Source organism: Pelophylax lessonae (assembly GCF_965119305.1).
Source record: "Pelophylax lessonae genome assembly, chromosome: 5".
In the NCBI taxonomy this organism is placed as follows: domain Eukaryota; kingdom Metazoa; phylum Chordata; class Amphibia; order Anura; family Ranidae; genus Pelophylax; species Pelophylax lessonae.
Window position 1 is genome coordinate 556,705,326 of NC_138772.1, and position 72,089 is coordinate 556,777,414.

A 72,089-nucleotide genomic window follows, 5' to 3' on the forward strand; every position below is an offset into this window, starting at 1 on the left:
TTGTTGTTTTTTGATCCTGGCCCCATGCTTAATAAGAATACCTTGTATAACTGCATTGTGTGTTTCCCATATTATCCCTGGCTCTGAGTCTGCAGTGGTATTAGTTAAAAAGAAAAAACCTATTTCTGACTCGACCTCTGCCATGGTCTCCTGATCTTGTAAAAGACTTTCATTCAGTCTCCAGGTTGTTTCTCTCCTTTCTCTTTTGTTTGGTAACTCATAAGTTATTGTAATTGGGGCATGGTCTGACCAAGTCACTGAGCCTATCATTATGTCTTTTATAGCGTGCAATTGACTGTGTGGAATTAAGAAATAATCTATGCGGGAGTATTGTTGATGTAAAGAGGAGTAGAATGAGTAGTCTCTTTCTCTGGGGTGCATCAGGCACCATGCATCTATTAATTGTCCTTCCTGTAGTATTTTAGCAAACTGCTTTCGTACTCTAGGCGGAATTGAGGATAAACCCCGGGATGTGTCTTCTGAAGGAATCAAGGGGATGTTCATATCTCCTCCTATTATTAGATGTCCCCCCCTAAACTCGTTGAGCATATCCATGCCCCTCCTCAAGAAACCATCCTGTTTTATGTTTGGAACATACATATTGGCTAGTGTGACTTCGGTCTCTCGTATGGTCCCTTTTACAAATAAATATCGGCCATTTGGGTCGCTCAAGACTTGTGTGCATTTCCAGGGTATGTTCCTTGATAGGAGGATGGATACGCCCCTCGACTTTGCCTCCAAGTTAGTCGAGTGATATACTATAGGAAAGAGATTATTGTTTAACTTAGGGCATTTATCCTCTTTGAAATGTGTCTCCTGTACCATCGCAATGTCTATCCTTGATCTTTTCAGATCATCTAACAAAATTCTCCTTTTCTCTGTAGTGTTGAGACCTTTTGCATTAATGGATAAAATCTGTATATTCTCCATTGTAAAAAAAAAAGAATAAAAAAAAAAAAAGTTAAGGGGGGGGGGGGGGGGAGAAAAAAAAAAGGGGGGGGGGAAGGGGGGGAAAACTTAAGGGGGGCGGGGGGGGAGGAAGGAAAGTACCTTCTTGACCTCTCAACTATAGAGAGGTCACTATGTAGCTTCACACTGGGTTGCTCATCCAATCTGTATTGGTTCTTTGAGCAATTTCCTAAATGGGGTTATGTTTGGATTGGGTTAGAGAATAAAACTCTCCCCTCCCTCTCCCGAACCCCAACACAGATCATCTACATGATATTTCGGCATATATATAAATAAATTCATTTTCTTTGTTAATCTACTTCTCCCGGCCTCATTTTCTCCCATCCTACATTCCTTGTATCACATTTAGAGACAGAGGAGAAAAAATTAAGGAAATAAACATTATATTCAAAAAAACCACACAATTCCCCCTACAAAAAGGGAAGAAAAATAAAAGAAACAAAAAGAACAGAGGGGGTGGGGGAGAGAGGGAACGGTTGTACAGGGGTTATCTTCTCCCCTCATCCTTCCCCCATCCCATCCCCTCCATCCCCACTACCCTACCCCAAGATCTCACATTACATTCGCCATCTACCATCTACCCCTCCCCTTCTAGTTCCTTAGTAGGACGAATATTGCCTAATGCTTCCTCCGCCCCTCCCTCCCCTTCTAGGACATGTCTACTATATTTAACCCTGAAAAGGAGAGAAGGAAAAAAAAAATAATTAAAAAAAATAAAAGGAAGGGGGGGGGGGAGGCAACCCCTCTCCCGTTCTCCGTGCTCTATCACCCTCTTAGGGACCACTTAGATTGGTCCTATTGTGAAATGTGTTTATAATCAAAAATAAGAATTAAACAAAAACCGTGCTATTCAATAAATCAGATTATAGCCATTATTAGTGTTTATAGGTTACAAAGTGTGTTTATAACCTGAAAAAAAAAAGGGAGTCAGTGCTATTCTATAAATCAAATTGTTGCAGTTGTTAGTGTTTATAAGTTATAAGTACCTCCTTCTTGTTTCTTATCTCTCTTATTCCGTGTGAAAAAAATATCTGATTATCATGTGCCCAAAAAAAAAGGGAAAAAACAACATAATTCTCCCATAACCCAAAGAAAAAAGAAAAAAAAAACACCTCCATAACCACTCTACACGCGTGTCTCATGTGTTCTAATAGTGTATAAGAAAATAGTGAAAAAAGATCCCCTAAAAAAAAAAAAAAAAATTTAAGGGGGAAGGTCCTCCTTCAACTCATATGCTTATATATATATATATATCTATATAAGACGTAAAAAAGTTCAAGGTCAATAGGGGTTTTGTACGGGAAAATCAAAAGGTCCTTATCTCTTATCCTCTTCCCGGGGGGGGGGGGGGGGGAGGGGTGTATCCATGTATACATACACCCCCCAAAAAACATAGGGGAGCGAGCTGCTCAAAAAAGAAAGGGGGAAACAGCCGAAAAGGAGTAGGGGGAAAAAAAAAATGGGGGAGAGAATTTTGTAATAGCAACGTTTCTTCCATTCATTTCTTCATTCTCTCCTCCGATTGGATCCTCAATTCTCTTAATTCTCTCAGACCTGCACTTTCCTGTTTCCATGTCCATTCAACCTCCTTTCACGGGGGCCCCAAATTGAGTACCCCATTGTTCTGGGGGAGATTGTAAGCCAGTCCTCCACCTGGACAGGTTCTGTACCCAAGAACTCAAATAGGTTGGGTAAATCCGCTGGGGTACGAAGAACAAACATGTCTCGTTCTTTGAAAAAAGTCACTGCCAGCGGATATCCCCATCTGTACTTAAAACCTTGCTGCTTTGCTCTTTCCAGCACTGGCCGTAGTAATGATCTGCGGTATAGTGTGGTTTTAGACAGATCCGGGAGTATTTTTATTTTAGCCCCTGCGATTTCAACTATACCTATGTCCCAGGCTTTTCGGAGGATCTCCTCTTTCTGTGTATAGTAATGCATTTTACATGTTATATCACGGGGTCTGTTGGGGTCTGTTGGGGTCTGTGTATCTGAACCCTGTCAGTCTATGGACCCTGTCAATTTCCATAGGGGCCGCAGGATGTGAGGTGGGGGCTAGCACTTTAAAAAAAATGTCTCTCACCTTTTCCTGTAGATTTTCCCCTTCCACCTCTGGTACGCCTCTCAGTTTTAAATTCCCTCTGCGGCTCCTATCTTCTAAGTCTTCCATATGGAGTTGCATATTAATGGTGACCTCTGATAATGTCTCTGTGGTCTTCCTTATGTCCGCTACTTGGTCCTTTACTTGTGTGATCTCGGTTTCTTTTAAAGTAACTTTATCGGATAGTTGAATCATGTCTTTGCGAAGCTCCTGGATATCACGTCGATGTGTTTCCTCAATCCGCATGATTAACGCCTCTATCCCTGCTTTAGTGGGCAATGCTTTCAATAACTCTTTAATATCCGGATTTACCTTCTCCTGCTGAATCACGGGGTCCGCTTCGACTTCTCTCACTGCTGTCGCCCCGGGGTTTGTCATGCTTCCCTCTGGCGGCTTCTCACCTTTCTCTGTGTGCTGTGTGCACTGCACTCCCTGCACACTCTGTTTGGGCTGTGTCCCCACACGTGCCGCCGCCATCTTGGTTTCAGGCACTCCGGACAGCTGCTGTTGAAAGTATTGCTGTATTCCACCACCTGATCTCCTCTGTGGTTGGCGCCGGTCTACAACCGAGCGATCACTGGCCGAGCGGGTCACCGGGCGAGTCCTGACCGGGTTGCTTGTTTGCATGCCGTTGTAGCTATGCCGTGTCGGGGTAGTCCGGGAGAGGGGTTAGGGGGAGCTCCTACTCACACGTCCTCACATCTCTTCCTCTCCAAGCCACTCCCCCCTTATTACCTTATTTTAATTTTTTTACACACTTTTTTTCTCTCTGCATTCACAGAGAGAGAAAACATGGGGACAGGCTTCACAGCGACTGATCACTGTGGTAGCCAATCAAAGACTATCACAACGATCAGGTGATCTGGAGTCAGGTGTCTTGGGTCCTAAACATTAGTAAGTGGCCCGGGGGGCTCAGTGAGTCCCCGGTCTTTGTGCTGGGAGCTCGCCGCACTGACACGGACACTAACTGACACTGATACTAATTAGAAAAAAAAAAAATAGCCCTGACCTTTGACCTTGACCCAAACACTAACCCTGGCACTGACCTAGATCAAACCTTGGGCTAGGTATTTGTTTTGTATTTTCTTTTTCTTTTTTATTTATCTTTATTTTTTTTTACACACAAAAAGGTGTTCTGGGTCCTGATCGTTAGTATGTAGCCTGGGGCTCTCGATGAGACCCCGGTCTCTGTGCTGGGAACGTGCCACATGGCGCACTCCCAGCACAAGGGGGGATACGCAAATATGCGGCCCCACGGAAAAAAGCCCAGTGTAGTGGGGCCACACATTGGTGTGAGGTCGGGATCAAAGGGTTAAGTTAAACGGTTGCCGACTGCGCACAGTATATTTACTGCGGCAGTCAGCCCCGGCCAGGCAGAGTGACGTAGACCTACGTCGCTAGCCTGTGACCGGCTTGTGAGCCAATAGCGGGCAAGCGCGTGCCCCCCCCCCCGGCTCGTTCACGGAGGAGTCCACGCGTGTGACCGGGGGACCCGATGTCCGCCGGTCACACTACGATCGTCGGTAGAGAGGGAGAAAGTCAGGCGGCTTATGTAAAGAAGCCGCCTGTCATTCTCCCCTGTGCAAAAATGGAGATCAGACGGTTCTACTATGTAGAACCGTTGATCTCTGTTTTTACAATAGTACACATGTCCCATCACAGTTAGAAACACGCCCCTAGGACACACTTAACCCCTCCCTCTCCAATACAGTTAACCCCTTCCCTGCCAGTGTCATTTTTACAGTAACAGTGCATATGTATAGCACTGATTACTGTAGTAATGTCACTGGTAACCCAAAAAGTGTCAAAAATGTCAGTCAAGGGTCCGATCTGTCCGCCGCAATGTCGCAATCCCGCAAAAAAAAAAAATCGCAGATCGCCGTCATTACTCGTTAAAAAAAAAACACCAAAAATGACAAAAATCTTTCCCTTTGTTAGTAAACGCGATAACTTTTGCGCAAACCAATCAAAATATGCTTTTTGCGATTTTCTTTTACCAAACATATGTAGCATAAAACAAATTGGCCGAAAATGTTAAAAAATTTTGATTTTTACATTTTTTTGGGGGGAATTTCATATAAAAAAATTTGAAAAATATTGTTATTTTTGCAAAATTTACGCTCTTTTTTTGTTTATAGCGCATGATAAAAAAATCGCACAGGTGATCAAATACCACCTGTTTTCTATCTGTTCTCTAATTGGAACCCTCCCAATTGACAAGTGTCTCAAAGCTGGCTTCTGCTCCTTGAGACTGAATATTGCAGATAATACCAAATCTTTTAATGGTTTCTTCCAGCATTTTAATTCTCTCCATGAATCCTCTCTTTCCTTCCCGCTTCTCTTTTTCGATGAGCAGGCGGATGTAATCCACAGCAGACATTGGGTTTGGCTTTAAGGCAATCTCCTGGAGACGTTGAAGGATCTTGGCAACCTTCTGAATAAGTTTCAGAACCTCATCCTCGGCTTTCTTAATGTCATCCTTCAATTTTATGAGAACCTTTTCTGGGGTCATCGTCACCTGCTCCTCTTTTTCATATTTTTCTTTTACTTCAGCATAACTTATTAGTTTTTTGTCAACAAGAGTTATCCAGTAGGACATTTCTGAAAAGTGTGTGCTAGACTTATGTCCACACACACGACACTTTCCTGTGAAATTAAAAACTTCACAAAAATAAACCAGGGAGTCAAAAAACACCAGGCAGTCTCGGTGACATGTAGAGCTGCACTCATGGCAATTGGTTGAGCATTCAGTCTCAGAGTCTATCTTTTTTTTAACAGTTTCTGTCACCTCAAACTTAAAATGCTTGTTCTTTTCAATATCGGTCTTGTGTTGATTCAGATTTCTCTCTGTTTCTTTCAGTTCATGCTGCTTAAACATTGCCTCCTCAATTTTTTGGACAAGCCCATCCAAAACTACATCCAAATCATGTCTTTCTGCTAGAACTTTCTTCGTTAAACCTAAATTTTTACTGGCTATTCCAGGCAAAAAGTGTAAAAGAAATTTCTCAATGCTTTTCATTCCCATCTTCCATTGCATTTTATGAGTAATGTAGACATAGTCGTCCTCTTCATCGGCTTGGTTATTTGCGTACACCATGCTGTTGTTGACCTTAAAGTACACAGGTTTTCCATCTTTAGATTTCGCACAGGGAACATCAGCCTCCATAATTGCAGAGAGAACGTTTGGTTCCTGGACATCGGCGAAGGTTGTGAAGAAGACTATATTATCCTTGATGTCATTCCCAAAAATAGACAAAATGTTGTCATAGATGTAGTTCTGCGTTGGAGTTAACCGAGCCAAAGTAGACTGGACCACAAAACAAATAGCATCAATTTCTGTGAATTTGCATTTATAAAAAAATTCTCGTATCTTCTGCATGATTTTTTCATCATAGTTTATCCCTCTGGTGTCTCCAAATCCCGGAGTGTCAATGATGGTTATGGAGTACGGGATTTGGAAGTTATCTTCGTGGTTGATCTGGTAGATGGTGACATTCGATGTTTGGCTGTGAGCTTGACTCTTCTGACTACTCTCCTCAATTAGCTGGATCCGGTGATCATCCTTCCAGTCCACACCAAAGATGTAGTTGACCATAGTGTTAATCAGGGTTGTTTTACCAGATCCAGTTTCACCGACCATCATGATCACTTTGTTTTTCTTATCGTCCTTTGCTGTTCCAAATTCCCATATCTTCTGATTCTTCACACGCTCCATTTTCATCTTGTAAATGGTCAGAAATCCAGTCTTGTTTTTGCTGCTCAGGTACTTGTTTAGTTTCAGTCCTAGAGACTTTTTGCAATTTTCTACCTTAGAAAGAGTGCCTTGCTTACCTACAAAATCAACAAACAAATAATTATTGGCAATATCTTTACATGATCAAAATAGGACATCACCCAATACTGAAAATTCTCCAAGGGTACAACCAGACAGGTTATGGTGAGGTGGGCTCAAATGAACTAAAACATTCTCCACCTAATCAGAAAGAAACACAGTAGAGCCTTCTAACAACAGAAGGTATTTGCATATCTCACTTCCATCACAGAATTATAAAAGGGTTTATAAGCCATGAAAGGTTCCCAGAAACAACAAAAACATAGTATAAGGGATAGGAATATGATACAAGAGCACAAGACCCATCCCATGCTCATCTGTACAGTAAATATAAAAGACTAAAATACAAGGTATGTTCCAGGTCTCAAAGGAAGGAATACAAGGTATGTTCCAGGTCTCAAAGGAAGGAAGAGGCACTGGAGATTGGGGATTTGGGTATGCCCAAAACGAAAAGTTGCCAATAGCTAAAAACCATAAATTTTAATTGGTAATACAATTAAAAATATCACACAAACACATGATACATTAAAATTCCTACATACATGCATATAAGAATACAGTGCACGTGTTAAGAAATTGGATGAACCCCCGAAAGAGGTATGGATTTTTCCTTTTGTCCCCCCAATATGCTGACCCAGAGTGGTCCTTTACATTCCCTCCTCCTTCCTTTCCTCACCCCCCCTCCCCTCCCTCCTTTTCCTTTCGCCTCCCTTTTTTTGCCCAGCTTCCTTTATATTCCCCTTGTTTTTGATATATGTGACATATAATTCAATGTATGTTTCCTCAGCATATGTAATACTCATTACACAAAATTGTTGGATCCTGAAGAAGCCCGTATTGTTGGTGAAACGCGTCGATCCGTACCTCTTTCGGGGCTCAGCCAATATCTTAACACGTGTACTGTAGTATTTTATGCATATATGTAGGAAATTTAATGTATCATGTTTTTGTGTGATATTTTTAATTGTATTATCAATTAAAATTTATGTTTTTTAGCCATTGTCAGCTTTTTGTCTTGGGCACACCTAAATCCCCAATCTCCAGTGTCTCTTTCTTCCTTTGAGACCTGGAACATACCTTGGATTTTCTACTTTTTAGGGGATGGTGGCAGTATTTTTATACAGGTAATCTCCCTCCAGCCAACACTTTTCCTAAATATAAAAGAATATTTACCTCAAAAATTATTGGTATAATTTAGGGCTGCAACTAACGATTATTTTCATAATCGATTAGCTGGCCGACTATTGTTTTTATTAATCGGACAATACACCTAAAAAAAGTGTGGTGTATAATTTAGTTAATATGTAAAGTTAAAAAAAGGCAATTTATTCTAAAATATCTCTATGCAGTGGTAAATATAAATACCCAACTATATGGTTAGGGAGCAAAATCTCTAATACACTCTGAGAATAATGGACAGAAGAGATATACAGTATATACTATTAGAGGTTGAATCTGGTAAATCTCATCAGACATAGAGATCAAATTTATTATTTACCCACTTCCGGAACGGCCGACGTATTTACATTGGTACTGTCACGCCGAGCGCTCCGGGTCCTGCAGCGTCCCCGGAGCACTCGAGGCATGCTGCGGGTAGCGGCGCTCCGGTCACCTTCCCCGACCGTGAGCGCCGCTCCCCCGCACTTCTCACTCAGTCGGTCCGCGCGGCGGGACGTTCCCGCCCGCGGACTCCACTCACCTCCCGTTCGGCTTCCTCCCGGCGCGCGCGGCCCCGCTCTCTAGGGCGCGCGCGCGCGCCGCTGGTCTGAAATTTAAAGGGCCAGTGCACCACTAATTGGTGCCTGGTCCAATCAGTCCAAATGGTATAAAAACCCACTTCCCCTTCCTGTCCTTGCCGGATCTTGTTGCCTTTTGTGCCTTGAGAAAGCTTTTGGTGTATCTTTCCCTGCCTGTGTATCTGACCTTCTGCTGTTGCCCCTGACTACGAACCGTTGCCGCCTGCCTTGAGCTTTTGCTTCGTCTGACCTTGCCTTTGCCTTGTCCTTCTGTACCGCACCTGAATCAGCTGTCTTTGAGGTTGAGCCGTTACCGGAGGATACGACCTGGTTGCTACCGCCGCAGCAAGTCCATCCCGCCTTGCGGCGGGCTCTGGTGAAAACCGGTAGTAACTTAGAACCGGTCCCCTGGTACGGTCCACGCCAATCCCTCACTGACACAGAGGATCCACCTCCAGTGTAGTCACCTGCCGCCAGTCCGGACCCTGACAGTAGATCCGGCCATGGATCCCGCTGATGTGCCCCTGCCTAGTCTCGCTGACATCTCTACCATGGTTGCCCAGCAGTCCCAGCAGATTGCTCAGCAAGGTCAACAGTTGGCACAGCTGACCGCCATGCTGCAACAGCTTCTTCCCGCATGGCAGCAGCTGCCTGCTTCTGCTTCTGCTCCACCTCCGCAGCCGGTGGCCGCCACCTCCGCTAGAATCCGTTTGTCTCTCCCGGACAAGTTTGATGGGGATTCTAAGATGTGCCGGGGATTCTTGTCCCAATGTTCCCTGCACCTGGAGATGTTGGCCGACCAGTTTCCTACGGAACGATCTAAGGTGGCCTTCATGGTCAGCTTATTGTCTGGGAAGGCCTTGGCCTGGGCCACGCCACTCTGGGACCGCAACGATCCTGCCACTGCCTCCGTCCAGTCTCTGAAGTCCGCAGTGTCATCGAGGAACCTGCCCGTGCCTCATCAGCAGAAATGGCCTTGCTAAACCTCGTCCAAGGAGACTCTACAGTAGGCGAATATGCTATACAATTTCGCACACTGGCCTCCGAACTGACTTGGAACAACGACGCCCTCTGCGCAACTTTTAAAAAAAGGTTTATTCAGCCATATCAAGGATTCTCTGGCCGCACGAGAGATACCTGACTCCCTGACGGAACTCATCCAGTTGGCTACTCGCATAGATATGCGTTTCATTGAAAGACGTCAGGAACTTCGCCAAGAAAAGAATCTGGTTCGCAACAGGCGATTTCCACGCCTGGCACCTCTCTTCCAGCAACCTTTCCAGCCGGTTACTGTGCCTTCCGCCGAGGAGGCCATGCAAGTGGATCAGGCTCGCCTGACCCAGCAAGAAAGGTCTCGCCGGAGGAACGAGAATTTATGCTTATACTGTGCGAGTTCCGAACACTTCTTAAAGGACTGTCCAGTTCGTCCACAGCGTCAGGGAAACGCTCGCACCTAGTGACCGTAGGAGAGGCGTCGCTGGGTGTAAAGTCTTCCTCTCCACGTTTGATTGTTCCAGTACGGATTTCTTCTGCCGCTAAAGTCTCCTTCCCTGCAGAGGCCTTCTTGGACTCTTGTTCTGCAGGAAACTTCATTAAAGCCTCCTTCATCAACCGCTTTAGCATTCCTGTGATCCGTCTCGACAAGCCCTTCTTCATTACTACAGTTAACGGAGAGAATCTGAACTGTACCGTGCGTTATCGCACAGAACCTGTGCTCATGACCATAGGTGTTCTCCACCAAGAGACCATTGAATTCTTTGTTCTACCGAATTGCACTTCTGACGTCCTTCTTGGCCTACCCTGGCTCCAGCACCACTCCCCTACTCTCGACTGGACCTCTGGGGACATTAAATCATGGGGGTCTACCTGCCACACTCGTTGCCTCAAGTCGGTACCTACTAGACAAGTCTCCGTCTCCTCACCATTGCTCGGCCTTCCTAAGGCTTATCAGGACTTTACTGATGTTTTTTGCAAAAAACAGGCGGAGGTCTTACCACCACATAGACCCTATGACTGTCCCATCGATTTGATTCCCGGTACCACACCACCTCGTGGCAGGATTTACCCTCTCTCCATTCCTGAAACCAAGGCCATGTTGGAGTACGTTCAGGAGAACCTCAAGAAAGGTTTCATCAGGAAATCTTCTTCTCCTGCCGGAGCAGGATTTTTCTTTGTTGCCAAAAAGGATGGGTCACTACGCCCATGTATTGACTACCGCAGTCTTAACAAAATCACGGTAAAGAATCGCTACCCTTTGCCTCTCATCTCGGAGCTCTTTGACCGTCTGCGCGGAGCAAAGGTCTTCACTAAGCTTGACCTCAGGGGCGCTTATAATCTCATCAGAATCCGTGATGGAGATGAGTGGAAAACCGCTTTTAATACCAGAGATGGCCACTTTGAGTATCTCGTCATGCCTTTTGGCCTGTGCAACGCTCCTGCAGTCTTTCAAGACTTTGTCAACGAGATCTTCCGGGACATGTTGTATACCTGTGTAGTGGTATATCTTGACGACATTCTAATCTTCTCCTCCACCCTGGAGGAACACCGTCGCCATGTTCGTCAAGTGCTCCAGCGCCTTCGTGCCAACCATCTTTACGCCAAAATGGAAAAATGTCTTTTTGAACGCAGCTGTCTTCCGTTTCTCGGATACCTAGTTTCGGGACAAGGTCTTCAAATAGACCCCGACAAACTCTCTGCAGTTTTGGATTGGCCACGCCCTTCAGGACTTCGCTCTATTCAGCGCTTCCTTGGATTTGCCAACTATTACCGCCAGTTTGTTCCCCACTTCTCCACTATCGTGGCGCCTATTGTGGCACTAACCAAGAAAGAAGCGAATCCGAAATCCTGGCCTCCCCAAGCTGAAGAAGCCTTTACTCGCCTTAAAGCCGCCTTCGCCTCCACTCCAGTCTTGAATAGGCCCGATCCTCTGAAACCCTTCTTCCTGGAGGTGGATGCCTCCTCAGTTGGAGCCGGAGCGGTTCTTCTTCAAAAGTCTGCTAAATGAAAAAACGTCACCTGCGGCTTCTTCTCAAAAACTTTTTCTCCTCCTGAAAAGAATTATGCCATCGGAGATCGGGAACTACTAGCCATTAAGTTGGCACTAGAAGAATGGAGACATCTTCTGGAAGGATCCCCTCATCCGATCACCATCTACACTGACCACAAAAATCTCTCGTACCTTCAGTCTGCCCAGCGCCTTAATCCGCGCCAGGCCAGGTGGTCATTGTTCTTTGCCCAATTCACTTTCCAAATCCATTTTCGTCCTGCTGATAAGAACATCAGGGCGGATGCCCTATCACGCTCCACCGATGTCTCCAAAGATGAAGCCGTTCCTCAACACATCATTCCTCCTGAGTGTCTAATTTCAACTGCCCCTGCTTCGCTGGTATCAGTCCCTCCAGGGAAAACATTTGTTCCTCCACGTCTTCGCCTACGGACTCTCAAATGGGGTCACTCCTCTCACCTGGTGGGTCACGCTGGAATTAAAAAGACGACTCAGCTAATTGCCAGACACTATTGGTGGCCTTCCTTTGAGAGAGACGTAATGGAGTTCGTTCAGGCCTGCACTGTCTGCGCACGTGATAAAACTTCCCGCCAGAAGCCTGCAGGTCTTCTTCTCCCTCTGCCAGTGCCTGAACAGCCTTGGTCCCACATAGCAATGGACTTCGTCACTGATCTTCCCGTATCCCATGGCAACACAGTCATATGGGTGGTTGTTGACAGGTTTTCAAAAATGGCACATTTTGTCCCGCTTCCTGGTCTCCCTTCTGCGCCACAGCTGGCGAAGCAATTCTTTTTGCACATTTTTCGTCTCCATGGTCCAACACATATCGTCTCCGATAGAGGCGTTCAGTTTATCTCAAAGTTTTGGAGAGCTCTCTGCACCCAATTGAAGATCAAATTGAACTTCTCCTCTGCCTACCACCCTCAGTCCAATGGACAAGTGGAGAGGGTTAACCAGATCCTTGGTGACTACCTGCGACATTTCGTCTCCTCCCGTCAGGATGATTGGGTCGACTTGTTGCCCTGGGCCGAATTTTCTTACAACTTTAGAGACTCTGAGTCATCCACCAAATCTCCGTTTTTTGTGGTGTACGGCCGTCACCCGCTCCCCCCCTCCCCATTCCCACTTCTTCTGGAGTTCCTGCCATTGATGACTTGACCCTGGACTTCTCCTCCATCTGGAAAGAGACTCAAAAGTCGCTCACCCTGGCCTCTTCTCGCATGAAGAGACATGCAGATAGGAAAAGAACTCCTCCTGTCTTTTCTCCTGGGGACAGAGTGTGGCTCTCTGCCAAATACATCCGGTTTCGGGTCCCCAGCTACAAACTGGGTCCACGTTATCTCGGGCCTTTTAAAATCAAAAGCCAAATTAACGCTGTCTCTTACAAACTCCATCTTCCTCCTTCTCTCCGTATTCCTAACTCCTTTCATGTATCCCTCCTCAAACCCCTCATTCTTAACCGATTTTCCTCCAAGGTCATCGTTCCTGCTCCTGTCTCTGGGTCCTCTGACGTCTTCTCAGTGAAAGACATCCTCGCCTCCAAAGTTGTCAGAGGTAAAAATAAAATTCTTGTTGACTGGGAGAATTGTGGTCCCGAAGAGAGGTCGTGGGAACCTGAGTCCAATATCCTCGACAAAGAGCTCATCCACAGATTCCTGGGCTCCAAAAAGAGGGGGAGACCAAAGGGGGGGGTACTGTCACGCCGAGCGCTCCGGGTCCTGCAGCGTCCCTGGAGCACTCGAGGCATGCTGCGGGTAGCGGCGCTCCGGTCACCTTCCCCGACCGTGAGCGCCGCTCCCCCGCACTCCTCACTCAGTCGGTCTGCGCGGCGGGACGTTCCCGCCCGCGGACTCCACTCACCTCCGGATTCCTCCCGGCGCGCGCGGCCCCGCTCTCTAGGGCGCACGCGCGCCGCTGGTCTGAAATTTAAAGGGCCAGTGCACCACTAATTGGTGCCTGGTCCAATCAGTCCAAATGGTATAAAAACCCACTTCCCCTTCCTGTCCTTGCCGGATCTTGTTGCCTTTTGTGCCTTGAGAAAGCTTTTGGTGTATCTTTCCCTGCCTGTGTATCTGACCTTCTGCTGTTGCCCCTGACTACGAACCGTTGCCGCCTGCCTTGACCTTTTGCTCCGTCTGACCTTGCCTTTGCCTTGTCCTTCTGTACCGCGCCTGAATCAGCTGTCTTTTAGGTTGAGCCGTTACTGGAGGATACGACCTGGTTGGTTGCTACCGCCACAGCAAGTCCATCCCGCCTTGCGGCGGGCTCTGGTGAAAACCGGTAGTAACTTAGAACCGGTCCCCTGGTACGGTCCACGCCAATCCCTCACTGACACAGAGGATCCACCTCCAGTGTAGTCACCTGCCGCCAGTCCGGACCCTGACAGGTACTTTGATGATACTTCTTTATCTACACCGCCTCCTTTGGTCACTTGATAACCGCCCACGGCTTCCAATACCATCTATACGCTGATGACACTCAAATCTATCTGTCTACTCCTCACCTCACTCCTTCAGTCTCCTCTCGCATTGCTAACTTACTTACTGACATATCAACATGAATGTCGCACCACTTCCTCAAAGGAAATCTCTCTAACACTGAGCTAGTAATATTCCCCCCCGCCCATGCCCCCCTCCATGACTTTTACATCAAAACTAGTTATGCAACCATCAATCCCTCCCCTCATGCCAGGGTACTAGGTGTAATCCTAGACTCTGACCTGTCCTTTCAGCCCCAAATCCAATCATTGTCAAAAGCTTGTAGACTTCACCTCTGCAACATCTCTAAAATTCGCCCCTTTTTAACAACTAAAACCACCAAGCTACTTATTCACTCCCTTGTTATTTCCCGCCTCGACTATTGCAACTCCCTTCTCTTAGGCCTACCACTTCATAGGCTATCTCTTCTTCAGTCTATCATGAATGATGCTGCCAGGCTTATCCACCTTATCAACTGCTCAGTGTCTGCCTCCTCTCTCTGCCAATCCCTACACTGGCTCCTGATTGCCCAGTGAATTAAATTCAAAATACTAACCACAACATACAAAGCCATTCACAACTGTCAGGGTACCAATAGCAGGAGGGCTCTAGGACCCAGTATCCATCAGAATAGAAGAAGGGCTCTAGGACCCAGCATCTCCGTCAGCCCCTCACCTGGGCCTTTATAAGGGAGCCGGTGTTCCGTGAAAAAACCATACCCGTAAAAATTCCATACCCTCGTCACTTCCGGTGCACCTACGTCAGCACCTACTTCATTGACCAGCTGAGGAGCTCACTAGTGCGCATGCTCGGAGAGTATGGAATTTTCACAGTAGTGTGTGTAACGTTACACCGCCTCAGCTCTTACATTAAAACAGCTCGGCTGCAACATGAATCATCCCCGCTCCTACCCCTGTCACTTCCCTGATCTTGGCTACTAAATGTAAAAGTGGCGGCGGGTCTATGAATATATAAATCACGGAGCCGAGATCTCAACAGCGGTATCCCTGAACCCTTTTCTGCAAGCAACTCTGCAGGCGACCTCTGCGACTTTGGGCCTAACTCCTCCTGTCTCATCTCCAGGGGAGTTTGGAACTTAGCTGCAAGGGAAGCCCTCTCTCCATTGGCCTCCAGCACTTGATACCTGATAACAACTCTGCCCTGAGCTACATCACCAATCTTGTCTCCAAATATCACCCAAAACCGTCCTCTCCACTCCTCTCAAGACCTCCTACTCTCAAGCTCCCTTGTCTCCCCAATGCTCATCTTCAGGATTTCTCTCCCATCCTCTGGAACGCTCTACCTCAACCTGTACGGCTATCTAGCTGCTTTCAGGCGATCCCTGAAAACTCATCTCTTCTGGGAAGCCTATCACACCGCCAAATAATCTTTCATCAGCTCATTCCCTACTGTTACAACCTCTTGTAACACCTTCCCCACCCCATTAGATTGTAAGCCCTCTTAATCCTCTTGTATTTTATTGTATTGTAACTGTATTGTCTCCCTTTTATATTGTAAAGCCTCTGCATCATGTCTGCAGCCCCTGCATCTCCTGCACCATGTCCAGAGCCCCTGCATCTCCTGTACCATGTCTGCAGCCTCTGCATCTTCTGTACCATGTCCGCAGCCTCTGCATCTTCTGTACCATGTCCGCAGCCTCTGCATCTCCTGTACCATGTCCGCAGCCTCTGCATCTTCTGTGCCATGTCCGCAGCCTCTGCATCTTCTGTACCATGTCCGCAGCCTCTGCATCTCCTGTACCATGTCCGCAGCCTCTGCATCTTCTGTACCATGTCCGCAGCCTCTGCATCTTCTGCACCATGTCCGGAGCCCCTGCATCTCCTGCACCATGTCCGCAGCCCCTGCATCTTCTGCACCATGTCCAGAGCCCCTGCATCTCCTGTACCATGTCCGCAGCATCTGCATCATCTGCATTATGTCTGCAGCCCCTGCATCTAATGCACCATATCTGCAGCCCCTGCATCTCCTGCACCATGTCCAGAGCCCCTGCATCTCCTGTACTATGTCCGCAGCCCCTGCATCTCCTGCACCATGTCCAGAGCCCCTGCATCTCCTGTACCATGTACGCAGCCCCTGCATCTCCTGCACCATGTCCGCAGCCCCTGCATCTCCTGTACCATATCCAGAGCCCCTGCATCTCCTGTACCATGTCCACAGTATCTGCATCATCTGCATTATGTCTGCAGCCCCTGCATCTAATGCACCATATCTGCAGCCCCTGCATCTCCTGCACCATGTCCAGAGCCCCTGCATCTCCTGCACCATGTCCGCAGCCCCTGCATCTCCTGCACCATGTCCAGAGCCCCTGCATCTCCTGCACCATGTCCAGAGCCCCTGCATCTCCTGCACCATGTCCAGAGCCCCTGCATCTCCTGCACCATGTCCAGAGCCCCTGCATCTCCTATACCATGTCCAGAGTCCCTGCATCTCCTGTACCATGTCCGCAGCCTCTGCATCTTCTGTACCATGTCCGCAGCCTCTGCATCTTCTGCACCATGTCCGCAGCCCCTGCATCTCCTGCACCATGTCAAGAGCCCCTGCATCTCCTGTACCATGTCCGCAGCCTCTGCATCTTCTGTACCATGTCCGCAGCCTCTGCATCTCCTGCACCATGTCCGCAGCCTCTGCATCTTCTGCACCATGTCCGCAGCCTCTGCATCTTCTGTACCATGTCCGCAGCCTCTGCATCTTCTGCACCATGTCCGCAGCCCCTGCATCTCCTGTACCATGTCCAGAGCCCCTGCATCTCCTGCACCATGTCCAGAGCCCCTGCATCTCCTGCACCATGTCCAGAGCCCCTGCATCTCCTGCACCATGTCCGCACAGCCTATGACCACCTCCTGTAACATGTCTGCACTTTTACCACTTTTAAACGTAATTTGCTTTTATATGTATAAAGCCCTATGTGCTTTCATATCTGTCTTATCTATATATAATACACTCTTCAAATGTGCTTTAAAATGCATGGTTTTCCCTTTTATGAACAAGAAAACAATGACGTTATGCTGTTGGGTCGGTATAATAATGCTTCCAGGGCTGAATTTTACTCCCAGTCCGGCCCTGATGGGACACGTTCACATCTATGCTTTTTTCAGCCGCTGTGTATTTAGAAAGGGTCAAGGACTTTTCAACGCAAAACGGTGCTTTTTTTTGGTTTAATAGACTTCAATTTCAATGGAGAAGCTGCAGAAAAGCATGGAGTGGGTTTTTGCTACAATTTTTTTTTTTAATCTACTCATCAACAAATTGGTCAAAAAGGCATATAATCTTGCGTATGCACTCACTTCTGCGGGCGAGCTCGGAGGGAGAGGGCACTTTAATTTTTTTTTTTTTTTTTTACCTTTTATTTTTTAGTTTTACACTGCCCCTTTAAAAAAAACATTTTGATCACTTTTATTCCTATTACAAAAAATGTACATATCCCTTGTAATAGAAATAATCAGGACAGGTCAAAAACACCTCAGATCTCACATCTGCACCTAAAAGCAAAAAAAAAAAAATAATAATAATAATAATAATTTTTTTAAGTAAAAAAAAAAAAAAAAAAAAAAAAAATAGGCCCCTTTAACCACTTAAGCCCCGGAAGATTTTACCCCCCTTCCTGACCCTATTTTGCGATTCGGCACTGCGTGAATTTAACGGACAATTGCGCGGTCGTGTGACGCTGTACCCAAATGAAATTGATGTTCTTTTTTTCCCACAAACAGAGCTTTCTTTTGGTGGTATTTGATCACCTGTGCGATTTTTACTTTTTGCGCTTTAAAAAAAAAATGAGCGTAAATTTTGAAAAAATAACAATATTTTTCACATATTTTTATATGAAATTTCCCAAAAAAAAAAGTAAAAATCTAATTTTTTTAACATTTTTGGCCAATTTGTTTGGTAAAAAAAATAGCAATAAGCGTATTTTGATTGGTTTGCGCAAAAGTTATTGCGTTTATTAACTAAGGGAAAGATTTCTGTCGGTTTTTTTTAACGAGTAATGGCGGCGATCTGCGATTTTTTTTGCGGGACTGCGACATTGCGGCGGACAGATCGGACCCTTGACTGACATTTTTGACACTTTTGGGGTTACCAGTGACATTACTACAGTAATCAGTGCTACACATATTCACTAATACTGTAAAAATGACACTGGCAGGGAAGAGGTTAACTTTATTAGTGATCAAGGGGTTAAGTGTGTCCCTAGGGGCGTGATTCTAACTGTAAAGGGGCGTGGCTAGTGGTGTAACAACAGAGACATACGATCCTACATAGCAGGACCTGAATGACAGACGACTTTGTTTACATTAGCCGCCTGCCTTTCTCCCTCTCCACAGGGAGATTGGGAGTGACCGGCAGACATCGGGTTAGGGAACGAGCGGGGGCGGGAGCGCGCCTCCGGCGGCGCGCGCTCGCCCCCTAGAGCCTCACAGGCGAGCGACGTAGATCTACGTCACTTTGCCTGTGAGGGGCTGACCGCCGACGTAAATAGTCTTGTGGTTAAGGCCGTTGGGCGGAAGCGACATATGACATCGCTCCGGTCCTCAAAGGCCATAGAGTTGAGTGGGAGCCATCTTACCCTCACACAACTGCCTGGGACACAGAAGGATTGGATCGTTTTCCCTGCTACCGATGGCTCTGGTAAGCGGGGAAAATGACCGGGAAGTGGTGGCGGGCCCATAAAAGTGATCCTGCGGTGAATCTGTCGCTGGGACCACTCTTATGTGAAAGAGGACCGCCGGCCGCGTACAGAAATACTGGGGTTATGGCAGCTATCTGCTGCCATAACACCGGTTTTTATTATTATTATTGTCACGGGCCCTACTTTTTTCCTCCCCCTAATTTTTCTCTTCCCTACACTCCCAGGACTTTGCCCTCTTCCCCAGCAAGGGATTACCCTCCCCACCCCCCACCCCCCCCCCACCCATTGTGCTGTCCTTCTCCCCTCCCCAGCCAGGCACCGAAAAGTCTGATTCCCCACTGGGAACAAAGGACACACTCCTTGTGTGGGCTGGAGCAGAGGGGGGGAGGGGGGGTGGGGCTGGTTGCCGAGGCAACCCGATGCCAGGCTGGGGGTTGCCTGGCCACCAGCATGAGTGCAGCTCCATTCTTAGATAGTGGAGCAGAGTCCTGGAAGGAGATTCCCTCCTGTGTCTGCTCTGCTGGTGCAGGAGATGCAGGGGCTGCGGACATGGTGCAGGAGATGCAGGGGTTGCGGACATGGTGCAGGAGATGCAGGGGTTGCGGACATGGTGCAGGAGATGCAGGGGTTGCGGACATGGTGCAGGAGATGCAGGGGTTGCGGACATGGTGCAGAAGATGCAGAGGCTGTGGACATGGTACAGGAGATGCAGGGGCTGCAGACATGGTGCATTAGATGCAGGGGCTGCAGACATAATGCAGATGATGCAGATGCTGCGGACATGGTACAGGAGATGCAGGGGCTCTGGACATGGTACAGGAGATGCAGGGGCTGCGGACATGGTGCAGGAGATGCAGGGGCTGCGGGCATGGTACAGGAGATGCAGGGGTTACGGACATGTTGCAGGAGATGCAGAGGCTGTGGACATGGTACAGGAGATGAAGGAGGCTCTGGACATAGTGCAGGATATGCAGGGGCTGTGGACATGGTGCAGGAGATGCAGGGGCTGCGGACATGGTGCAGGAGATGTAAAGGCTGAGGGCATGGTGCAGGAGATGCAGGGGCTGCGGACATGGTGCAGCAGATGCAGAGGCTGTGGGCATGGTGCATGAGATGCTGGGGCTGCGGACATGGTGCAGGAGCTGCGAGCATGATGCAGGGCTGCGGTCATAGTGCAGGAGATGCCATGCTGCGGGCGTGGTACAGGTGATTCTCCTGTGCCATGCCCGCAGCACTGCATCTCCTGAGGGAATGCAGGGGCTGCGGAGGAGTTTCACTTACCTTTTGGTGAGACGCCTTGCATTTAAAAATGGCGCCGCTTGGAGCAAACACTTCACCGCGCATGTGTCATCTGCCAGGGAATAGCCAAACGTGTACAGGCTTTCCCGAGCAGCTGAGGCGCATGCGTCGTCTACTGCACATGCGCCCGCCTCCACCAATGGGAACGCCCGACGTACGTTTCGTCATACGGAGTGACGTCGTGCAGTAGACGACGACGGCGGCCATCTTCTTGGTTGGAAACATCTTGATGTACACACACCCAAACGCTGCTGCCACTCTGCAATAAATGTGAGTGCAATCTTTTTCAGTTTATGCAAAATAAACCCTTTTAAAACGTACTGCACCATGAGAGGCTCCTCTTATGTTTTTTTGAGATCAAGTGCGAGAGGATATCAATGTTTGTGATCTAGTGTGCCTTGGATATCTGCTGGGATCGATCCTATGTCTTTGAGGTCTATATCAGTGTACTGCTCAATACATGGTGAGATCTGGTAAGGGTATTTAAGATACCTCTCTTGGTGGTGGTCTATGTCACGTGGCCTTTGAAGGGAAAATGGACTGTACACTATAGTTTCCATCCACACGTGGTTATCCATTACTTGGATTGATCTTAAGGACTGTTCCTTTTAATTACACGGACTTTTTAGTAATAGTTTTAAGCGCTACAATTTTACACTTTTTATGCTTTATGATTTTTTCAGGGTCATTTTGTGTAGCTGCTTTTCACAGATATATATTCATTTCATTTATGTAATTTATTCACTAAGTGTTATATGAATTTTAGCTAAGTGGTGCATAGCGCAGCTATTTTACACTATTTATTCTTTTGGTGGTATTTGATCACCTGTGCGATTTTTTGATCATGCGCTATAAACAAAAAAAGAGCATAAATTTTGCAAAAATAACAATATTTTTCACATTTTTTTATATGAAATTCCCCCAAAAAAATGTAAAAATCAAAATTTTTTTAACATTTTCAGCCAATTTGTTTTATGCTACATATGTTTGGTAAAAAAAAAAAAAAAGCAAAAAGCGTATTTTGATTGGTTTGCGCAAAAGTTATCACGTTTACTAACAAAGGGAAAGATTTTTGTCATTTTTGTTGTTTTTTTTTTTAACGCGTAATGGCGGCGATCTGCGATTTTTTTTTGCGGTACTGCGACATTGCGGCGGACAGATCGGACCCTTGACTGACATTTTTGACACTTTTGGGGCTACCAGTGACATTTCTACAGTAATCAGTGCTATACATATGCACTGTTACTGCAAAATTACACTGGCAGTAAAGGGGTTAACTTTTTTTGAGAAGGAGGGGCTATGTGTGTCCCTAGGGGCGTGATTCTAACTGTGATTGGCTGTGGCTTGAGATGTATGAACGGTGATCAACGGTTCTACATAGTAGGACCGTATGATCACCATTCATACACAGGGGAGAATGACAGGCGGCTTGTTTACACTAGCCGCCTGCCTTTCTCCCTCTTCTCCGACGATCGCGAGTGACCGGCGGACGATCGGGTCCGCCGGTCACACGCGCGGGAGGGTCCGTGACCACTCGGGAGCGTGCCTCTGGGGGCGCGCGCTCGCTCCCTAGACCCTCACAGGCTAGCGACATAGTACTACGTCACTCTGCCTGTGAGGGGCTGAGTGGTTAACTAGGATTCAGACATGATAATGTTAGGTATGTATGTCAGGTACAACGCTCTCAAGACATTGTCACTGACCTCTCTGCCTTCAATGAACCCTCTCTGGTCAGGGTGGACTATGTTTGGTCCTAGGTGTTTTAACGTATTCACTTTTATTTTGGATAGGATTTTTGCATCTATGTTCAAAAGAAATGTTGGCCAAATATTGTGATTTAGTGATATATTGTGAAATAGTGGGATCTTTTTTCACCTATGGGAGCATGGTAATGCTAGATCCAGCTGAGGTGCACAGGAGACACACAGGTGAAGGAATGCTGGATGCAGCTGGGGTTCACAAGGAACCCACGGTAGGAGGAATACTGGGTGTGGCTGTGGTGTACAGAAATACACAGGAGAAGGAATGCTAGATTTTGATACTGGGGTCCACAGGGAACACACAGAAGGAGGAATGCTGAATGTGGCTGGGATGCACAGGGAATACACAGATGGAAAGCTTTATGCCACTGGGGGGCACATGAAACACACAGAAGGTGGAATTCTGGACACAGTTGGGGTGCACAGGGAACACAGAGAAGAAGGACTACAGGATGAAGCTGGGGTGCACAGGGAACACACAGAAAGAGGAATGCTGGATGTGGCTGGGGTGAACAGGGAACACACAGAAGGTGGAATGCTGAATATGTCAGGAGTGCCCAGGAAACAGATAAAAGCAGGAATGCTGCACACAGCTGGGATGTACGGGGAATATATAGAAGGAGGAATGTTGGACGCAGTTGGGGTTTACAGGGAACATAAAGAAAGTGGAATGGTGGACACAGTTGGGGTGTACAGGGAACATACAGAAGAAGGAATGCTGGACACAGTTGGGGTGTACAGGGAACATAAAGAAAGTGGAATGGTGGACACAGTTGGGGTGTACAGGGAACATACAGAAGAAGGAATGCTGGACACAGTTGGGGTGTACAGGGAACATACATAAAGTGGAATGCTGGACACAGTTGGGGAGCACAGTGAACATACAGAAGAAGGAATGCTGGACACAGTTGGGGTGCACAGGGAACATACAGAAGAAGGAATGCTGGACACAGTTGGGGTGTACAGGGAACATACACAAAGTGGAATGCTGGACACAATTGGGGAGCACAGTGAACATACAGAAGAAGGAATGCTGGACACAGTTGGGGAGCACGGGGAACATATAGAGGGAGGAATGTTGGACACAGTTGGGGTGTACAGGGAACACACAGAAGAAGGAATGCTGGACACAGTTGGGGTGCACAGGGAACACACACAAAGTGGAATGGTGGAGACAGTTGGGGTGCACAGGGAACATATAGAGGGAGGAATGTTGGACACAGTTGGGGTGCACAGGGAACATACAGAAGGAGGAATGCTGGACACAGTTGGGGTGCACAGGGAACACACACAAAGTGGAATGGTGGAGACAGTTGGGGTGCACAGGGAACATATAGAGGGAGGAATGTTGGACACAGTTGGGGTGCACAGGGAACATACAGAAGGAGGAATGCTGGACACAGTTGGGGTGTACAGGGAACATACATAAAGTGGAATGCTGGACACAGTTGGGGAGCACAGAGAGTATACAGAAGGAGGAATGCTGGACACAGTTGGGTGTACAGGGAACATACAGAAGAAGGAATGCTGGACACAGTTGGGGTGTACAGAGAACATACAGAAGAAGGAATGCTGGACACAGTTGGGGTGTACAGGGAACATACAGAAAGTGGAATGCTGGACACAGTTGGGGAGTACAGTGAACATACAGAAGAAGGAATGCTGGACACAATTGGGGAGCACGGGGAACATATAGAGGGAGGAATGTTGGACACAGTTGGGGTGTACAGGGATTATACAGAAGAAGGAATGATGGACACAGTTGGGGTGTACAGGGAACATACAGAAAGTGGAATGGTGGAGACAGTTGGGGTGTACAGGGGACACACAGAAGAAGAAATGCTGGACACAGTTGGGGAGCACAGGGAACATACAGAAGAAGGAATGCTGGACACAGTTGGGGTGCACAGGGAACACACACAAAGTGGAATGGTGGAGACAGTTGGGGTGCACAGGGAACATATAGAGGGAGGAATGTTGGACACAGTTGGGGTGCACAGGGAACATACAGGAGAAGGAATGCTGGACACAGTTGGGGTGTACAGGGAACATACAGGAGAAGGAATGCTGGACACAGTTGGGGTGTACAGGGAACATACAGAAAGTGGAATGCTGGACATAGATGGAGTTGTAAAGGAAATTTGTACATCCTGTATATTAATGTATTATATTTTGTATGTATTGCACACTGCACTCATTGTGCACACGTCACTAATTCTTTTGAGTCCTGATTAGAATGAGCCTGCCTATGTTACGCCCCTTGTTACCATAAAAGTACAATTGTAATATTAATGTGATACTTACGTAATCATGTGTATAAAAACCTTAAATTGCGTCATATAAAGCAGAACAGTTATTTTGGAAAGATGTGGAGTGAATCTTTTTGTGTCTGTTCCCTACTGCAATAGTTATTATTTGGAACCACTAATCAATTTAAGGATGGAAGTTGCCTATCTCTAACATTTCCAGAACAGATGGCGAGCCAGCCAGGAGGGAATTTACAGGTGACCCTGAGAATCTGAAACGAGGAGCTTAAGACGGTCCAGGAATTTCTGATAATCAGCCGGCTGAGGTAAGCCTTTTGCTTACATTTGGGTTATCAGACTTCCTTGATCGGTAAGGCACTTTCGGGACAAAGGGTACATATTTTACTCCCCTTAATCGAACTGTATTGATTGGTGGTTATATGTTATGTCATCACTGTCTACTATCCATAGGAGCGTTATAGATAAACAATGGAAGAATAGTGCTGGTAACAGGTTATATGAAGCACACATCTGCTGTAATAGTAGATTAGAGGCAAGAGGGTATAGACACATGTAGAAAAGAGAAAAAGACTGGCCAGTTATTTGAAAAGAAGATGAGATGGTGGGATTATTGCGGTTCAAAGAAGTACATGAAAGGATCTTCAGTAATTAAAAAAAAATTTTTTTTATTGACATCTGATTAAAATATATCATGGGGGCACTACTTAACATCATGGGGGTGAGTTTCATATGGGGATGGATGCACTGATTGTCAACACATTAGTATTTAGACATAACATTCTGATGTTAATTTGTTAACCCTTTAAATAGCATGTGAATATTTCTAATATTTGTACATTTTTTCTTTTTTCTGATAGTCAACTGATGGTTGGTGCTTTTTTGGAGTCCCCTGAAGAAGCCTATTTAGGCGAAACATGTTGGGATAATTCGCAGCACCGTCTTACTGTGAAAATGATTTAAGTGTACAACTGTCCACATTTGAGTTTGTATATTACTTTTTCCATATCTGTGGTAAAACCGTCACGACGATTGTCGTTTTACGCCGTTGTCTTTTTTATATGATATATTTTAATCAGATGTCAATAAAATGTTTTTTTTTTAAATTAATGAAGATCCTTTCATGTACTTCTTTGCACCGCAATAATCCCACCCTCTCATCTTCTTTTCAAATTCTACTCAGGGATGAGGTGCTTACTTTAACCACTTTACCACCGGAGGATTTTCCTGCTTAACTTCCAGGCCACTTTTTACAACTTTGCACTGCACGACTTTAACTGACAATAGCGCGGTCATGCAACCCTGTACCCAAATTAAATTGACGTCCTTTTTTTCCCATAAACAGAGCTTTCTTTTGGTGGTATTTGATCACCTCTGCACTTTTCATTTTTTGCGATATTAATAAAAAAAGAGCAAAAATTTTGCAAAAAATTGACATTTTCTACTTTTACAGTTAAAAAATATCCAATATATTCAATTTTTGTCATATATTTAGGCCAAAATGTACACATGTCTTTAACAAAAAAATTCTCAATGAGCGTATTTTTAACCGCTTTAAGACCGGAAGATTTTACCCCATTGCTGACCAGGCTATATTTTGCGATTCGGCACTGCGTTACTTTAATGGACAATTGCGCGATCGTGCGATGCTGTACCCAAATTAAATTTATGTCCTTTTTTTCCCCACAAATAGAGCTTTCCTTTGATCACCTGTGCGATTTTTAATTTTTGAAAAAAGAGCGACAATTTTGAAAAAAAAAACAATATTTTTTACATTATGATATATAACATTCCCAAAAAAAAAAATGTAAAAATCAAAATTTTTTTACATTTTAGGCCAATTTGTTTTCTGCTACATATTTTTGGTAAAAAAAAAAAATCGCAATAAGCGTATTTTGATTGGTTTGCGCAAAAGTTATTGCGTTTACTAACTAAGGGAAAGATGTCTTTTTTATTGTTTTTTTTTTTAACTAGTATTAGCGGCCATCTGCGATTTTTTTTTTGCGGGACTGCGACATTGTGGCGGACAGATCGGACCCCTAACTGACATTTTTGACACTTTTGGGGATACTAATGACATTACTACAGTAATCAGTGCTATACATATGCACTGTTACTGTAAAAATGACACTGGCAGGGAAGGGGTTAACTTTATTAGTGGGTTAAATGTATCCCTAGGGACATGATTCTAACTGTAGGGGGGCGTGGCTTGTGATGTAACCACAGAGACATACGATCCTACATAGCAGGTTCGTATGATCTCTGCTGTTACACCAGGGAGAATGACAGGCGGCTTTGTTTACATCAGCCGCCTGCCTTTCTCCCTCTCCAGCGGGAGATCGTGAGTGACCGGCGGACAGCGGAGCCGCCGGTCAGGGCCGGTTTTAGACAAAGTGTGGCCCTGGGCAAACCTAAAAGTGGGGCCCCGAATTTTTTTATATTCTACCAAAAATATAGGCGCATTTAATCAATTTAGCCAAATAAAACATACAACTACATGAAAATATGCTTTCATTAAATAACATTAAATAGAATAAATAAAATATAACAAAATCAATGCAACTATGAATTTTTCATCGAGAAAAAATCCAGTGTAGACAAGGCTTTAAGGCCACAGGCAGCACAGCGCTGCGCAGCGCATTGTATCCGCCCGCCGGCTCAGCGTGACACTGACAGGGGGCGGCTGGGGGCCCTTTGGAAGATGAAGCCGGCTCCTGACAGTGACGGGCCCCTTTGTAAAATGGAGCCCGCTGCTGACAGTGACACGGGGCCAGGGCCAGACTGGGTATGAAAACCAGCCCTGGAAAAAATTACATACCAGCCCCATAGCATTGCGTCGTCATACCAGCACAACGTTGATTTCTTGTTCATAAAAGGTAAAATCATGCAGTGCGTGCCCCGTCAATGCACACTGACCACAGCGTGCCCCCTTTCAATGCAGACTGACCACAGCGTGCCCCCTTTCAATGCAGACTGACCACAGCGTGCCCCCTTTCAATGCAGACTGACCACAGCGTGCCCTCTTTCAATGCAGACTGACCACAGCGTGCCCCCTTTCAATGCAGACTGACCACAGCGTGCCCCCTTTCAATGCAGAGAGACCACAGCGTGCCCCTTTCAATGCAGAGAGACCACAGCGTGCCCCCTTTCAATGCAGACTGACCACAGCGTGCCCCCTTTCAATGCAGACTGACCACAGCGTGCCCCCTTTCAATGCAGAGAGACCACAGCGTGCCCCCTTTCAATGCAGACTGACCACAGCGTGCCCCCTTTCAATGCAGACTGACCACAGCGTGCCCCCTTTCAATGCAGACTGACCACAGCGTGCCCCCTTTCAATGCAGAGTGACCACAGCGTGCCCCCTTTCAATGCAGACTGACCACAGCGTGCCCCCTTTCAATGCAGAGAGACCACAGCGTGCCCCCTTTCAATGCAGAGAGACCACAGCGTGCCCCCTTTCAATGCAGAGAGACCACAGCGTGCCCCCTTTCAATGCAGAGAGACCACAGCGTGCCCCCTTTCAATGCAGAGAGACCACAGCGTGCCCCCTTTCAATGCAGACTGACCACAGCGTGCCCCCTTTCAATGCAGACTGACCACAGCGTGCCCCCTTTCAATGCAGACTGACCACAGCGTGCCCCCTTTCAATGCAGAGTGACCACAGCGTGCACCATACAGGCCGGTCCCCCACAGATCCCCCTTTAGAGCAGGCCTTACCAGGGTGAGGGTCCCCCATATTTATACATCCATCTTTAGAGCAGGTAAGGGAGGCAGGTCCCCCCATAGATCCCCCTTTAGAGCAGGCCAGAGTGAGGGTGCCCCATAATTATACATCCCCCTTTAGAGCAGGCAAGGGCAGGCAGGCCCCCCCATAGATCCCCTTTTAGAGAAGACAAGGGCAGGCAGGCCCCCCCATAGATCCCCTTTTAGAGAAGACAAGGGCAGGCAGGTCCACCATCCCTCATAGATCCCCCTTTAGTGCAGGCAGGTCCCCCATAAATCCCCCTTTAGAGCAGGCATAGGCCAGGGTGAGGGTCTCCCATATTTATACATCCCCCTTTAGAGCAGGCAAGGGACTCCCTTGCCTGCTCTTAAGGGGGATGTATAAATATGGGGGACCCTCCCCCTGGCCTGCTCTAAAGGGGGATCTGTGGGGGACCTGGGATGGCTGACCTGCCTGCTCTAAAGGTGGATTTATAAATATGGGGGACCCTCACCCAGGCCTAGGCCTGCTCTAAAGGGGGATCTAGGGGGGGGGCCTGGGATGGCTGACCTGCCTGCTCTAAAGGGGGATTTATAAATATGGGGGACCCTCACCCTGTTCTAAAGGGGGATCTAGGAGGACCCCCTAGATCCCCCTTTAGAGCAGGCCTAGGCCAGGGTGAGGGTCCCCCATATTTATAAATCCCTCTTTAGAGCAGGCAAGGGCAGGCAGGTCAGCCATCCCAGGTCCACCATAGATCCCCCTTAGAGCAGGCCTAGGCCAGGGTGAGGGTCCCCCATATTTATAAATCCACCTTTAGAGCAGGCAGGTCAGCCATCCCAGGTCCCCCATAGATCCCCCTTAGAGCAGGCCAAGCAGGGTTCCCTTCCCAGACCTCCAGTTCAGTGAGTCCACACAACCTACCGTTACCATCCATGCTGCTTTTCTTCTCCAGGTCAGAAGTTCTCCTGGTCAGTCAGACAGTCCCTCCCCTAGCCGAGCCAGCCCAGAGTCAGTCACAGAGAGAGAGATCACTGCGCAGCCGCGCACGCAGGTCTCTCTCCAGTCTCCCTCACCACTCGACTTTGTGGGCGGTGCCAAGAGGTAGAGCCAAGCGGGAGCGGACAATACGAGGGAGGCCTGAGGCTCCGCCCCCGAGCGTTCGCATCGCATCGGGGATTGAACAGATTCCTCTCGGCAGATGGGCAGACCCGGCAGAGTGACACTTGCGGCGCGGCGGACACTGCAAGGACCGCTCACGGACACCAGTGTCCGTGTGCGGACACCTTGCCGATTGGCAAGTCCGGCCCTGCACGGGGCCCGGGGCCCCTGGACATCCGCGGCCCTGGGCAGTTGCCCAGTTTGCCCCCCCTAACGCCGGCCCTGCCGCCGGTCACTCGCGCGGGGATGTTAGTGAACGAGCGAGGGTGGGAGCGAGCCTCCGGCGGCGCGCGCTTGCTAGAGGCTCGTGGGCGAGTGACATACCCCTGCGTCACTCTGCCCAGTAGGAGCTGACTGCCGCAGTAAATAGTTGTGCGCCGGTCGGCTAGTGGTTAATGGAGTTACTACCTACCCGCATAATACTTTTTTGCAATCACTGGCCAGTCATTATGGTCATTAAATTAAGTAAGGGAATGAAGGGTAAGAGACCCTCAAAAATGCCCAGCGCAAGAGGAGCGCTAGAAAATATATGAACCGAAGGTGCGGTTCTGCCTATGCTGAGCCCCTAGATCAGTGGTGGCGAACCTTGGCACCCCAGATGTTTTGGAACTACATTTCCCATGATGCTCATGCACTCTGCAGTGTAGCTGAGCATCATGGGAAATGTAGTTCCAAAACATCTGGGGGTGCCAAGGTTCACCATCACTGCCCTAGATGAAAGGTTAAAGTGGACAGGGATCCACAATGGGTAACAGGGTTACCAAAGGTCCATGGGGACTGAGTATCATGCAGCTAGAGGAACAGCAATCTATGTGAGCAGGATGGATGAAGGGTGAGAAACAAAATAACACTAGTCATAAAGGGAAATTTTGATGTTAAGTTGTGTGATGAATTTAGGGGGTCAGGCACTACAACCAGTCAATTCTAAAACATGGGAAAGAGCCGAAGCAGATAAATGAGAGTCACGCTGTATAGGAATAACAATTTTTGGCCCTGGCTCAAAACAAAATACTTTATATGTTGTCAGAGAGGGTAGATGAGCATTATGGCTGCCCATCTGATCTTAGGAGGTAAAGTAAGTTAAGTACAGGATTACAGTACATGGGATGACAGGGATAACAGAACAAAATAAGGAAAGAAGATTTTAGGGAGGTAAAACTAACTTAACCACTAGACGACCGCTCAACGTAGATTTACTGCGGCAGGCAGCCGCTCCTGGGCGAACCAACGTAGCTCTAGTAGCATGCAGGCAACTAGGGGGCACGCCCTAGCCGGCGCATGTGTCAGACGGCTCCGATTGCCGCCTGACACCGGCGATCGCTCCCTGCTGAGAGAGAAGGACGGTCAGCTGTTGTAAACACAGCCGTCTGTCCTTCTCCCTGGGGTGATCACAGAGACCATGTGATCCTTCTATATAGGATCACATGTCTCTATGGTCATCTCACAAGCCACGCCCCCTCACAGTTAGAATCACTCCCCTAGGCTCACATTTAACCCCTTGATCACCAACAGTGTTAACCCCTTCCCTGCCAGTGTCAATATTACAGTAACAGTGCATATTTTTTAGCACTGATTACTGTAGTAATGTCACTGGTCCCCCCAAAAGTGTCAAAAATGTCAGTTAGGTGTCCGATCTGTCCACCGCAATGTCGCAGTCCTGCAAAAAATCGCAGATCTACTAGTAAAAAAAATAAATAAAAAAATGACATAAATCTTTCCCCTAGTTTGTAGACGCGATAACTTTTGCGCAAACCAATCAAAATACGCTTATTGCTATTTTTGTTTTTTTTTTACCAAAAATATGTAGCAGAAAACAAATTGGCCAAAGGGCTCTTTCAGACGGCCGCTCCGCTGTTCTTATCCGCTGCGGGACTTTTTATATTTTCTTTCACACAAGTGTCATCCGCTCCGTGTGCCCGCATATCATCCCATCTGTTTGCGGATGATATGCGGACCTAATGTAAGTCTATGGGCATTGCGGATGTCAGCGGATGACACCGCTGACATCCGATTTTCCTTCCTTTACGTTATTTTTACACGGAGGAAAAATAGGGTTCTGTTCCGTTCCAAAAAATGGAACAGAACTGACAGGAAGAAAATCGGATGTCAGCGGATGGTATTCCACTGACATCCGCAATGCCATAGACTTACATTATGTCCGCAAATCATCCGCAAAAAAATAGGATGATTTGCGGACAAGCGGAGCGGCCGTGTGAAAGAGCCCTAAAATGTTAAAAAATTTTGATTTTTAAATTTATTTTTTGGGGAATGTTATACAGTAAACCCCCGCTCCATCGCGGTTCAGTTTTTGCGGTCTCGGTATATTGCGTTTTTTTCTGTAATGTTATTTTACTAATTAAATCATTGAAAATTAAATATTTATGTGTTTTCCATTGCTCTTGCTCTGTCTTTCAGTATCTTTTATGTGTTTAAATGAGTTTCTATTGTTTTAAATGTGTGTTTAAACGCTTGTCAACCGCCGCACGACTATTTACTGCAGCGGTCAGCCCCTCACAGGCAAAGCAACGTAGTACTACGTCGCTAGCCTGGGAGGGTCTAGGGAGCGTGCGGTCATGGACCCCCCCGCGCGTGTGACCGGCGGACCCGATGTCCGCCGGTCACTCGCGATCGTCCGTTAGAGCAGGGGAAAGGCAGGCGGCTAATGTAAACAAGCCGCCTGTCATTCTCCCCTGTGTAAGAATGGAGATCACACGGTTCTACTATGTAGGACCGTTGATCACTGTTCTTACGCCTCAAGCCACAACCAATCACAGTTAGAATCACGTCCCTAGGGACACACATAACCCATCCCTCTCAAAAAAAGTTATCCCCTTCACTGCCAGTGTCATTTTACAGTAACAATGCATATGTATAGCACTGATTACTGTAGTAATGTCACTGGTAACCCCAAAAGTGTAAAAAATGTCAGTTAGGGGTCCGATCTGTCCGCCGCAATGTTGCAGTCCCGCAAAAAAAAAAATCGCAGATCGCCGCCATTGCGCGTTAAAAAAAAAAAACAACAAAAATGACAAAAATCTTCCCCTTTGTTAGTAAACGCGATAACTTTTGCGCAAACCAATCAAAATACGCTTTTCGTGATTTTTTTTTTTTTTACCAAACATATGTAGCATAAAACAAATTGGCCGAAAATGTTAAAAAATTTTGGTTTTTACATTTTTTTTTTTGGGGAATTTCATATAAAAAAATGTGAAAAATATTGTTATTTTTGCAAAATTGACGCTCTTTTTGTTTATAGCGCATGATCAAAAAATCGCACAGGTGATCAAATACCACCAAAAGAAAGCTCTGTTTGTGGGAAAAAAAGGACTTTAAATTCCTTTAGGTACAGCGTCGCATGACCGCGCAATTGTCCGTTAAAGTCACGCAGTGCCGAATCGCAAAATAGGCCCTGGTCAGGAAGGGGGATAAAATCTTCCGGTGCTTAAGTAATTAAAGACCCTAAAATGCTTTTAAAAGTAGAGTGAAAGTAAAAAAAAAAAAAAAAAATGCCTACAGTGTATTTTAATTGGCTTTTTCTATTTTGCGGATTTTCACTTTTCGCGGGTGGGTCTGCAAGGGGGGGGGGGGGGGGGGTTTACTGTATAGCAGAGTGTAAAAAATATTGTTTTGTTTTTTTTGGGTTTTTTTTAATTGTCGCTCTTTTTTTTGTTTATGGCGCAAAAAAATAAAAAATCGCACATGTGATCAAATACCACCAAATGAAAGCTCTATTTCTGGGGGGGGGGGGGGGTGGGGGGAGGACATCAATTTTGTTTTGGTATCGTCCGTTAAAATAATGCAGTGCCGAATCGCAAAAATAATAATAATAAGTGGTTAAAGCGGAGTTCCACCCAAAAGTGGAACTTACGCTTTAGGTATTCTAACCCCCTGACATGCCACATTTGGCATGTCATTTTTTTTGGGGGGGAGCGGGTACCTAGTTTTGACAGGTACCCACTCCCACTTCCGCTCGGAACGCCGCGGCGCCCTGAGCGGAAGTTCTACTCTCTCCCTCCCTCCCTGCAATCTTCTGGGACACGTCAGAGGTCCCAGAAGATTGCCGGCCAATCAAGACGCGCTGCGCGACTCGCGCATGCGCAGTGCGTACCCGGCTGTGAAGCCGCAAACTGTCACAGCCGGGTGCCCACAGCAGTGATGCCGGCACCGAGGGAGAGGATCGAGGCTTCGGGCGGCTGCATTGCTGGACCGTTGGACAGGTCAGTGAAATGGCTGGAACTCCGCTTTAAGCAGGGAAATAAGTTAACAGAAAGTGAGAGAACGATACGCATGTGTTGTGTAAGAATGGGAAAAATGTAAGCGATTTTAGAGAGATAATTGTGTATGTGTGTGAATGCTGGAGCTCTTACTTCTAAAGCCCCGTACACACGTACCGATCGTCGGCCGACCGATCGGCCGTCTTTTGTCTCCGGGCTGTCGTGTCTGCTGAAAAGTGCAAAAGACTGCACACAAATTTTGTCCGCCGACTGCAGAAGTGATGTCATGTGATGGTTAACTTTCCCTGTGTTTTTTCTTTTCTGAGCATGCCCAGTCTTGCAAATCTGCTGTCTGTCGGCCGAATTCTGTACTGACTGGCGAACAATCGGCCGTTCTGGTGTCGGCATACAAAAATTTTAATGCTTGCACAACAGATTCTGTTCGGCCGAAAGTGCGCTGTCGGCTGTCGGAAGCATCATACTAACAAGCCGAAAATCGGCCAATCGTTCGGCGGCCGAACATTTTCGGCCGACAATCGGTACGTGTGTACGGGCCTTAAGTCTTTGTGTGTGTGTCATGCTAGCTGTGTGCAGATGTGATTCTCCCCCTTGTAAGTCACCCTGTGTCTATTAGGGGCACAGGGTGACCAAGAACCCCAGTCTGGTCTGCACTAATCAGACTCACTGTACAACCACACAGGACTCAGCATTTCCTGTCACCCCGGTTTCTATATGTGTGGTTTGTGTTGAAAGAATGAAGGTCCTCTTTCACTTGGGACAATACCATTTCTGAACAATATCCCTGTCAGGACCCGGACTTGGACCTGGGACCTCCAGTGTGTCTGGCAATGACTCTACTTGCTGAGCCACCTGGAATGCTGGACAGCTCCTTGGACAGCTCCTTGGACAGCTCCTTGGACAAATCCTTGAATGATCCGGCCGTGAATCTTGATTGCCTTGAACCTTGAACTCTTTGCTCCTCCTCCCATGAACTTCCTGATTTAAGCCATGTCTCTGCACTTCCGGGTCGCCAGAATATTGTGCCTTTACCAGCCAATATCTTGCTTGTCTCTCCTGCTGCCGTCCCTATCTTCGCTACCGTTCGTTATCGACACTTGGCTTGTTCCTCAACTACGCTTCTGCCTAATCCCGACCTGCAATTACTTGTTACCAAGTAGTCTAGGCTATTCCTAGACTACGCTTCTGCTTGATCCTGACCTGCTATATCTGCAACTGGACCCTGGCCTGCTCACCTCCTGGTGGGGTGATCCTGAGGACTATGACCTGGTACTAACACGCAGCAAAATCCATCTCCATCATCAGGAGCGCTGGTGAACACCGGTTAGTACTTAGACTCCGCACCTCAGATGAGCCTGCGTCATCTGCCAGTGTGACTTGCCTGTTTTCCTATCCAGCTGGTTCCTGTGTAGGCTGCTATAGCTATTGGTCTTCGAGCCTGACTCCAGATCGTGACAGAATATTCTGGCCCAAAACATGGAGGCCGTTGTAACAGCTGCTGTGGCTCCTTTCAGGGTACAAATCTCTGAGTTGCAGGCGTTTGGTACTACCTACCAGGAAAAGTTTGCTGAGTTACAAACTGAAGTGAAAGGGCTACAAGAGGACATCCTTGATCTGCACAGGCAGTTGCGGGACATGCGTTCTCGAGATGCTGTTGCGGTTGATACTAGCACACGAATGCCCCTCCCACTCAAGTTTAATGGAGACCATCACAATTACAGAGGTTTCCTTAATCAATGTCGTATATACTTTGAGATGCAACCTGCTGCATTTACTTCTGACAGGAAAAAGCTGTTATTTATCATCAACCTCCTGACTGAAGAAGCCTTAGCCTGGGCCTCCCCTTATGTGGAGAAAGATGATGTCATCCTGGATAATTTCAATAATTTTGTTGCTGCCATGAATCAAGTTTTTGATGATCCAAAATTGCGGCATTTTTGATGAGGCAAAAATGCACAATTTACGGCAGGGGAGGCGCTCTGTTGCAGAGTACACAACTGAATTCCGACGTTGGATTTCAGATACCAATTGGCGCAAAAAAGTCAGTTTTGTCAAGGACTCTCTGAACAAGTAAAAGATGAGCTTGCCCGAGTAGAAAGTCCTGATGACCTTGAGGCCTTTATTAAATTATGTATTAGAATTGATCAAAGACTTACTGAAAGGAGAAAAGAGAGGCAGGGAATTCTAGGCAGTAATGGTGGCATGCGTTTTTCTACTACTCAGTATACTCCTAAGGGTCCAAGAGTTCTTCCAGGTTCTGACACTCCTGAACCTATGCAGGTGGATGCTATTAAAAGATCTATTACCACTCAGGAGAAAGAAAGACGACGTTCAGAAAACTTATGTCTTTATTGTGGAGAAGCTGGGCATTACGCAATCAATTGTCACAATAAATTTAAAAGAACAATTGCGGCAACGGAAGCTCTGAAGACGTCACAGGAAGTGACGAAACATGTTAGCTTGGAACGCATAGCGAGGGCACGTTACGTTTGGGTGGTTCGCAAGTCGGAACCGGAAGTCGGAAGCCGTTCAGAGAGGACGTGCAGCCCGCACCGTACCGCTGACCACCAACGCAATTGATTGGAAAATCTTTTTAAAGCTGCTAACCCTATTTAGGGTAAATAAACTTAATATTATACTACACTATCTGGAGCACCCTTCTCTTTTCTATGCACAAAATCAGATCCTGAGGGACTGTTGCCATCCCAGGGGGATATCTTGAGGAGATCCGTTTGAGCCCAGGGGGCTCATTAAGCCTGATTGGTTCTGGTGCCATAAGGCATTCAGTACCCACAACATTTGGTGAGTGACCCAACCTTATTATTTATTTGGAACAAGGAACATCTGAGCCCTATATATCAAGTCTAAACAGAAGCACTGTATATGAATTGTGGACATTTTTTGAAAGGATACTATCATTGTTTTTATTACTAATTATTGTTTATCTGATGAATTGCTATTTATAAGATTTATGCACGTTTTTATTCACAATTATTGAATTATTGTATCTACATTTATTATCACTTGTGTTAATTTAACTTACACTATTGCACTTTACCAATCATTGGAGTATTTTATTCTATTTAATTCGAGCAAGCGCTGTATTTTGGTCGCCAGACCAAGTACTCACCAACGGATCTTATGGTATCTGAACAAATAAACTAAATTTCTCAGTCTGTCTCTCCTTTGATTCAAGAAGCTAATAAAGTTAATTCGTTATCTTCTCATTTTGTCATCCCTGTAAAGCTTATCACTGAAAGCAGTGAAATACCTTGCTCCGCTATGCTGGACTCAGGGGCCGGGGGGAACTTCATGGACATTGAATTTGCCCAAAATAATAACATACAAAGAAGAAATAAATTTGCCCCAATTTATATGGAAACTGTGGATGGTTCACCTTTGTTTTCAGGACCTGTTACACGCGAGACTGTCCCACTTGAACTCTTAATCGAGACTGACCATCAGGAGGCTATCAGCTTTCAGCTGATCACATCGCCTAAATTCCCTATCATCCTGGGCATTCCTTGGTTCTCTATCCATAATCCTTCCATCAACTGGGAGACACGTTCTTTAAAACTTACCTCTGGCTATTGCAAAGAACATTGCAAAAGATATTACCAAAAAAGCCCACCACCAACCCAGGACTCACAAGCAGCTATGGTAACTACCCAGTCATACGAAGAGCTGCCTCCACAATATCTTGAAATTAAGGATGTTTGTGATAAAAAAAATGCCAATCAGCTGCCTCCACATCGCTCTTATGATTTCCCATTGAATTGCTTCCAGGGGCAGAGATTCCCTTTGGCCGTCTTTATTCCTTACCTGAACCTGAACTGAAGGTGCTCAGGGAGTGGCTTGATGAGAATCTAAAAAAAGGTTTTATTAGACACTCAACTTCTCCTGCTGGAGCAGCCTTATTCTTCGTAGAGAAAAAGGACTCCACCCTTCGTCCATGTATTGACTACATTGAGTTAAATAGGATCACAATTAAAAATCGCTATCCACTTCCACTAATTCCAGAAATGCTTGAGAGACTACGCTCTGCCAAGCTCTTTACCAAATTAGATTTACGAGGGGCATACAACCTGGTCCGCATTCGTCCCAGACATGAATGGAAAACTGCTTTCAGAACCAGATATGGACATTTTGAGTCTTTGGTTATGCCTTTTGGACTTTGCAATGCTCCCGCAACCTTCCAACATTTCATTAATGATGTTTTTCGAGATTTGTTGGATCAGTTTGTAATAGCATATTTGGATATTTGGATGATATTCATATTTTTTTCTGATAATTTGGAAGAACACCGCAAGCACGTTTGTACTGTCTTCAAGAGGCGGAATCAACTTTACATTAAACTAGAGAAATGCGAGTTTGAACAAACTAAGATCCAGTTCTTGGGATACATGATTTCTTCTGAAGGAGTGAGCATGGATCCCGATAAGATCAAAGCAGTGGTTGATTGACCTGTCCCTAAGAATGTTAAGGAAATACAACAATTTGTTGGATTTGCCAACTTTTACAGAAGATTTATAAGGAACTTCTCCAAGGTAATGTCTCCAATTACGCAGCTGACAAAGAAGGGGATGCCCTTTTTGTGGTCACCAGAGGCACAGGCCGCCTTTACTAAATTAAAGACTCTCTTCACTTCTGCACCAATACTGGTACATCCAGATCCAGAGCTACCTTTCATCGTAGAAGTGGATGCTTCAGATTCTGCTGTGGGAGCTATCCTTTCTCAGCGAATTGGCAAAAAAATGCAGCTCCATCCTTGTGCTTATTTCTCCCGACTTATGTCTTCTGCCGAGAAGAATTATGACATTGGAAACAAGGAGCTGCTGGCAATTAAGGAAGCATTTTCTGAATGGAGGCATCTGTTGGAAGGGGCTAAGCACTCTGTAACCGTTCTCACGGATCATAAAAATTTAGAATTTATTCGTTCTGCCAAAAGACAAGTCATCTAGACAAGCACGTTGGACCCTATTCTTCTCCATGTTCAATTTTGTTATTTCGTACCGCCCTGGGTCACGGAACGGTAAGGCTGATGCTCTATCGCGGATGTTGTCTGGGCCTCTTCAGGAAAGCAACTCCGAACGTACGATTCTGTCTCAAAATAACTTTCTAGGGGCCACAAGTTCTAAAACATTTTTTAATCTTCTTGAGGGGTATGAGAATGACCCACTTCTTAATCATCCTCCTTGGAACATTAATCTCAAATACAGCTTTTGGACTCGAGCGCATCGCCTCTATGTACCTGAATCTGTTCGGGTAGAAGCCCTCAAATTGGTTCATGACTCTAAACTTGCTGGTCATTTTGGGGTTTCTAAAACAGAAGAACTCTTATCACGTACCTTTTGGTGGCCTGGGTACAAGGAGGATGTCAAGAGATACAGTGGGGATCGAAAGTTTGGGCACCCCAGGTAAAAATTTGTATTCATGTGTAAAGAAGCCAAGGTAAGATGGAAAAATCTCCAAAAGGCATCAAATTACAGATTAGACATTCTTATAATATGTCAACAAATTTAGATTTTATTTCCATCATTAACATCGTAGATCCAGTCCCACCTTTCTCGTAGGTGACAAAGTTTGGTTATCTACCAAAAATTTGAAGGTCCATGTTCCGTCTGCCAAATTGGGTCAAAAGTTTGTAGGACCTTTTGAGATTCCTGCTCAAATCAACCCAGTCACCTTTCGCTTAAAACTTCCTGACAATATGAAGATTCACCCGGTTTTTCACATATCACTATTCAAACCGTTTCATGAAAATCCTTTTTCGGGAAGAAGTCATCCCCCTCCTCCACCTGTGGATGTTCAGGGTGAAGAAGAATTTGTGGTGGAGAGAATTCTTGACTCCAGGATCTTTAGGAACAAGTTACAATATCTGGTTCAATGGGAAGGATATGGGCCAGAGGAAAATTCTTGGGAGCCTGAAGAAAATGTTCATGCCCCTAGATTAACAAGGGAATAACACCAAAGAGTCCCTCATAAACCTGGTCCTAAGACGTCCTGGGAGGAGGGGAGTACTGTCAGGACCCGGACTTGAACCTGGGACCTCCACTGTGTCTGGCAATGACTCTACTTGCTGAGCCCTTGGACAAATCCTTGAATGATCCGGCCGTGAATCTTGATTGCCTTGAACCTTGAACTCTTTGCTCCTCCCATGAACTTCCTGATTTAAGCCATGTCTCTGCACTTCCGGGTCGCCAGAATATTATGCCTTTACCAGCCAATATCTTGCTTGTCTCTCCTGCTGCCGCCCCTATCTTCGCTACCGTTCGTTATCGACACTTGGCTTGTTCTTCGACTACGCTTCTGCCTAATCCCGACCTGCAACTACTTGTTACCGACCTTTGGCTATTCCTAGACTACGCTTCTGCTTGATCCTGACCTGCTATATCTGCAACTGGACCCTGGCTTGCTCACATCCTGGTGGGGCGATCCTGAGGACTGCGACCTGGTACTAACATGTAGCAAAATCCATCTCCACCATCAGGAGCGCTGATGAACACCGGTTAGTAATTAGATTCCGCACCTCAGGTGAGCCTGCGTCATCTGCCAGTGGGACCTGCCTAGGTTTCTATCCAGCTGGTTCCTGTGTAGGCTGCTTTAGCTATTGGTCTTCGAGCCTGACTCCAAATCGTGACAATCCCTCAAGAAATATATAAAGATAAACAATTTGACTTTTCAAATTGCTTGAATATTGTTAGAGTCTCTCATAGACCTTTGCTAGATAGTGAGGTGGGGTGGGGTTTGTTATTGTTAAGTACCTGTATCCCATTGTTCTATTGTTTCTGTCTGCCTTAAGATCAACCTATTATGGGATGTATATGTGTATGTGGATTGGCTGCTAAGGGGGAGGGGGGGTTGTCCCACAGTGTATATCTCTTTGTGCTTGTGTGTGAATAAACAGTTCTTTATGGTTTCCTCCAAAACTGGTACTGTCTAGTTCTTGGGGTAACTACTGTATAGCCAGATTCACGGCTCTTGTGTTCCAGAGCTTGGGAAGCAGCTTCTTGGCGGAGATACCCAGTTGGGGTGGCCGAAGTCCGTCACATTGTTGGTAAGTGGTGGGATGCTTCCTGCAGTCTGGGACATTCAAACCTCCACCGTGGGGATAGCAGGCTTTGGTCGACCCAACGGAGATATGGACCTGGCATCAGAGATTTCAGTATACCCCAGGACGGTGTCTGCGAATCAATACCTGGAGCTCAGGCAGCATATTCAGGTGGAGCTCTGGATTGGAGCCCTCCAGCTTGCTGGTATATACCAGGGCAAGAGCTTTCCAACCCCAGGGCAACGGGCCAGTGACCAATGGGAGTTGCAGATGGCATTCCTGGGAGAGCGGCCCCAGGAGCAATGGGTATCCAAGTTGGACAGGCTGGTCCAGCAGGAGATAGAGCTGGCCCTGGATTGTTGTGGGAGAGCCTTACAGATGCAATTGTGTTTGGTGATGAAGGGGAACCTACCCTTGAGGACCTGCAAGAATACAGAGAGGCTATGATCGGTCTCGCGGGGGGTCTCAGAGCTTAAACCTGATCTAGAACACTTGCTAAAGGTAAGAACAGCATCTGGAAAGGGCATACAGGAAACTGCTAGAACACGTTCAGCAGCATGCCTTAGAATCGGCAGCGGAAACTCCGGAGATTGCTGTACCGAAAGCTGAAGTGCTGACAACAGGGCAGAGCTCTGCTAGCTTCTGCCCAGCACCGATAAAATCTCCTGGATTTCTCAGACAGGAGATGGTAAATTTCGATCCCCAGACACCACCAGAGACCAGGGATTTAATAGACTTTTCTGCTGAGGAGGAACAACCCAGTGGGCCTCCAGCAGAAGAGCTGACTTCAGTGCATGGCGCTATTGACCCCTGCATACAAAAATCGTGACCCTGAAGGATTTGTGCAAGGCCACCGATGTTTCACTTTACTTCCCAGTGAAACAGCTGGCAGCTGGACAGAACGCTACTGGCCTCTGCACACAACAATCAACTCCGCAGGAGCTCCAGGGTGAGAATGCAACCCATGCAATGCGATTAGGTGTGGAGAAAAAAGGGTCCTACAACATTTTGGTGCAAATGTGATGCAATTTGAGGCATACAAAATATATGGCTCAAATCGCATCGCACAGACATCACATGTGATGTGCACAGTAATGCGGTGCGTTTTTGGTGCAATTCACATGCGGTGTTCAGCATGCTCTAGTGTGACCCCAGGCTATGTTCCATCAGCGACACCTCCAAACATAACCCAGGCTTAAAGAAAAAAAATTGAATCAAAATTGTCAAAAAACGCCAGCTAGCGAGAACATGCTGGGGAGACATAGGAGAACATGCTGGGGAGACATAGGAGAACATGCCGGAGAGACATAGGAGAACATGCCAGAGAGACATAGGAGAACATGCCAGAGAGACATAGGAGAACATGCCAGAGAGACATAGGAGAACATGCCGGAGAGACATAGGAGAACATGCCAGAGAGACATAGGAGAACATGCCGGGGAGACATAGGAGAACATGCCGGGGAGACATAGGAGAACATGCCAGAGAGACATAGGAGAACATGCCAGAGAGACATAGGAGAACATGCCGGGGAGACATAGGAGAACATGCCGGGGAGACATAGGAGAACATGCCGGGGAGACATAGGAGAACATGCCGGGGAGACATAGGAGAACATTCTGGGGAGACATAGGAGAACATGCCGGGGAGACATAGGAGAACATGCCGGGGAGACATAGGAGAACATGCCGGGGAGACATAGGAGAACATGCCAGAGAGACATAGGAGAACATGCCGGGGAGACATAGGAGAACATGCCGGGGAGACATAGGAGAACATGCCGGGGAGACATAGGAGAACATGCCAGAGAGACATAGGAGAACATGCCGGGGAGACATAGGAGAACATGCCGGGGAGACATAGGAGAACATGCCGGGGAGACATAGGAGAACATGCCGGGGAGACATAGGAGAACATGCCGGGGAGACATAGGAGAACATGCCGGGGAGACATAGGAGAACATGCCGGGGAGACATAGGAGAACATGCCGGGGCGACATAGGAGAACATGCCGGGGAGACATAGGAGAACATGCCGGGGAGACATAGGAGAACATGCCGGGGAGACATAGGAGAACATGCCGGGGAGACATAGGAGAACATGCTGGGGAGACATAGGAGAACATGCCGGGGAGACATAGGAGAACATGCCAGAGAGACATAGGAGAAAATGCCAGAGAGACATAGGAGAACATGCCGGGGAGACATAGGAGAACATGCCGGGGAGGCATAGAACATGCCGGGGAGTTTATTGGCTGCTAAAAATGCCCCTTGTGCATGAGGCCTTACTCTCACATCATGGACCGCACATCAAGTTATTATCAGACCTTTAGATTTCATCTTTTGTAGAAAATTCGAATGTATGCCATCCATCTTGGCTTTGTTCAGTATTATGGCAGCTGTATTATAATTATCCACCTTATCTTAATCTAAACTAACCCCAATATTACAAGTTTTCCCAATAACCTGTATTTTATTTCCAACCAAAGGTTGTCCAAATCAATTAAAATATATTTATAATATTAATAAAATTGTTAACATCACATCAGAAATTAATACTCGAATAATAATCTCAATATCACAAACCAAATTCCAATATATCTCCACAGATAAATCTCCTTACGTTCTACCTAATTTCCCTTTTTTTTTTCCCTCCCCCCCCTTTTTTTTTTTTTTCTTTTTTCTTTTATATGCTTTCCACTAACAAAGGATATTTAACCACTTCAGCTCAGGAAGGTTTTACCCCCTAAATGAGCAGGCCATTTTTTGCGATTCGGCACTGCGTTACTTTAACGAAAAATTGCATGTTGCCGTACCCAAATACAATTGATCCCTTTTTTTTCCCCACAAATAGAGATTTCTTTTGGTGGTATTTGATCACCTGTGCGGTTTTTAGATTTTAAAGAGCGACATTCCATTAAACCTTCCATTAAACAAATATTTAGTTTGGCTGTTTGCAATATTTGTTGCACAAAATGTGGGACCTTCAAAGTTAAATAATTAATGAAAATAATGTCTGTAACTTTTAGTGATCGACCGATATCAGTTTTTCGTTGCCAATACCGATATTTTGGCCAATGCATATCGGTATCGGCCGATAATGGCCGATATTTTCGTACATTTAACATTTTTTTTTTTTTACCACTGGACAGGTACTCTTATGGAGGGATCTGGGGGTCTAAAAGACCCCAAACCCCTCCTCTGCACTTAAAAGCATTCAAAACGCCAAGTTTGGCTGTTTTGAATGCTGTCATTTTTTTAAATCTGGCGCCGAGTACCCGGAAGTGATGTCAGGACGTCACTTCCAGGTTTTTGCATGGAGACCCGTTCAGAGCCGATTGCGGCTTTGATCGGGTCTTCGGAGGCCGCGCAGGCTGGTTGCCCGAGTCTCCCGGTGGGACGGGAGACCCGGGCAAGCCGCGGAAGGCAGCGGGAGGGGGGGGGGGATGTCCCCTCCCGCTCCTTGCAATTACAGCCGAGGGACATCTCAGCCATATCGGTTGTCATTACAAGACAGCTGACCGTCGGCTATGGACGCCGGTACCAGGGTGATGTCTCTAGCTGCAGGCATCACTCCGGTACAAGCACTTTCCGAAATATCAGCAATATCGGTCACCTCCGGGGCCGACTCTGATATATCGGGGAAAGTGCAGATCGGCCCTCAATATATCGGCTTTGCTGATGATCGGTCGATCCCTAGTAACTTTGTCTAGTAGCACCTTGCTACTACTGCTCTGATTTAGCCGGGTGAACCCTTCATTATCGGCTCCAGCTTGCATGAGATACATTACAATGGCGTGTTTTTTTCTATCATGCGGTGTAAAAACTCCAGTGTCAAGTTTCAAAAATACGACCTTTTCCTGGAAAAATGATAAATTCTCATTGCTTGTGCTGATGTTAGTTTTAGAGCCGGTTCACACTGCCCGTAGCAGTAGACGCAATAACTTTTGCGCAAAATACGCTTACTGGGATGTTTTTTTTAACAAAAATATGTAACAGAAAACAAATTGGCCTAAAATGTAAAAAAAAAAAAAAATTCAATTTTTACATTTTTTTTTTTTTTTTGGGGAATGTTATATAGCAGAATGTGAAAATTATTGTTTTTTTTTTTTTTTCGAATTGTCGCTCTTTTTTGTTTATAGCGCAAAAAATAAAAATCGCACAGGTGATCAAATACCACCAAAAGAAATCTCTATTTGTGGGATTAAAGGACATCAATTGTATTTGGGTACAGCTTCGCACGACAGCGCAATTGTCCATTAAAGTAATGCAGTGCCGAATCGCAAAAAATGGCCTGGTCATTAAGGGGGAAAATCCTTCCGGTCCAGGACTGGTTAAACTAATGAGGTAGGAATCAGTACAGCTTTTCTTTTTTTTTTCTGAGCTAAAATACAGCCCATTCATTGTAATGTGCCTGTGCAGACAGGCGCGTAAATGAGCGCCGTTGATTCTTCAGTAAGAACAAAATAGAAAAATCTGCATTTTTGGACAGTAATTCCAAATACGCGCGATTGTGAACAAATGAACGCACGCAAACGTACTGTTGGTCTGAAAAAAATGCTAATTTGCATATTTTATAAGAACGCGAGAATACATTTGCGCGCATTTCAATGAGAAAAATATGCCTGAAATTTACGGCGGAAGAAGGAGATGCTTAAATAAGAGTATGGTGTGTAAGAGGCCTAATGGTTTTTGATGTGGCTGATGGTTTTTCTGTTGGTAGTTTTTATTTTTGAATTCCAAAGCAGAATATGTGGATTGTGAAATGAGGAGTTCCTTTTCCTTGTAAGTGCGGTGGTAAGCTGCTGCATTACTGTACGCTATTGTTATCATTTATTATGAAATATATTATATTGTCAGATGGAAACTTAGGCTTCATTCACGCCTGAGCGTACAGTTGTTAGGCATTTTTTTGGGCTTTTTACAGGCGTTTTTTGCAGGTGTTTGGAGGCAGGCATTGACATCTAACAAAAACTCCTGTAATCCGCCAAAAAAGAAGCTCATGTACTTTTTTGAGCTTCAGGAGACAAAACGCTCATACAGTATGTGAACAGGGGCCCATTGAAATGAATTGGATTTTGCTTGTTGGGCGTTTTGAGACTTCAGAGACGAGCATTTTACGAGCTGAAATGCTCTCAAGTGTGAACAGGGCCTAAGGACTTGTCTTATCTTGCTAAGAGCCGGTTCACACCGGGGCGACTTTGAAGCTGCCCGTGCAGCACGACTTCATCGCGGCTTGCAAACGACTTCTTTAACAGAAGTCAATGCAAGTCGCTCTGACGTTGTCCCCAAATAGTGCAGGAACCTTTTTCTAAGTCTGAGCGACTTGAGTCAGAATGGAGAGCTACTTGTCAGTCGACCAAGTCGCCTGACAAGTCGTGGCAGTGTGAACCGGCTCTAAAACTAACATCAGCACAAGCAATGAGAATTTATAAATTTTTCCAGGAAAAGGTCGTATTTTTTAAACATGACACTGGAGTTTTTACACAGCATGATACAAAAAACACGCCATTGTAATATATCTCATGCAAGCTGGAGCCAATAATGAAGGGTTCACCCAGCTAAATCAGAGCAGTAGTAGCAAGGTGCTACTAGACAAAGTTACTAGGGATCGACCGATTATCGGCAAAGCCGATATATTGAGGGCCGCTCTGCACTTTAACTGATATATCGGAATCGGCCCCTGAGGTTACCGATATTACCGAAATTTTGGGAAAGTGCTGTACTGGAGTGATGGCTGCAGCTAGAGGCATCACCCCAGTACCGGCGTCCATAGCCGATGGTTGGCTGTCTTGTAATGACAAATGATGCGGCTGAGAAGTCGCTCGGCTGTCATTACAAGGAGCGGGAGGGGACGTCCCCCTCCCGCCACCTTCTGTGGCTCGCTCAGGTCTCCCATCCCACCAGGAGACCCGGGCAACCAGCCTGCACGGCCACCGAAAGCCTGATCAAAGCCGCATTCAGCTCTGATCGGGTCTCCATGCAAAAACCCGGACGTTCTGTATTCAGAATCAATGGATCCTTCTTCCCCGCCTCAAGAAGCAGAGCTCCATGCTGTAGCAAAGCCTGTCAGCTATCAAAAGAGCATATATTTATAGATAGTAGAGATTTATGCCTCGTTTCCACTGAGCGGAACGGTTCGGATCGGTACAGTTTGGAAGGGTTAGAATGGTCCGGTCTATTCAGGTGAGCGTTTCCACTGCAAGTCGGGCCACCAGGGACCATGCGGGGTTTACACCAAATTAGTTGTTTGTTTTGCTCTTTCATTTGACGTGACCATCAAGGTTTTCCTGTCCGCCAATCAGTGGAATCTATCGTGTGACGCCAGTAGCTCCACCCTAACCGTACCGTCAGAGGCGTAACTAGAACCTTCAGGGCCCCGATGCAAGAAACGATGAAGGGCCCCCCAGACCCCTGGCCGGGGCCCTTCCCTTCAAGCCCGGGGCTCTTCCCACTAATCCTGGTGCTCTTTACTCTCGTTGCAGGGCCTTTTATTATGGTCCCGCAGCAGGATCCTTTCACAAGTTCTGCAGTGGGCCCCCTTCCTGCAATCTCTTGGGGCCTCCCCACAGTGGTGCAATGCCAGGGCCCGGTCGCAAGTGTGACCTTTGAGATCCTGGAAGTTCACCCACTGGTTTGCTACTGGGCCCCCTGGAGCATTGGGCCCGGTAGCAATTGCAACCCCTGCAACCCCTGTAGTTACGCCCCTGCGTACCGTACCATTTCCTATGGCCCTACATCTGAAGCAGGACCAGGAATGGTGCGGTTTGGTTCGGTTGTATGGGCCACTTTCATGATGGAAACACTCAAATTAGCGTACCGTACCGAACCGATCCGCTCAGTGGAAAGGAGGCATTAGAGAGCTTTTGATTCCATTTTAAGGGGCCAAAAGTTGTTTTTTACTTCTGCAGGTAAACCAATTAAACATGTTAGGTTATTTGATTGGCTGTCTTCAGTCTTCCAGCTTCTTGCTGAGTGAGCCATACTGACATTAAAACTCACACATGCAAGCAGCCCAAGCGACTAAGGATGCTGCATTATAGCCCTGGACACTTCATGGGTCTGTGCAACTCACAGATTCCACCCCAGTAGAGCTGGGAATATTTAAACTTTAAGGACCCCAGAACGAAAAGAACAAGTGGTCCACATGGGACAACTTCTTATGAAACAGGACTTGGGCAAAGGTGATATTTTATGTCTGCCAGCCACTCTTCCCTCCAGCTTGACACATGGACCGTATCATAAGTCAAAGGCAGTTATGGCCAGGGGCTGACCGGCCACTTTCGGCCCAGGGGGCAAGTACAAGCCAGAGGCCCATGGTGCAGCGACTCAGTCCCCCTCCCACTCTCCCTCTTCCCCACCTCCTCCTGACCCCCCATTCCACGCCTAAGCTCCTCTCCAGGTACTCTCTACTCATCTGCTGAATCCGGGTTCCCGACCTGGCAAGCAGAGGCTGGTTGGGGTAAGCTGGGAAAGCTCGGTCGGGGCTGGCCAGGGGAGGAGAGTCTCCAGTGGGGCATGGAACTGGCCTCTGCTCAGACACAGTTTACACCATTCATGCTGGGGGGAGGTCTGCGCTCTGTCCTTGTCTTCATCCCACACTCAGTAGGTCAGCAGCGGTGACTTTTTACTTCCCTTCACCATTAATCCTCTAGGTATGTCTGTGGCAGAAGAGGTGCAGCCTTTTTATGGGGCATCAGAACAGCCCGGGGGGCAATTGCCCCCCTGACCCCTGGCCTAGTCCTCCCCTGGTTATGGCTATCTTAGTAAATGAGTGTGGGATAGTGCCGGGGTGCACCACAGTTGTTTTTATAATGACCATTTTTGTTTTACCTTTTACGAAAAGCTGAACATCCCTTCCATATATATCCAGATGCCAAAGACAGGATCTTATGAGCATGCATTTTATCTGTATGGACATGTTTTCTTGATGGCCAGAGGCAAATGCTGTTGTAAAGGCCACAGTAAAAGGTGTTATCAGAAGTAGTTTGTAAGTACGGAGAACCAGAAGCTAGGGAGGGTAACGGAGGAACTATTTTTATAAGAGAGTCCTTACAAAAAGTTTTGAGGTTTTATTTTACACCTCTTACCATCTACAATGTAGTGGAGAAAGTAGAGTAAGAAACTAGAAAACTATTTTCCTGAATGTCTTCAATTACATTTTTTATTAAGCCTGTACGGGGATATTGGACTCTCTCCCTATGAGATTTGGTTAGGGAGTGCGTTGCTCACTTGCTTATATTTGTCTCAGCAGCTGAAGGCCTCCATTCAGATCTCACAGAGAATGTTGCCGATCTTATACGTTTTTGACAAAACCATTTATGTGTTATCTCCCCAATTCCAGATCCTAAAAGTTCGGAAGGATCTCATAACCTAAAGCCAGGTGACTGTTAAGAGAGCTTTATATATAAGGAAATGTGTGGAGACACAATACAGCGTCTATTTCATGTACAGTGTACAAAACTTGAAGGAAAAGTCACCTGGATCCACACCAGACCCTGCAAAAATGACTAAATGAAAGTATCTCTCTGTTTTATTTGTTTTCCTCTTGGAATCACAGTTTGGGGTATTATTTATTCAAATGCTTTAACCACTCGCCGACCGCCGCCCAACTATATACGGTGGCGGTCAGCCCCTCCCAGGCAAAGTGACGTACCGGTACGTCACTAGCCTGGGAGCGAAAAGGGGGCGAGCGTGCGCCACCGGAGGCGTGCTCCCGCCCCCGCTCGTACCCGAAGAAGCCGGCGCGTGTGACCGGCAGACCCGATGTCCCCCGGTCACTCGCGTTCGTCGGGTAGAGAGGGAGAAAGGCAGGCGGCTAATGTAAACAAAGCCGCCTGTCATTCTCCCCTGTGTAAAAGCACAGATCTAACGGTCCTGCTATGTAGGACCGTTGATCTGTGCTGTTACAGCCACATCCCTGTACAGTTAGAATCACGCCCCGAAAAATAAGGCTAAAGGGGGTGCCTAGTTGGGCCCAGAAGAGTGATTCACAGAGCAACACAAGTCCATTCAATTCTTCTTCACTGCTAGTGACAAGGTGAAGCAGTGGCCTTGCCGCTCTCAGCTATCTCTAGACGCCCCAGCAAATCGTGCATAGTTTATTTAAGTTGGAGTATCCCACTCATCCCTTCTCTTATCCAAGTTCTCAAAAAAAACTACAAAAAAAACCCCAAAACCCCTAGACTGTTTCTGGACTGAGCCAAGCACTTTGAAAATGCTAAACTGTGATGTTGTTGCTATGGGTAACCCAGGGGAATCGGTAACCAGCAGCTCCCAAGGGAGAAGTGCTACACTTATAAGCCAACATGGCCACAGTTAAGCTAGAAGGCCATTCTGGCCACAGGAGTGTACAGCCAACTACTCTGCAAAAATATTTTTTATCAATAATTTTTTATACTGAAAAGTCATTTTCTAATGAAAAAGCTGCTCTCAGCTATTATTCTTCACAATGGAGTTTGGCCGGCATTATCTCCACCTAAGCGTGAGGAGGTTCCAGTTTAAAGATGATAGGTATGGTTAGTGATCAAAATATTGATCAAAAGAGAGGAGATTGTAAAGGAAATGTATACATCCTGTATATTATTGTATTATATTTTGTATGTATTGCACTCATTGTGCACTAATAATGTTTTCATTACATGTTTGCATTCTTTCGAGTCCTGATTAGAATGAGCCTGCCTATGTTACGCCCCTTGTTACCATAAAAGTACAATTGTAATATTAATGCGATACCTACGTAATCATGTGTATAAAAACCTTCAATTGCGTCAAATAAAGCAGAACAGTTATTTTGGAAGGATTGTGTATCTTTTTGTGTCTGTTCCCTACTGCAGTAGTTATTATTATTTGGAACCACTAATCAATATGAGGATAGGAGTTGCCTATCTATAAAATGTCCAGGACAGGGTGTACAGGGAACATACAGAAGAAGGAATGCTGGACACAGTTGGGGTGTACAGGGAATATACAGAAGGAGGAATGCTGGACACAGTTGGGGTGTACAGGGAACATACAGAAGGAGGAATGTTGGACACAGTTGGGGTGTACAGAGAACATACAGAAGGTGGAATGTTGGACACAGTTGGGGTGTACAGAGAACATACAGAAGGAGGAATGTTGGACACAGTTGGGGTACACAGGTAATATACAGAAGGAGGAATGCTGGACACAGTTGGGGTGCACAGGGAACACACAGAAGGAGGAATGTTGGACACAGTTTTGGTTACAGGGAACATATAGAAGAAGGAATGCTGGACACAGTTGGGGTGCACAGAGAACATACAGAAAGTGGAATCTTGGACACAGCTGAGGTGTACATGGAAAATACAGAAGGAGGAATGATGGACACAGCTGAGGTGTACAGGGAACATACAGCAGAAGGAATGCTGGACACATTTGGGGTGTACAGGGAACATACAGAAGAAGGAATGATGGACACAGTTGGGGTGTACAGGGAACATACAGAAGAAGGAATGCTGGACACAGTTGGGGTGTACAGGGAACATACAAAAGGAGGAATGCTGGACACAGTTGGGGTGTACAGGGAGCATACAGAAAGTGGAATGCTGGACACAGCTGAGGTGTACAGGGAACATACAGAAGAAGGAATGCTGGACAAAGGTGGGGTTCCTGGGTATTAAGAATTGGTCTCTAGAACAATCTCTCAGTAACAAGACACTGGGGCTTGCTATTGTCCAGGCAACGTATGTAGGAATGAGCCCAACTTGAATAAAAATAAAGATGGTCAGCCAGGGTTGGGACTGGGTGTGTAGTATAAATCATACTGGTGACAAGACATGATGAGTCATATCGTTTCCAGTCTGAATACATGTCTTTGGGACAAAAGAGCTGTGGGACTACAAGTAACATCATGCCTACAGGTCCATAGGACTACAAATAACAGCTTGCCTGCTGGCCAATGGATTTAATGGTAAGAGATTAGCTACAGGTAACAAGTCAGCCTTGCTTGTCTGTAGAACTACAAGTGACAAATCAGCATTTCAGCTGATCTGTGACATGTTTTCTGACCTAGAATAGAGGATAAGACAAGAAGCCTGTAGGACAGGGGTCTACTAACTTTTTTTTAACAAAGGGCCGGTATACTTTCCTTCAGACTTTAGGGGAGCTGGACTGTGGAGTACAAAATGTCCCACCATCAGTGGGAGTAAACAATCCCCCATCATTGGTGTCATTGGGAGGAATTTTGCCCCATCATTGGTGTCTTTGGGCCCCATTGTTGGTGTCATTGGGAGTAATTGTGCCCCATTATTGGTGTCACTGGGCCCATTGTTGATTTTATTGCAAGGAACTGTTCCCCATCATTGGTGTCCTTGGAAGGAATTGTGTCCTACATTGGTGTCAGTGAATATAACAGCACCCCAAGGGCCGGATAAAAGCAAGTAAAGGGCTGCATCTTAACCCCAGGCCACAGTTTGAAGACCACTGGTGTAGGAAGTTTCAACGTAAAATTTTGAAAACAATAAAATAAAAAGAGAAGTATACTATTATAAACAGACGAGACTTGGAACTTACTTAAGAATTCCATAAGAACAAATCTGCTGGAAGGTGTTTCAATTTACAAATGATTGGTAGTAGTCTGTGTCATTGGTATTGAATTTAAATGTAATCAATAAACAGGTGATAAAAAAAGTGGGTTTGTTGGACTCCAACATTATAAAAACTCTTTTGTTACTTGGGATATATAATAAAATGTTACAATTTTCACATTGGACCCAAATAAATGGACACCCGTCTTCCCACCAACAATGTGACTAATAAAGACTGCACTCTGTAATTAATGTCTTCACTGGTCATGAATCTCCCATAATTTCCCCAATTGCCAGGACAAGGTCACCTAGAGCCCAGGGCAAACATGCCAAATGCCCCCCCCCCCCAAGATGTATGATCATTAAGTGTCAGCAACAATTCCCTCCCCCATAAAATGCCTAGCTCAAATTCACTCAAATTCACATATGTTCCCAGCACAATCCCCCCCCCCCCCAAAAAAAAAAAAAAAAAGAAATTCCCCCTTATTAGGACAAGTCCTCTACTCCTCAAATTTCCCCTCAAATTTCCCCTCCAAATGCTCTCCCTCCCCACTCTAAATCCTCAACAAATTCCCCACCCCCCGTCCCCTCCTAGCACAAATGCCCCCAATTATCCCTACTAGCAGAAAATCCCCCTCTGAAAAAGATTTTCCCTCCCAGCAGCCACCCCCCCCCCACCCCGCACACACCCACCCACACCATATTACCTTTTCTTGCACAAATCCCCCATCCTAGCACAAATCCTCTTGCCCAATCTCCCCTCTCAAAACAAATGCCCCCGAAACCACCACTCCTATCACACCTTCCCAAATTTCCCCTCCTAGAACAATTCCTACCTCCTGCTGCCACCCCCCCCCCTCAAATTTCCCCTCCCAGTACAAATCCCCTCCTCCTAATCTCTCTGTGGTGCCTTCAAACCTCACGATACCACAGTGCCCAGGGCAGCTGCCCCACCTGCCTTGTCATCCCCCTGAACCTCACATGATACCACAGTGCCTGCCTTCCTGCCCACCGCTTGTCCCTGCCCTGATTTCACTCTACAATACCCCCCTGATTATAACAATATGTTGTCCTACCCATCCCTGGAGCACCAGCCATGGTCTCTGCGTCGTGTCTGCTTCCCCCAGAGTCCTGGCTCCGCTCTTATATACTCTTCACCCTCTTTCACTTTCTGTTTCTCTGGATTTTCTACAAGCAGAAAATTTAGCCTACAAATTCTGCACACAAATCTTTTTTTTGCTGGTATTAGATAGTGATCTGTGAATGTGCCTGGGCTTGTGTCGGGTGCTGTTCCTCGAATTCTGGAAAATGCAAAGATTTTTTCAAGCTTTATTAAAGTCATATGGGGCGGGGAAGGGGGGAGGATGGAAAATATTTTCTGAACATTTTCAAAGATATTAGGCAAGTGATAGGTCAAAGAAAGGGCCTGTCGAGCTGGGCTCTGCCTTGGGAGACATATATCAATGTTCCTACTTTTTAAGAGGCTTTGAGGGTAAAAATGGCAGCACACCAATCCTTTCAGTTACATGCTTCAAAGATGCTTTGAACCTCTTGCCTATAAAGGGATGTTTATAAACGGCCCAGTTGTAGGCAACTGTCGTTCTTGCTCTATCCAGCAGGTGACGTCTGCGGCTATATTGATGGAGCTAAGACTCGGTTGGATGTTTTCCCTCTGGAGCCTTTATAGGTGTCAGAGGGGGATGCTGCAATCCCTGATGACCTTCCACAGCCATCTTGGTTGGGGCAGCCATTTTAAATGGGCACCCTGCTGTGGTTTGGCACATATTCTGTGAGCCGTTAGTGCAGCCAGTCTCAACCAGGGTACCGTAGAACCCTAGGGTTCCTCCAGAGTTTGCTAGGGGTTTCTTTAGCTGTGCCTGCTTGACCTCCTATTTGATGGTGCCAGCATAGTTCCAGGGCCTACACCACTTTGCAGGGCCAGCATCATGACACCAATGGTTTTATCTGCTGCCTTTAATAATGACCTTCTGACCACAACTGTAAGGGTTTCATTATTCCACCTGGACCACCAATGTAAGGAACATTCTTCCTACTGACCCCCAATGTAAAGGACATTCTTCCGTCTGATCACCAATGTAAGGAACATTCTTCCCACTGACCACCAATGTAAGGTATTCTTCCCACTGACCACCAATGGGGCATTTTTCCCACTGACCACCAATGTAAGGGACATTCTTCCCACTGACCACCAATGTAAGAGACATTCTACCCACTGACCACCAATGTAAGGATCATTCTTCCCACTGACCACCAACGTAAGGAGCATTCTTCCCACTGACCACCAACATAAGGAGCATTCTTCCCACTGACCATAAAACATAAGGAGCATTCTTCCCACTGACCACCAACATAAGGATCATTCTTCCCACTGACCACCAATGGAAGGAGCATTCTTCCCACTGATCACCAATGTAAGGAGCATTCTTCCCACTGATCACCAATGTAAGGTACATTCTTCTCACTGATCACCAATGTAAGGAGTATTCTTCACAATTTATTAAAAGTCTTGCAATCAGTAAGCATAAAATCAATATACATAAATAAATATATACATATTTACATGAAAAGGGAAAAAAAATACATAGCAGTGGGGCGTGGTCTGGACATGGCCGGCTGAAGCTGTGTTTGCTGTGAGCTCCGTGCCTGCCCGTGCCTAACCTAGCTCACACTGTCGGCTGACGAAGGGGATGCGGTCTGCGAGGCGCCGGAGGACTAGGGGAACAGCTGGGGCATCATCTACCCCCCGCAGGGCACCGGTGAAAGGCGATATTAGCAACTTCTTCTCCCCCTCTCAGGCTCCCACCGCTTCGGCCAATATGGCGGCGCCCAGCTCCTCACCTCGCGCTGCAGCGGGCATGCCGCCGGCATCCCCGGCATCCTCAGCCGCCTCAGACGTTCTTTCCAACACCCCGGCTGCCCTCCGCTCGGGTGAGCCGGAGCCCTCATCGTTCACACAGCGGGTGGGGGTGGATGATGAACTTCGCACCCTGCTTCGGGCCCTGCCTAGCAAGGCGGACATTGAGGCCATAGTGGGCCGCCTCGAGACAGCGCACCAGAGAGCTATTCAGGAGGTCCGGACCGAGGTGCAGCAGGTCTCGGGGCATGTGACAGCAGGTGAATCTGCTCTTGCAGCCATGGATCGCTGGGTGGGTGCTCTGGAGGTAGCTCAACAGAACCAAGCCACGTCCACCATGGCTATGCAGCTGCACATGGAGGACATTGAGGATCGCAGCAGAAGGAACAATGTGCGGCTCAAGGGGCTTCCAGAGGCGACTGGCCCTGAGGACCTCCATGACACCGTTTCCGCCATCTTTGCCCAACTTCTGGGGGAGTCCTTGCCTGCCAACCTGGAGTTCGATCGTGTCCACAGGGCTCTGGGCCCGCGCTCCCCTGACCCGGACAGACCCAGGGACGTTATTTGTCGCCTGCATAGATTCTCCCACAGGGAAATGATCATCAGGAAAGCCTGAGACGTGGGTACTCTGGATTTCGATGGAGCGCCCTTGAAATTGTTGCCTGACCTGTCCCAAGCTACTCTCTATCGTCGGGCATTGCTGCGCCCGCTGCTGGACTTAGCTAGGAGATCGGGGGTCACCTACAGGTGGGGCTACCCCCTCTCCGTCACCTTCCGGAAGCCTAACTCTTCCTTCACCCTGAGATCCCAGACGGAGCTCCCCGCATTGTTTGCCTTCCTCGGGTCGGATCCTATCCAGGTGCCAGATTGGCTGGTGTTGCTGCCCCGTCCGTCAGATCGAAAAGGCTGCTCCGGGTGGGGGCCCCTTCAGCTCCCCCCGCCCGCAGCGGTCTCGCCGTGGCTCCAGGCCGCGTTCTGCAGAGGCCCCCAGGGAGCAATGAGACTGATTATGTACCTTGGCCTCCGGAATCCCTGCTGATTATGCCCTGTTTCTGGTAATTGCACTACCTGGCTACCCTTACCGGACTGTGGACAGTAACTTTTCCCCTGCCTTTTAGTGAATGTGGATGAACCCCCCGGATGGACTCGAGAATGTTACTTTTTACCTTGGATTGGCTTCCCTCCTTGGTGTGGCACCCTCCCTACCCCCCCCCCCTGGCCCCGTGGGTATTGCTCTCCGGAGTTCTGGTGCTGTTGACTCCAGGGACGCTCAACTACTCCCTCTACCACCTTCGGGACCTACTGCTGGATTGTTATGCTGTCCCTCACTGATGTTTCTCTCAACTATGCTCACTCAGGATTCTGGGGTGCTGCTCTTGGTTGCGCCCTGTTGTACACTTCTGAGAGGGTTTGGTGACACTGTACCTGCTTGTGGGGCCGGGGTGGATGGGGTGGCTGGGATTGTTATCCTAATGGGGGTGACTTGCAGTGACTCAGCCTACCGGGAGCGGGCCGTCTGGTTGAGAGGGGGGATCTGGGGACGGGCGCCGTCTCCCTAATGGGTCGGCGTTCGCATGTAACGCTCCTGCGTTTTCTGAAACAAGATGGATTTGCAGCTGCAGAAAAACTCCACTCAGCAGTCATGTAGGGATATGTTGAAATACCAATCCCAACTCCCAAAACTCATCACTGTGGTCTGTCTGATTCAGCATACAAATATACACACTCAATAAGATGTTCCTTGGAGTGATAGATGTATATAGCAGTATAGTGGTGATGAGCTGAAGAGACAGGTATGAACAGTGACAATAGATAAACAGCACTTGAGAGAAATGTTCATGAGAGTATAGATGGTAGCAAGTAGGATGCAGATAGGTTTAGCAATCGTGTATGGTAGTAGGTGGTAGGACAGCAGATGACATACAGGAGAGACTAACCCAGTGCAAGTATAGATGTTAGTAGGCTCAAGAGCTAGCAATCTAAACAACAGTGCAGATGATAGTTATAGTCCTTAGTATGCAGAGCTAGATAGTGTAAGCTTTAGTAGGAAGGTTTATGGAGGATTCCCCTGCGGGGTACTTATCACTAATAGCAAGCAGTAGTAGAGAGGTTCGGTATGAGCGAGTGATCCGGTAGCGGGATACAGGGATCAGCAGCGAGGTTCCGACAGCGAGGTACGCTTGTAAGCATATGAGCTTCAAGGCAGGTTGAACGAACATGTGAGTGAGAACGCCGGCGGTTGAAATAGCCGCTCTGCGGCGCTCAGTGATGACAGCATTGGTCTTAAAGGTGTATGCGCACTTACCAGAAGAGAATGGTGAGACGCATACACTGAGTTAGAAAGTGGAATAAGGGTACCAGAGGTACCAGAACATTACAGTACCCCCCCTTAAGGCCGGCTCCGGAAGGCCTCTAGAACTGGTTTTTCCGGGTATTTCGCATGAAAGTTGCGAATCAGTCTAGGGGCATGTATATCAGAGGTATCCAGCCAGGTGTCATCTTGGGGCCCATAGTTCTTCCATCGTACTAGATATTGGAGTCTTCTTCTGTGGATACGGGAATCCAGAATCTCCTTTATCTCATATTCTTCTCCGCCTTCAACTTGTACAGGAGGTGGAGGTGGGATGGTAGGCCTTATTCCTTGGTCAGGAACATGGGGCTTCAGTAGCTACACATGGAAGATGGGATGTATCTTGAGGTCTGTTGGTAATGTGAGCTGTACTGCAGCTTTTCCAATAAGTTTCCTGATTGGGAAGGGTCCCATGAATAGAGGCCCAAGCTTTTTGCTAGGGATCTATAATCTTAAGTTCTTTGTTGATAGCCAAACGAGGTCCCCAAAAGCATACTGAGGAGAAGGTCTTCTACGAAGGTCATAGTATTTTTTTTGTTGACTATGAGCGTGTGAGATGGTAGTATTAAGTAAACCCAGAGAGTCTTTTATTTGGGTAAGATAGTCTGAGGCTACTGGGTTACTTGATGGAAGGATGCGTGGTGGAAGAATAGTGGGATGAAACCCATAGTTCAAGTAGAACGGACTCTGTTTGGTCATACTGTGGGTTGTGTTGTTGTAGGCAAATTCTGCCAGAGGGAGGAGATCCACCCAATCATCCTGTAGGTAAGATGTATAGCAACGTAAATATTGCTCGATGCACTGGTTGACTCTTTCAGTCTGTCCGTTGGTTTGAGGATGGTAGGGAGAAGTGAGCTTTCGCTCAATTCGTAGTATGTGGCATAGTTCTTGCCAAAACTTGGAGATGAATTGTGATCCACGGTCAGACAAAAGAGTTTTTGGAATACCATGTAACTTAAAGACATGTTTCATCAGTAGTTCCGCTGTTTGTTTGGACGAAGGTAGTCTGCGAATAGCAACGAAATGTGCCATCTTTGTCAGATGGTCCACTGACACTAAAATGGTATTAAATCCTTTGGAAGGTGGTAGTTCTACTATAAAGTCCAAGGACACAACTTCCCATGGAGTCTGGGGTATTGGTAGACTGCATAGTAGACCGGATGGTTTTGTAGTGTCTATTTTGGACCTGGCACAGACGTTGCATGAGGAGACAAATTTTTGTATAGATGTCTTCATATCAGGCCACCAAAACTGCCTGGTAAGCAAATTAAGGGTCTTTGTCATGCCCATGTGTCCTGCCATAGGCACATCATGTGACAATTCTAAGATCTTGGTGCGCATAGTAGGGGGTATGTAGAGTTTGTCGTTGTAGTAGAGGAAGCCCTCTGCATCAGCACTTAGTTGTGGTGGAGGTGAATCCAAACCTATACTGTGCAGAATCTCTTCCTTCAAGGAACGGACAACCCCAATAATACGCTTGTAGGGTATTATAGGAACGGAAGGGATTTCAGAGCAATTATCGTCAGTTAATCGTGATAGCGCATCCGCTTTTTTATTCTTGTCTGCAGGTGTGTAGGTCACTAGGAAGTTAAATCTTAGGAAGAATAGTGACCATCGTACCTGCCGGTGGGAGAGGGTTTTGTTAGTCTGAAGATATTGAAGATTTTTATGATCTGTATATATGAGTGTTGGTAATCGGTTGCCTTCAAGTAGATGTCGCCAATTCTCCAGAGCCAGTTTTATAGCAAGCAGTTCCTTTTCACCCACTGGGTAATTCACCTCTGGGCTGCTTAGAGATTTAGAGAAGAAGGCGACTGGATGGAGTGGTGAAGTATTCGTTGGTCATTGGGAGAGTATTGCTCCTACTGCCATATTTGACGCATCTACTTCCAGAATGTATTGGAGGGATGGGTCTGGATGGCGTAGTATGGGAGCAGAGGTAAAGTTTGTTTTTAACAAGCGAAAAGCTTCATTTGCTTCAACTGACCATTTAAATGGTTTCTTAATACTTGTGAGTTGTGTGAGAGGTCTCACAATGGCAGAGAAGTTCTTGATGAACTTCCTATAGAAGTTTGAAAATCCAAGGAATCGCTGTAGTGCTTTGCGGGTGGTTGGTATAGGCCAATCCTGAATACAGGATATCTTACTCATATCCATCTTGATTCCTGTTTTGGATATGATGTATCCTAGGAATAATACTTCTTCTTTATGAAATAAGCATTTTTTTAGTTTCACGTATAGATTGTGTGTGAGTAATCTGGATAACACAAGTCTTACATGCTTTATATGTTCAGATAAGGATCGTGAATAAATAAGTATATCGTCCAGATATACCACAACACAGACATCAAGTAAGTCTCTAAAGATATCGTTTATGAATCGTTGGAAGGCTGCGGGGGCGTTACATAGCCCAAATGGCATTACAAGATACTCGAACAATCCGTATCTGGTTCTGAATGCCGTCTTCCACTCATCTCCATCACGGATTCGGATTAGATTGTATGCCCCTTTCAGGTCTAATTTTGAAAAGTAGGTAGCTCCACGCACCTGTTCAATGAGCTCAGGGATAAGCGGTAGAGGATAGCGATCTTTTACTGTAATGGCGTTCAATTGCCTATAGTCGATAATAGGCATGAGACTTGAGTTTTTATTGCGGACAAAGAAAAGTCCTGCAGCTGTGGAAGAAGTGGAAGGTCTAATAAAACCTTTTGTCAAATTCTCATCCAAGTATTCCGTGAGATGGGAAAGTTCATCCTGTGAAAGAGGATAAACATGACCAAAAGGTAATTTAGAATTTGGGAGTAGATCAATAGTGCAATCATAATCCCTATGGGGAGGCAGTACTTGAGCATTTTTCTCAAGAAAAACTTCGGACAGATCCTGATAACATAGTGGTGCAATCTCATCTGACACCACAGACAGGATCTTTCCATACGACGGGAGGTTACACGTACTCTCGCAATAGTAAGAGAGGAAGGTTAGGGTCCAATTCTTCCAATCTATGGTTGGTTGATGTGTGTGTAACCAGGGAAGTCCTAAAACAATGGGAAAGTGGGGGCGAAGACAATAGGTCGAAGGTAGTGGTCTCCGTATGAGACTCGTTAATGGTGACTAGGAGTGCTTGTGTCTGATTAGTGATTGGGCCAGAAGATAACGGAATACCATTAATAAAACTCAGAGAGACAGGCTTAGGTTTTGAAATAATAGGTACTTTATTTAAAGTAGCAAAACGTATATCGATATAATTTCCGCAAGATCCTGTGTCGATCATGGCCTTAGTGGTAATCCTAGTCTGGTCCCACTGTAATGTCAAACGAACAAAAAGATAAGGGTTAGTAAATGAAGTTGTCAATCCCCCTAGGAGGACATGTGAACACTCACCCTCTTTTTTGCGGACAAGGGGACAGACGCTTATCATGTGATCCGGGGATGCACAGTACAAGCAAAGATTGCTGGATCGTCTCCTGGCTCTTTCAGTAGTTGATAAAGGTGGGCGTATGGTTCCTACCTCCATAGGAGTAGGATCAACGGCCGAAATCCGAGAAGGACTGGACCATGGCATTCCCATCTTTTCAGCCTTTCTTTCTCGCAGCCGTCTGTCTATGTTGATACTGAGTTGTATCAAAGCATCTAGGGTGTCCGGTAAATCCGCTCGGGCGAGCTCGTCTTTAACGGCTTCTGATAGGCCGAGTCTAAATTGAGTTCTCAGAGATGTATCATTCCACCCTGAATCAAGGGTCCATCTCTTGAACTCTGCTACAAAGTCTTCTACAGGTCTCCTACCTTGTTTCAAGGACCTTAATTGAATATCGGCAGTACTCTGCCCATTGGGGTCATCATATAGTCTAGCGAGTTCCGCTGAAAATAAGACATAGGAGTTGAGAAGCGGATCATTCTTCTCAAAGAGAGAGTCTGCCCAGGCCCGTGGATCACCTGTTAGGTATGAAATAATAGTACAGACTTTGATATGATCAGTAAGGTAGGTACGAGGTTTTAGCAAGAAAAGTAACTGACAGGCGTTTTTGAATTCACTAAATTTTTTGCGATCACCTGTAAACACTAGAGGAGGATTTATTTTGGGTTCAGGGGGCTGAGCAGCAGCAAGTTGTGATAAACGGGTTATCTGCTGCTTCAGAGCCTGATTGTCTTCTTTTATTTCAGTGAGAGCGTGTATTAACGCAGTCACCTGTTGTTTTAATTGTGTCACTTGAGTGGGTAAATCTGCTGAATCCATTTTAGGTTCGTTCAATCTGTAACGCTCCTGCGTTTTCTGAAACAAGATGGATTTGCAGCTGCAGAAAAACTCCACTCAGCAGTCATGTAGGGATATGTTGAAATACCAATCCCAACTCCCAAAACTCATCACTGTGGTCTGTCTGATTCAGCATACAAATATACACACTCAATAAGATGTTCCTTGGAGTGATAGATGTATATAGCAGTATAGTGGTGATGAGCTGAAGAGACAGGTATGAACAATGACAATAGATAAACAGCACTTGAGAGAAATGTTCATGAGAGTATAGATGGTAGCAAGTAGGATGCAGATAGGTTTAGCAATCGTGTATGGTAGTAGGTGGTAGGACAGCAGATGACATACAGGAGAGACTAACCCAGTGCAAGTATAGATGTTAGTAGGCTCAAGAGCTAGCAATCTAAACAACAGTGCAGATGATAGTGATAGTCCTTAGTATGCAGAGCTAGATAGTGTAAGCTTTAGTAGGAAGGTTTATGGAGGATTCCCCTGCGGGGTACTTATCACTAATAGCAAGCAGTAGTAGAGAGGTTCGGTATGAGCGAGTGATCCGGTAGCGGGATACAGGGATCAGCAGCGAGGTTCCGACAGCGAGGTACGCTTGTAAGCATATGAGCTTCAAGGCAGGTAAGCATCAAGGCACATTGAACGAACATGTGAGTGAGAACGCCGGCGGTTGAAATAGCCGCTCTGCGGCGCTCAGTGATGACAGCATTGGTCTTAAAGGTGTATGCGCACTTACCAGAAGAGACTGGTGAGACGCATACACTGAGTTAGAAAGTGGAATAAGGGTACCAGAGGTACCAGAACATTACATCGCACACAAAATTGTGCAGGGTGGCGACCCCTCGCCTGTCTGCCGTCCAGTTACTCTGTGCCTGGTTGCCTGTAGCCACTAAATACTTGGGGCGTTCCGCCCACACGGGGCCTTTCACTGCATTGTCGCCCTACTGTTCGTTGGTTGCTATGTTGTGCCTGATTGTGTGACCCACGTGGTGCGATTTCCCTGGAGAGGCCGATTGGCTCTGCCTTGCGATCTCAACGGGGCATGCTACACCATGGAGGTTTTGTACTTTATTTACTCCTGCCTGCCTTATATTTGACTGACTCGGCGTTCGCCGGGGTCACGTTGCACTAGTTAGCGTGTATCTAATGGGGTGCTCTGCTTGGTCCATCTCAGTGCCACGGTTTGCCGCGCCTTGCATGCTATCAGGCCTTCCGGCCTCCATGCGGGGCGTTGCGGACTGGGGTGGTGATTTCTACCTCGACTACCCCCGTTCTGTTTCTGCATCCTCTGTGTTGATCTTACACTGCTTCCCCTCTTCATTCTGTCTCTTCCTCCTATCTGGGTGGGCCGGACCTGAGCATGTTTTAGTTGAGTCGTCTCCACCCTCGACCCCCAGTAGGTTGGCACTCGGGGTGCTGGTCGCCCCTGTGCTAGTGCAGCATCTCTGCTCTATTAGTTTCTTTGGGTCTTACCCTCCAATCCCTCTCTTTGTCTACTGTTTTTCTTTCCTCCGTCTCCGTCCCTCTCTGCTAGAGCATCCTCTCCCTCCTCCCTCTTACCCGCCCTTCACCTCCCTTTCTTCACTTCCCTCTCTAGGTGGGTGGGCGGGGCGTGGTGCCGGGCCATGGACACCCTCAGGTTGTACTCTCTGAATGCCAAAGGGCTCAATGTACCGGAGAAGCGGAAGGTACTCCTTAATGAACTACGTCGCTCCCGTGCCGATGTAGCCTTCATTCAAGAGACCCATTTCAGAGATGACCGCCTTCCGCTCCTTAAGAACCGGTTTTACCCGTTCTCGTATCACGCTACCAATGCTATCGCTAAATCCAAGGGAGTCTCCATCTTGTTCTCAGCCAGGATCCAGTGGAAGTGCGAGGCCTCGTTGTTGGACCCGGGTGGGCGTTTTTTATTTCTCAAAGGGTCGTTCTGCTCCTACCGCCTTACGTTCGCCTGTATCTATGCCCCTAACAAAGGACAGGATGGTTTTCTGTCGGATGTCCTGGACAGGCTTGCTGGCTTCCAGGAGGGCCAATTGATACTGGGGGGAGACTTCAATATTCCCCTGGTCCCGACGATGGATACTTCCTCCGGGACCTCCTCGATTCCCCATGGTGTTCGGAAACGCTTTTTGCAAGCACTCCACAACACCCAGCTGGTGGCGCCTGCAACAAGGTAGTGAGCGTGACTACACTTTCTTCTCTTCACCCCACAAAGCCTACTCGCGTATTGATTTCTTTCTTGTACCCCACCGCCAACTGCACGCGGTGCGAGACATGGAGATCGGTTCGATCACCTTCTCGGATCATGTCCCAATCTCCATGCTGTATGGTCTGGCGGATGGTGAGGGTGGGGGGACCAAGGTGTGGTGCCTGAGCGATTCTCTACTGCAAAATCCTGAAGTTCATGCTGAAGTCCTTCAGGAACTAACTAACTATTTTCGGGAGAACACTACAGAGGGCTGTGACCCGGGTATGGTGTGGGAGGCTCACAAGACCGTGATTCGGGGCCTATTCATCAAGCATGGCTCCCGCATTAAGAAAGCACGCTTGCAACTCCTGAATACGCTGCTGGCGGATATCCACGTGTTGGAAGCTAGGCATAAACGTTCGTTGACCAGGGATGACGAGAGGGAACTTTTCTCTCTACGACAGAAGGTGAAAGACCTTCTCTTTGCAAAGGCCAAGGCGGATCTCCAACGATCGCGTCAAGCCTTCTACTCGTCTGGGGATAAATGTGGTCATTTGCTGGCGACCTCCGTCCGCGCACAGCGTACGGCGAACTATATTCCCCACGTTCGCTCCGCAGGGGGGAGAAAGGTGGCCCTGCCCAGGCTGATTGCTGAGGATTTCCGGCGTTTTTATTCCGACCTTTATAACCTTCCGCCCCAAATGTCCTCCCCAGCGCAAATTGAGGACTATGTGACCTCGGCACATTTGCCCAGTCTTTCGGTGGAGGAAAGGGAGCAGCTGGAGGCTCCGATCTCTATGCTGGAACTGCAGGGGGCACTGGGTTCCTTTAAAGTTGGTAAAGCCCCGGGCCCGGATGGCTTCACCCTCCCCTATTATTCTACTTTTTTCCAGACCCTGGGACCCCATTGGCTAGCGTGGCTGAACCTCCTCGGATCTAACAATTCAGCCTTCCCGACTGACTCGTTACGGGCGCATATCTCCCTGATTCCGAAGGAGGGGAAAGATCCGGCTCTTTGTAGTAGTTATTGCCCGATCTCCCTGCTGAACATTGACTTGAAGGTCTTCTCCAAGATCATAGCGTCTCGCCTGGGCCCTATCATGCCGCGCCTCGTGCATTTAGATCAGGTGGGATTTATTTCCACCCGCGAAGCACGTGACAACACGTCCAAGGTGCTTAATCTCATCCACTTAGCACAAACATCGCGGATACCTTGTGTCCTTTTAAACACGGATGCGGAGAAAGCCTTCGACCGTGTAAGCTGGCGGTTTATGACAGCCACGCTGCGGTCGATTGGACTTGGCTCCTCTATGATGTCCTGGATTGGCCACATCTACTCCAACCCCACCGCCCAGGTGAAGGGTAACGGGATCTTGTCGGAGTCCTTCTCTATCACTAACGGCACCCGTCAGGGATGTCCGCTCTCCCCACTACTCTACGCGCTTTCCCTAGAACCCTTTCTCTGCAAGGTCAGAGCTAACCCCGATATTTCGGGGATGCGAATAGGGGATATGGAGTGCAAAGTGTCGGCCTACGCGGACGATATGTTGTTCTCCCTCTCTAACCCGGTGATCTACGCCCCCAACCTTCTCCGGGAATTGGACCTTTACGGTTCATGTTCCAACTTGAAGATCAATCTGGGTAAATCTGAGGCGATGGGGGTGGCGATGCCGCCGGCCCTCCTGTCCCAGATGACTTCGTCCTTGCCCTTTCATTGGACTTCATCGGCATTGACGTATCTGGGCACCCGTATAGCCCCTGACCTCTCCACCCTATACGCCCTCAATTTTTCCCCACTGTTGGTTACCATCCGCCAGCTCCTAGCAGTGTGGTCCAAAGGTATTCACTCTTGGTTTGGGCATTGTAACCTAGTTAAAATGTCGATTCTCCCCAAGGTTCTATACCTTCTTCAGGCCCTGCCGATAAGGCTACCGTCACCTTTCTTTCGACAGCTCCACTCCTTGTTCGTGCACTACATTTGGCGCTCCGGCTCGCCGCGTATAGCTCGCTCCCTCTTGTCCCTTCCCAAGCAGTGCGGAGGCATTGCTCTTCCCGATGTGACTAAATACTATCAGGCGGTCCATCTTAGCCGCCTGCTGGACTGGCGGCGCCATGGGGACAATAAGCTATGGGTGCAGCTGGAACAGGCCCAATCGCCGATCCCGCTGGGCGGTGCGCCGTGGTGTTGAGATTCCTGCCCACCTTCACTTAAATCTCACCCGACCATCAGTGTTACATTGGCAGTGACTGCCTCCCTCCTTTCCAATCCGGTCATTTCCTCCCCTACCTCCCCTTTGTTCCCAGTGCTGGGTAACCCAGCCTTTAAACCAGGTGTCTCAGACCGGCAATTCCTATCCCTTTTGGCTCGAAATCGGGGCACGGCCACTCATTTCCTACAGGCGGACGGCTGGCCCTCACTCGCCTGCCTGACAGACCCCTCTGGTCCCTATGCTCTGACTTTCTGGCAGGCAGCCCAACTGCGCCACTTCCTGCACTCATTGCCCTCGCCTGACCTTTTCTGCCGGTAACTTACGCCATACGAAGTTCTCTGCTCCGGTGAAGGGACTCTTCCCCACACTCTGTCGCAAACCTACACCTTACTGGTTACTCCTCCAGAAGACTTCACCCCTGCGTACATCTCCAAATGGGAACGGGACCTCCAACTGATGCTCTCGCCAGCTCAACTCTCTAACCTCTACACCAGTGCCCTAAAGACCCCGACCTGTACGAAGTTGCAGGAATCTAATTATAAGGTGCTGACACGGTGGTATAGGGTTCCGTCTCTGCTGTGTAAAATGTTCCCGGGTACGTCTGACTTATGCTGGCGGTGCCAGGAGGAATGTGGCACCTTACTTCACATTTTCTGGTCCTGTCCTAAACTACGGGACTTCTGGTTGGCGGTGGGCTCTCTCCTAAGGGACCTCACGGACCATACCATACCTGATACTCCGGCTTTCTACATCCTGCAAGTATCCAGCATCCCAATGCGGAAATATAAGAAGTCTATTGTGCCCCATGTATTGTCGGCAGCGAGATCTTGCATCCCGCTCTATTGGAAGACTACCCAGTCCCCCTCCATCGGGGACTGTATGCGTAGACTGGAGGACATTAACAAGATGGAAGACTTAACCCTCACGGCGCTTCACAAGCGAGACAGATACGAAAAGACTTGGGGCTACTGGAATGTGTTTCTCATCTCTGATAGGGGAAAAGCTCTGATGTGCCCTTGAGACCCCGCCGAATTGACGCCCTTGCCTGGGGGGGCCTGTCCCGGCGCGGCGCCCACCATCTCCCTGCCCCCTCCCCGTCCATTCCTCCCCCTCCCCCTTTTTTTTTTTTTTCTTCCCTCTATTTCCTTTTCCCCTTGTTCTTTCTTCTTCTGTATTTCTTTGTCACCTCCCTCTCCTCCTTCTCTGCCCTCCACTGTCTTCTCGCCAACATACTATACGGCTTTTCTACCTCTCATTATGTCTCCTCTAGCCATCAGGTGGCGCCATATGTGCACCGTCCGTAGGGGTTTATCTTCTCCCCACACGGTGCCACTTGCATATGACTTTGCTGGCTAAGGACTATAATACCCTTCACTGTATTGACTGTTGTCTATTGTGTAAGTTGACTGGCCCACCGTAGTGGGACCCACTTTGGATGTTTTTCTTCTTTGGTCTTCTTATGCCTACGAAAGTTTCAGTTATACACTTGCCTTCTTGACGATACTGCCTCTTTTGACATACCACCATGCATTGCGAGAAGTTTGTCTACTGTGGTTGTTACATGTATGACATGTTGTTATCCCTTTTTTTTTTTTTTGTGTATTTCAATAAACTTCATATTTGAAAAAAAAAAAAATATATAGCAAATTCTGCTCTCAAACAAAGAATGGCTTTAAAACAAAAACAAAACTCACATCAGGAAACATATCATTACTGGGGAAAATAATCTTAGCAAAACTCACACCACCACACCGGATCATCCAAACGGCAAGGTCAAGAAACAAAACCTGCCCCTTTATTCATGCAGCCCTTCTTCAAAAAGAAGATATTAACCAACAAAAGCTAAGGGAGTGAAAGAAATAGCATAGGAAAAGTGCTCCTCACCAAGAGATGGACAGTTCATCAAAGGCAGGTCTGATATTCCTCCACGGTCTTATCCAGACCGCTCAAAGCTCCCTGCCCTTCTCAAGACCCCAAATATTCTCAACCTCACCCAGAATTTTGTACGGGGAGGACTTTCTTCCGCAGGGTAACCTGGCACCATTTCACGTGAAGTTCCGGACAACTATACTAACTAGAAAAAGTGTATCCAAATCAAAATCCCAGCGGGAATGCCCTGTACACCCACTCCGCATAACTCATGCGATAGAGAAAGGGGATGCCTAGAGCCCTCCCCACCCTTTTATACACCTCTATGTTAAAGGGACACTGGAGCAAAAAGTGGTCCATAGACTCCACTTTACCAACACACACTGCTTTAGGACAATCCTGATCAACCACAGGGCGATGCTTCAGATTCCCTCTCACATAGAGCCTTCCATGGAAAGCGAGCCAGGCTTGATCCCTAAACTTCAAAGGGATTCTTCCCAAATTGATTAAACGCAACCCCTCTCTCATTACGGAACCTGGGCAATCCCTTAAGGCCAGTGACACACTGAATGCAGAGCCCAAAATCCTCTTCTCCAGAAGTTTCCTGGGGAGGAACTGGATATCCTCCATTGTCACCTTCCACTGCTGAAGTATTTTCAGACACTGGGCAACATAAGCCAGAAGCTTGCCATGTTGGACTCTCAGACTTTCCACTGGCCCGCCATCTTCCCAACATCGTATAAAAGGCCTAAACCAAGATTGAAAAATACACACCCGTCCCAGTGGGGTCTCTGCTAACATATTACCAAGATTGTACTTTAAAAAGAACAGAGACAAGAAAACTATAGGGTTGACCATTCCTAGGCCACCCTCCCGCCTGGACAGGTAAGTTACATTGCGTTTGATCAGGTTCAGCCTATTTTCCCATAACAGGTGGAAAAATAAGCTGTACACCCTTGCATAGAGAGATTCCGGCAAGTTACAGACAAAGCTGACGTATAAAAAGATCGAGATCAGGTACGTTTTGATCAAGGCAACCTTCTCCTTCAAGGAAAGTTTCCATTTCTTCCAGCTTGCTACTTTAGCATTGGCATCCACCAACCTGCTTTCCAACATTCGATGACCATAGTCACCAGGACCAAATTTGATGCCCAACAGTTTAATTTCCTGCTGGGGCTCTGGGAAGGCATCCGGAAGTTCAAAGCTTTCACCGTCCGGGCACATTCAGAAAACTTCACTCCTTTCATGGTTGACCTTAGAAGCAGAAGCCACCGTGTACTGCTCTATCACAGAGACCACCTCCTGCACCTCCTCCATTCCAGAGATAATAACAGACACATCATTGGCATAGGCCAAGACCTTTAAAGGTGGCACACCAGCAATGCCCAATGCACAATGATCCACCCTCTAACCTTCTTATGAAAGGGTCAATTGCGAATGCATATAGCAGCGGGCTCAAAGGAGACCCCTGGCGCACACCAGAGCTAACCTCAAAAGGCCGTCCAACCCAACCATTAACAAGTGGGAATCTCTCAGCACCTTTATATAATGTTTTCAGCCAATCTATAAACCTCCCCTGCAGGCCGTATCCACCAAGTAGCAAATACAGGTACTCATGATTGACTCGATCAAAATCCTTCGCCTGATCCAATGCCAAGTACTTTCTCCATCCAGCAGCCCTGCATCGCTCCAAAGCCTCCCAGACAGCTAAAACTGCTAAAAAGGTACTTCTGCCTTGGACCGAGCAGTGCTGATGATTGGACAACAAATCGCCTGCTACTGATGAAAAGCGCCAAGAAAAGAATCTTCGCCAAGATCTTTCTATCAACATTGAGAAGACTGATGGGGCGCCAGTTCTCAATCATTGAGGGGTCTTTACCTTTTGACTGAAGAATCACAGTGAGCCTCAGGGAGGGAGGGAGTGAACCTCCTTCTACACAGCTGTTATAAACCTGAGCTAAAAACTGAGCCAAAATGGAGTTAAAACACTTATAGAATTCAGCTGTCAACCCATCTGGGCCAGGCGATTTTTTAGTAGCCAGCTTCTCTATATCATGAACAACCTCACCTGCTGAAATTGGTTCTGTCAAATCTATCAAAGGCAATGTACCATTTCCCAATCCTGGAGTAGAATCCAGAAAGATCTCCATCTTGTCCTGACTAAGGTCCTTTCTTCCCAGAAGGTCTGTGTTATATGACCTGAAGATCTCCAGGATCCCTGATCTGGATTTCACCAGGGAACCCATACTATTCCTCAGGCCTATGACCATCTTTACTGCTATGCCTTGCTTACAGTTCTGGTAAGGATCAGGCGAGTGATATTTCCCGTAATCTCTCTCCAGAATCTCAGAGATCTTCCCTGGATCTCCTCTATATGAGACAAGACAATCAAGCTTCTGCCGCAAATGCTGGTAGGCAATGTAAATACCAAGCTGCTTCTTCTTACTTATGGCCTTGAAAAGTTCAATCGCCCTTTGTTTCACAAACTCCCACCACTTTGATTTGTGAAAAAGAAAAAATTGGCGCTAATTCAGGGTACAGATGGATAATTATAGATGGATATGGGTAAGTGACAAAAAAAGGGGATGATCAATCAAATATAAATGATGAAGTGAAAAAATGATTAGTGTCCTCACCGTGTGATAATGTGAACAGGTACTGCTGGTACAAGGTACAGATGGATAAATGCACATATGAAGAAGTGAATCAAATGATGTCAAATAATCAACATATAAATAAAAATAAATAATAAAGAATAATAATAGCTATATGGATGAGCACATGCTATACCAAAGTGTCTGGGTGCAAAAGTGCAAGTGAAGACAAAATAAGATGTGAATCAGCAAAATGCTGACATAAGCTCAATAATAAAGATGCATAAACAAATTGATGCTGAAGTGAAACCAAAAACAATCCACAAAATGAAATCCAAATTAAGTTCATATAGTGAGCAATGTGCAGGGTGATGATTCCAATAGGTAGTGACTTGTGATGTGAATTCACAAATATATAACAAGTGACTTCTGTGGCTGATAAACGTGTTGCCTGAAGAAATGGCGTGTCACTCCAGTGAGCTAGACAAACCAATAGGTGCAATGGCCGCTCACCTCCATGCACACTCAGAGCGTGTTGTGATATAAATCACTCAGAACTGATGGCAGCCTCTCTTTCTGGGATGGATGGATGGATCCACTGACTAGGGAGCCTCTTTTCATCTCACATCAAATGGGGGATATTCACACACAGTAGGCAGTATACATCAGGGTATGTCACCGGTATTTCTTACCCACACGGGGTGTTCCTCACACAGATGGGGGGGCAATCACAGACAGGGTCTCATGGTGCAGTATGCCAAAAAATCATTTATTCAGATAATAAAAGCACTTACAGTTAAGAAGGAACAAATGTGTGCACCGTCAATGCGGTAAACTCCGATACTTCTGGTTATGGCCGTGAACCGGAAGTGACGTCACCCGGCTCCTCCCGACGCATTGCATCACTAACACGTGACTTTCTCAAGGGATAAGGAGACTGGGTGACATATAGCGTGGCGGTTTATATAGAAACCGATTGTAATGAAGATAAAAGGAGATTTTAACTCTTGCTTTGCAGATCCAATGGAGGTGTCAGGACATGGTGCATATCAATATGTAATTTAAATCAATATACTTTAATGGAAAAATATAAAATATAAAAATGATGAATCGATGAGAGGATGAAATATAAGATCTTAAAAAAGGATGTAAAAATCAATGTAGAATAAAATCAATAAAAATTAAGTAGATAATGGTAAAAAAAAATAATCGGCAATGCGAGTAGTAAAATGTCCAGATAATAAAAATATATATAAACACAGTGCAGCGCAGTCATATAAACCCTCTAAAAATTGTAGGGATGACCCTATGTGCTGGGTCAACAATAATACATAAACATAAAATAATATATTATGAGAGACAGTCCATAACTTGAAGTGATGTAAGAGAGAAAAGTCCACATGTGGTCTGGTGAATGACAATCAATGTGACTTCAGTGCTCGCAGCTTCCCACCACCAAGCATTATCTGCCTCTCACCTTAGAAACACGACCCTGCAGGGCCCCTGCCCCTATAGCAAGCTGCTTGCTGTGGGTGCACTCATCAGGAAGGAGAGGTCAGGAGCACCGAAGAGAGACCCAAGGAGAGGATGATCTGGGCTGCTCTGTGCAAAGCCACTTTACAGAGCAGGTAAGGGCCCTGAGACCTTGTACGCAGGTCAAAAGCTAAATGATAATGAATGGCACACAGTTAAAGTACTACGCAGAGGAAAATATCCGCAGCTCAGCGTGGACAACGTTACAGTAGAAGGATACATCCTGGAGGGTTGCCTAATATCGTTGGTATTCTGCTGTGAAGACTGCTTGGCTAATATCTGTTGATAGAGGGCTTGGAGCTGTGTTCCCTGATTATGTGAAAGTATTATGCGATTTGACCCAGCAGGGTCGTGTTTCTAAGGTGAGAGGCAGATAATGCTTGGTGGTGGGAAGCTGCGAGCACTGAAGTCACATTGATTGTCATTCA

At 46.8% G+C, this 72,089-nt stretch overlaps 1 protein-coding gene across 1 annotated transcript; it reads right to left on the reverse strand.

The window, feature by feature from the left end:
- Window positions 1–5,250: 5,250 nt before the first annotated feature.
- LOC309556746 (uncharacterized protein) lies at window positions 5,251–52,952 on the reverse strand. The gene is made up of 2 exons (XM_082259234.1): window positions 52,858–52,952; window positions 5,251–6,901 (listed from the first exon to the last, which is right to left on the reverse strand). The coding sequence occupies exons 1-2, from the start codon at window positions 52,877–52,879 to the stop codon at window positions 5,265–5,267; spliced, it is 1,659 nt and encodes a 552-aa protein (XP_082115360.1). The 5' UTR covers window positions 52,880–52,952; the 3' UTR covers window positions 5,251–5,264.
- Between the last annotated feature and the right edge of the window lie 19,137 nt (window positions 52,953–72,089).

Excerpts from the sequence above, each read along its gene's own strand:
- LOC309556746 (XM_082259234.1), bottom strand. The coding sequence starts at position 52,879 with ATGGCTGGTGCTCCAGGGATGG. Across the intron at positions 6,902-52,857 it reads GGCTGGTGCTCCAGGGATGG|GTAAGCAAGGCACTCTTTCT; the intron begins GTAGGACAACAT and ends TTGATTTTGTAG.